The sequence below is a fragment of the Notothenia rossii genome (assembly GCF_949606895.1).
Source record: "Notothenia rossii genome assembly, chromosome: 6".
Taxonomy (NCBI): domain Eukaryota; kingdom Metazoa; phylum Chordata; class Actinopteri; order Perciformes; family Nototheniidae; genus Notothenia; species Notothenia rossii.
The window spans coordinates 36,379,989-36,452,077 of record NC_136909.1 but is presented as its reverse complement, the minus strand read 5'-3'; the positions used below and the strand labels follow the sequence as shown (position 1 = coordinate 36,452,077).

Sequence of the window (72,089 nt, the reverse complement as noted above, 5' to 3'; positions counted from 1 at the left end):
CAATAATTCGACCTGATGTAGTTGAATGGAGTGTCATCTGGGTCATTTGTGCAATTGGCCTCGGAATCTATTGCTCTCACTTCAAGTCGTCTTTCAATCCGTCCGAGCAGGGCCCTCATGTCTCCCAAGCACAGGTGGTCCTGGGCTGTGTATCTCTTCAGATCATTCACCCACTTCTGACCTCCTTTCGTGAGTGGAGGTAGCTTTGACACTAATGCTTCCATGTCCCTGTGATTTGTATTGAAATCCTCCTCTTCCAGCCGCTATCAATGGCATGGAGGTATATGCACCGGTTCTTCGTTCTTCTTGTTCTCTCCGTTGTCTATCTGCCATCATGTCCTGGAATCTTACATCTTCTTGTCGTCTTTCCGCCAGAAGTTGTTGGTTTTTATCTTCCTCCCTTTGTCTTTCTGCAACAATGTCATTATGGGCTTCAACTGACTTTCGTCTCTCTTCAATAATGTCATTATGGGCTTCAACTGCCTTTCGTCTCTCTTCCATTCCTCTGTTGAGTTCCTTTTCCATTATTCTGCCGAGTTCTTCCACATGTAAGCTGTTTGTCAATCCTTGGCTGGCATCTTCCAGATGGAATACCAGACTTGCAACCATAGCTTTTCTTTTTTCAGCTCTGTTCATAGCAATGTTTACAGGTCCATACCAAGAGGGTTGTCCGGCTTTGATCCATGCGTTTTCCTGTTGTAGATATTCAGCATTCTCATGTTCAACTACAGCTTTTCTATGGGCTTCCGTTGGTCCAGGTTGATCATCTGCTGGAATCAATCCTCTCGTTTGCCACTGTTCTAACAGTTTCTCCATTTGGTTCCATGTCCTCTGTCTTTTACTTGAAACTGTTAAAGCATCGGATCTGATTTTTACCCTTTCCTTGATATCTGCAGTTGAGCCTGGCCCTGCGTCTAGTCTCAACTTAGTTTGTTTTGGTGACATGTTCTCTAATTACTTATGAACTTATCAAAGATGAAGCACTAATCTTCTGACTAGCACCTTCGTTGCTGTTCGTCCGAACTTTAACTTTTTTTTTTTTTTTTTCTTTTTTTTTTTTCTTGCTCAAGGTTTTATTATTTTTATAGATTTTTTTTTTTTAAGTTTAAGGTAAAATATTAATAAAGTTAATTAATATATAAAAAATATGCAAAATTAAAATATGAAATGTTAAAATAAAGTTGTACCGTGTATGGTTTTGACTTTGAAATATGAATTTGGTTCAAATTCACAATGTTATGGTGTTTCCGCTATTTGGGTAATAATTCTGTACTACCACCAGAGTGCGCTATTTTAAATTCCAGCTTAATCCACTAGGGAATAGCTGTTTCAAAACTGACTCGTTTTTAACAAGGAGAAACTTAGTTTCCTCAAAAATATCTTTAAAATAGGAAGAACATTACACTATGGTTAACAGTGATGCAAATTAGTCGCTTTTCGGCGCCTCCCGCTTTTTTAACGCTGATTTGGGTGACTTGTGTAATTCGCGGAGAACCGAAGAGTTTTCGTTTTGGGGGTGGGGGGGGGTCCGTCCGTACGTCAGTCCGACTAACGGACAACTTTTCACTTCAAAAAAGAAGAAGAAATCTAGACCGCAAAATAATTAAACAAGCGAGTGCCTGTTTTTCCTGGCCAAGGGCAGGTTCCTTGAACACAACACGAGCGTAACGTGTCTTCACGTGGTATACGTCTCGTCGGAAAGGAGTGTAGACTAGAGTGCTGACGGAGAGCACCGGAACGCCGCTCCAGCTCTTCAAATATTGCAGTACCCATAAGGAGCCGTACACACCGCAGTGTTTGCGTGGCTTTCTTTAGTTGTAAGCACAGTGGCGATCTGTTGTTATTAGCATCTGGTTAGCTAGCTATGCTAACGAATTTAAAGAGCTTTTCTACAACCAGGTGGAAGAGAGCTCTCTCCTGAGAGGCTCAAATAACCTCAGCTCAGTGAGGTTAAGGCACACCTTGATATGATCATTATAATTATTAATGAGACATTAGAGTCTAAATGAAAAACAGGGATAAAATGCAATATGACAGTAACAAAAAAGTTGTTAAAAATAACAAGAATAGAGTTTAAAAGGGGAGTGATTTGTAAAATATCCCCAAAAAAAAATCTGCTTACAGTTCTGTTTCAAATGGGTGTTGAGATGTATCCATAGATCTCTTCATGTTGCTCTCAAAGTGCACCAGATTGATGCTTTTAACTTCAATATTTAAAAAAAAATCTTCCCGAGACCCCACTAGAGGAGGTTAGGTCCCCCCCACTTAAATCATGTTCACATGGATAGGATACTAAATACATTTGCACACATCTTGTGTCCATATCTTTCTGCCACAACCATGCACGTGCGTGCGTGCATGCGCGAGTCATGGCAAGATATCTGGATTAAGAGGTTGCTTTTTCTTTGCACAGCATGAAAGAAAGGCCAAATTAATGGGCTGTGATTTTTGTTTTTTTAAGCAGTTCAATAATTTGTACGGCCCTCGGAGGATGTTGTAAAAATTGAAAGGAAAAAGGTTCCCCACCCCTGCTGTAAATAATAATAAAAACCCTTGATTTATAACTTAACATCTCTGTCTCCTATTGATCAGAGTATATTATAAAGAATAGCCAGTTAATTGAAGCATTATAGCGCAGGCCTTTGTCAGATGGTATATTACGCTGTTTTTTTTCTGCTTCGTATAGTTCTCTCTTTTTTCACCATACGTGTGTTTGCATCCCTGGTTAAACAACACAGCACATAACCGCCAAAACACATTTGCAAAGAAGAATATTCACAAAACCGCCAATACACATTTACCAGCAGAAGTACTTCCAATAGTTCTAACTCTAACAAGAAGTATGATGTTCTTTAGAAGATGGAATGCCTAGCCTCAGTGTGTTAAAGCAAACAGAGTACTTCAATTAGCATTTCATGAAATGGCGACGGCCGTGTGGCTCACCGTGAACATGAGGTCAAGACAAGATGGCAACTGGTTTTCCAACCTTTGACCTGAAGAACAAAGGGATTTGAGAAAACACCTGGAGTTGAAATTGGTGAGGTGATATTTTGTCTAGTAAATTCAACACACAACACTGTAGTTTAAAATAACATTTCTATTTAGTTTACAATGATAAATGGGCCTCATACCCTTACGTCATAGCCCTCTACCCATGTACGTAAATGTTTTGACTTTAAGAGCCAGTATGGTCATCTCTTCTGTTTAAACACGCTATTTATGGGACAAATAGGACGCTATCCAAACACAATCAGAAGAATATCGTCTATCTAACGCACGAATGTCGCACTTCCTGCCGTAATCCACAACGCAATGTCTTGAAAAACAGAAATAAAGTAACCACTGAAAGCTTCAAACTCCTCAGGCCTTTTCCTTGAAAAAGGACTTTTTTAAAACAGCCTCACACTGTTGTTACACAAAACACTCACTCCAATAACCTTAGCTTCAAACTTTGGCTGTGTCTTTGCCTCAAGCAGTCCCGACTGCTTAATGGCCTAAAACCATTCACGTAAAACGTAAAACGCAACAAAAGACACATATAGTGATTGGCCTCTAGCCGACATGTAATAACAGACAAACGAATAGCATGCAGGGTTAAATAGAAAAAAAGAAATTGAACTCACCCTGCCTGTAACAAAGCAACGCCACGTGGTAGGATACCAATGTTTATCAATTTAGGCTTGTTTTAAGTTAAATTGCAGAGCTATTTTCAGGATCCGCTGGCCGCCGTCAAACACACAGAACTAACATTGTCCTACATTAACTATTGAAGAATTCGATATAACAGGTTTCTCCTTACCTAGTTGATTTGAGCTCTCTGTGTGTTGAACGGATGCCAGCGGGTCCAGCAAGCAGCCTGCTGTAGTCTCTCCCGGTTTTGCGAGATCCCGGCTAGCTCGCCAATTGTTAAATATGTTCTTTATTCTCGCGTCCAGGAGAGAAGCTTTAAAATGAGACTAAATGGAGTCTCTGAAAAGATTCAAATGGGATACTTTAATAAAAAAAGGCGCGGTAGTGTTACAGACAGAATATTGTTCCGGCAGAAAACAGCTGTGATCTGGCTCTCCTGAGCAAGAAGAGAAGAGCCTGGATCTCTCCTCCGGCGCTGTTATATATCCTCTGCTGGCTCCTCCCCGCCAGCCGGCTCACCTCGTCTCCAATGTCCGTTATTGCATTTAAACAGAGGATAGGTTCTTTTCACATTCAATATATGCTTAACACGCCGTTTCTCCTCATATTCTCTTTCATCACTTTTCATTTAACACATTCTAAAACGCTGTAATCAATACTCTAAACAATACTTCTCGGCTCGTTTGGTTTCCGGTCATTCCGGATGTTGCCACATGCTACTCTCGCCTGTAAACAATAATGTATTCAAATAAACTGTATTTTCATTTAATATTCAACATGGTAGTATCTCGACATCTATCGTTGTAGTGTTAAATCAGTAGGTTTCGGTTTTCACCACACCACGTCATTTCGCTTCTCAATTCACCTCTTTAGGAATTCGTATATTAGCCACATGCTAAATGCTAACCGTAGATGAAGGATTTTCAGAATGAAAGCTTAACTGCTTGTGCACAAGAATTTCTGGTTTTTCAGTATAAAAGAGCGTTTAAACTGACGGTATGTTTAAGCTACATTATACCATCAAAACATTGATTTTAATTTCTAACACAAGTTTGCATCACTGAACATAGACAGAGCACAACTGAAACATAACATCTGAGATGTAACAACATAATACACTTTTCGGGGATGCTTGGGATTTGAGGAGTGAGGGACACGGCTTAGAACGGGCGTGTCGCCTGGCAGGACAGGAGAGTGTGTGCACCAGTCTGCCTTGATCTATGAATTCATGTCCGTGACACTCACTGCTGCCCACAGCTGTTTTATAGAAGGAAATTCCTTCACTTCATGAAAGTGTTTTAACCACCCACACCTCTACACACACATGATGGGTGTTATTTCCCCCATAAGGAACAAGTCGCTGCAAATTATCCCGCTTATTACACGGCCACATTCTCAACAAAGTAACGACATGACTCCCAATATTAATTGAAATGCTTTTATGGATTTAGAAAATGTTTTTATTGATTAAAAAAAATAGTTGTATGTATTGATTTAAAAAATAGTTATATGTATTGATTTAAATTGACATGCATCCGCTAAGAAAAATAGTCTGTTGTTACAGTTTTTTTAAACAGTCTGAATGAAACGGCAGCTCTCAGCTGTGTATTTACACAACTAATGGCCCATCAACCACAGCTCTCTCCCCCCCTCCCCCCTTGATCTTTCTTCTCCAGCAGCTAAATTAACGGTAGGTTACTCTGAGTGACAAGCTTACAATTAGACACAACACTGTCATTGCAAGTGACCCTCAGTTTGTTGACTTTCATGTTCAACTGCTAAATTTGTTACTGATAAAAAAAGGGCTTCTACTGTACCTAATTACCTTAACACTAGAACCGCCAGAGGTTTTTGTATAGGCCTACCTAAACCCGTCAAATCCCGCTATTAGAATGCAATTTTTAACAACATAGGGTGCTACATAACACACTTTCAGGAAAAATCACGGACTGGGAGACTTTAATATTTTATTGAAAAAAAGTTACATTGCACACACAACACACATCACAGAAATTGACCCGATTGGCGGTTCTAGTGTTAAATAAACTCACTAATTAATGAAACCAGTTCAATACGCATTATTCTTATTCTTATCATTCTTTATGAGCGCAGAAATAGTCTTAAAATCAGATCTGTTTTTTAAATGAAATCTGACGGCAGGCAGTTAGCTCTGATCACCTATGATAAATGTGCCGCACCTAATCGCTGGCCATTCAGCCACAGACACTGTTCGAAATGGGGGGGAGCTAGGGGGAGCTTGGCTCCCTCGAAGAGGGAGGGAGCTCCCCTGAAAGCTGACTTTGAGATAAATAGGGGGAGCCCAAAACAATCGTGCATATTTGTGTCACACAGTTTAGAAATGTTGAGTTTCTGTAAATAACAGTTCTTGAAATAAATAATAGTTATTGTTCATTACAGTTTCTGAATATTTGTTTTATATTTGTGAATATGTCTGGGTGTTGCCATCTGTACGTGGCGGCGCTGCATTCTTACTTACTTTGCTATGGTTGTGGCGGTGATGCCGGCGCGGTATTTGAAATGTTCATGTTGATATTTTTTTAACTCTGGCTGTGTAATAAAAAAATATGGCAAAACGAAAACAGCCAAGCGTCCCAGCTTTTTAGATTCACAAGCAAAGAAGCGAAGGAGTCTAAAAATGACAACGTGAACGGAAAACGACTTTTAGTTGGCCGGCTGTAAGCGGCGTTAGGGTCGAGCTTGACAGCTCCACACCGAGGGAGAGGCCTGCCGATGCGGAGCCTGAAGAGGCTTCAACAACGGCCACATCCGCCGGCATAGTGACACCGTCTGTATTAGTAGAAGAGTGTTTTTATAGCAATTGATCGCATCCGCGCTGCTGCACCAGTCAACAGAGCGTGCGTGTGACATATTTAGCAGCAGGATGTGCTCTGAAAAATAGGGCTCCCCGAAAGCAAATGGGTAATTTGAAAACTGTATACAAATCAAACTGTAGACGGTGTGAAAGCACCTATTGTTTTAAATAATGTTCGGAATGTGACCTGTGAGCCTTTTGAATTACCGTGGAACAGCACATTCTAAACTAAAATTTTCAATCAATAAAGTAACATCTTATCTTATCTTAATAATATCTTCATATTCATAATAATAATAAATCATACAGTATGTGTCCGAAAGGGAGCAGGAGGAAGCAAACACAAAAATATACTGCATATTAAAGCAAACGATTGTAAAGGTTAAAGTATGAGCATAACAAATAAAGAAGTGTAATGTAAACATTTAAATTATGATTATTTAATATATAAAGACTATATATTATTGACTTACAAGATTAGATATACTTTAGTTGATCTAAAATATTGATGTGTTCAAATGCTCTTCAAAACACAACTGAAAGTCCATGAAACTTGTCTTTCTGTATTTGTGAATGAAGCGCCATCTCCTGGTTAAAACCTGAAATTGAAAATCTGGCAACGCCCTCTTGGAAAATAGTGGGAGGGCTTAACATTCCTCTATACTGGTCTTTGGCTGGTCGTAGGCAGGAAGCTGTAAGCTGGAGTCCAAAATTCAGTGCTACATCTGTAGTTCTGAAAACACAGTCCACCACAGTGGCAAAGGGCAGTGTACTGAATTGCTACCTTGACACATTCAGGAGGAGTTCACGACAGGCCTGGGTCGATTGGGCTGCTGTGATTGCCAGTAGGCTACTACCACATCCGTGTCAACTGTGCGTATTGACACCTTGCTATACCCTTCCTTCACAGCATCTCCTAGGTGCAGTAGGATGCGGGTATCAGCCTCCTCATGTGTGCATGTTGCAAGTTCTGATTATTTGTTTGCCAGTGTTGAGGGCTGTCACACTGGTTGACAGGAAGAAGAACAGTTCAGCCTTCTGGTCTTCAATGCGCAGAAACTCTGGCCAGTTTCCAGGAATGACACTGGATGGCTCAACGCGTGTATGAACTCCCTTCCCTCTCTTGCAGCGTGTTTCAGCCTTCAGACTTTCGGGGAGATATTCATCCCACACAACATCAATTCTGCTGACATGCTCCAGCTGAGACAGGATGTATGGTGAGAACGCTTTCTGCGCATAATAAAAAAACGTCTTAGCAGCACCAGGTCGTAGCAGGATGAGGCATTAACTGTGTGGTGGGATGCATTCTCTTGTAAAGAATCAGGTCCTCCAAACAGCCCACCAAGTCTGACTTGGTACCAGTTCTGAGTTTGCCCATTTGTGACAATGATGATGGACATGCCTGGTTTTCAAGTTTATTATATTTCACGTTATTAATCCCAAAAAACTCATCCAGACTTCCATCACGTATCTCAGATACAATGTACAGCCTAGAGAACAGAGAACAGTCATTCTTCAGAGATGAGAGCTGTTGTTGGGACCTGGACTTATCTTGGACTGGAGGCTGGCTGAATAGAGGGAGGTTTTTACTTTTAATGGGATCTTTGATGGGCTTTTTCTGTTCGACCAGGCGCTCACTGACATACAGTGGAGGAAATAAGTATTTGATCCCTTGCAGATGTTGTAAGTTTGCCCATTTACAAATAAATGAACAGTCTATAATTGTAATGGTAGGTTTAATTTATCAGTGAGAGTAAGAATATCAAAAAGAAAATCCAGAAATGTACATTATATAAAAGATACAATTTGATATGCATTAAACTGTAGGAAATAAGTATTTGATCCCTTTGCAAAACATGTGTTAGTACTTGGTGGAGAAACCCTTGTTGGACAGCACAGAGGTCAGACACTTCTTGTAGTTGGTCTCCAGGTTTGTGCACATCTCAGGAAGGATTTTGGTCCACTCCTCTCTGAAGATCCTCTCCAAATCCTTAAGGTGTTGAGGCTGATTCTTGGCATCTCAAAACTTCAGCTCCCTCCACAGATTTTCTATGGGATTAAGGTCTGGAGACTGGCTAGGCCCATCCATCACCTACATGTGCTTCTTCTTTAGCAGCTCCTGTGTTGCCTTGGCCGTATGTTCAGGTGTATTGTCCTGCTGGAAGACCCATCCATGACCCTTTTCAGTGTCCTGGCTGAGGGAAGGAGGCTATTGGCCAAGATATTACAGTACATGGCCCCGTCCATCCTCTCCTCGATGCAGGGAAGTCGTCCTGTCCCCTTAGCAGAGAAACACCCCAAAATTATAAAGTTTCCACCTCCATTTTGGTGTCAGCTGACCACATCACCTTCTACCAAGCCTTCTCTTAATCATTCAGATATTCATTGTCAAATTTCAGAAGGGCCTTTCATGTTCTTCTTGAGCAGGGGACCTTGCGGGCGCTGCAGGGTTTGATCCATTATGGTGCAGTGTGTTACCAATCGTTTTCTTGGGTCTGTGGTCCCAGCTGCCTTGAGATCATTAACAAGTTCCTCCCTTGTAGTTCTTGGCTGATACCTCACCTTTCTCACGATCATCAATACCCCAAGGGGCGAGATCTTGTGTGGATTCCCAGACCGAGGGTGATTGATTGTTGATTGATGTCCATTTTTTTCCCTTCCATTTCCGAATAATCGCACCAACAGTTGTCACCTTCTCCCCAAGCTGCTTGCGGATGGTTTTGTAGCCAACCCCAGCCAAGTGCAGGTCTACAATCTTGTCCCTGAGGTCTTTAGACAGCTCTTTAGTCTTGCCCATGGTGGAGAGGTTGGAATCTGATTGATTGATTCTGTGGACTGGTGTCTTTTATACAGGTAACAAGTTGATATGAGGGGTACTTTCCTAAAGGAAATGGACTTATGTAACCGGTCTGTGGGAGCCAGAATCCTTGTTTTTTGCAAGGGGATCAAATACTTATATCCCACAGTTAAATGCAAATAATTGTTTATTTTTTATATAATTTCATTTTCTGGTTTTTCTTTTTGATATTCTTACTCTCACTGTTAAAATAAACCTACCATTAAAATTATAGACTGTTCATTTCTTCGTAAGTGGGTGAATTTACAAAATCGGCAAGGGATCAAATACTTATTTCCTCCACTGTAGGTGTCATACCCGTCCTATCCGAGTTTCTCAATCTGGTTCAGAGTGTCAATGACTGCTGCATCTGCAAGGTCTCTAGTATCCAGTACAAGAAGATATTCACTGCTTATTTCACAGAACGGATTGCCCATGTCTTATGTAGCACCAATTAGGCTTTAACATCTTGTGCAAATGCCATTTGTTCATGTTTGGTCTGCTCATGGTGCAGGGTGTCAGTCTTCTTTCTCTTCTCAGTGGAGGCCTTAAACTCCCCACCACACATGCCATCTCGGGGCCAGACACCATCCAGCATCGCAGAGCTGCAGGGTTCTCTGTCAGGCCTACAGCACCACCATCACCTTTCACAGAGGCATTGTTCTGCTTGTGGGCCTGGTCAATGACAATAGCAGAGAAGCTGCGTGTCGTCTTCTTCACAGCAAAGTTTCCTTTCAGAAACGGTTGATGGACATCAGGATGGTTATCTGTTAGCACAATCATGTCACGTAAGTGGACTGGTATCCATCCGGCATATTGGGTGTGTCCCAGGAAAAGGACCCTTCAGGTCACCCTGATCTCAATGGGATTCACCTGCATAAATAAAGGTTTGAAATGAAATGAAAATGAACCAAGGCACAATCTTGGTCAAGGCATTTATGTAGAGTAGGAAGTTGGTCTCTCTTATTGATCGCACATAGATCATCAACTCTATTTCCAGCTGCAGGATGATAGACCAGAAGTGGAACTGGGAACATGACACTGCTCTTGTCCACCCGCTACCCCTCCAGGAGGCCGCCAAGTACCTTGAGTGCTGCCATCTCAATGTGAAACCCAACAAACATCACAATAAAATGATCTTCACTGTGAGTTGATGGCCAGCTCCACTGGGTTTGTTTTGCCACAGCGTATAGAGGTTGATCCAGAGTGATCTGACCAGGATTCAGAATCTCTAATGCCTGACTTACCTCATCGATGGAATGACGAATCATGGCCACATATTTGGCCTGGTCGTAGAAGAGGCGAAGTAGAGAAGTGAGCATCGATTCAGCACACAAAGAGCACACTTGTTCTGCAATAATATGTTTTATGTTTCCTGTCATTTTTGTTAGGAAAGGACATGCCTGAAAGACACAACATGTTCTCCTTCTCTGAGGGTCAAGAAGAACATCCAAGAGGAACATTAAAAGCTGATGCTATGAGATTTTAAGACCAGTACACTAATTTAATTGTAAAAACAGTCAGCTGATCAAATGCACCTATTTCTACATCTACACTCCATCAGCTGATTATTTCTATTTGCCTCGCTTTATGAGATTCACATCACTTGTGCCTTGTACCGCAGAGTTTGCAACGTCACAAATAAATAGGGCCAATCTTCAGTCAGATGTGAATGTGTAATCTAACATTTTCAACAAAAAGGACAAAAGGAGTGCAAATACAAATACAATTTATTGAAATGTGAACCAAAAGTTAATCAAATGTTTTAAATTAAACGCACATATGGACAGAAGGTGTAAACCTATTAAATGTATAAGTAAACACATTTAGTCAAATAAAGTGACAGATTAGGCCTGTGCAGTTGGTATCAGCTTTGCCCAGCATGGGCTCCTCCATCAGTCCCTCCCCCCAGTCCCCCCAGTCCCCCTCGCAGAGGAAATACCCTCAGTCCTCTCCAAACCAACAGACAGGACGTCCATTACACAGAGGTTTCTCCCTGAAGTCTCTGCAACTTTCTGGACACCACGCTGTCTCAATCCGTCCACACTGAATATGAGAGGGGGAAAATGAAAATAACAAATGCTTTTAGACAATAAGAAACATAAAGTTGACTGTTGAGTTGCTCAGTTTTTTTAGATTGTCAATACTATTACTGTATAACTAATATATCAGGTTAAGAGGCACATTCAAATAAAGATTGGTCTTTAAATACATGTTGTCTTTTGAATTGTTTGTCCAAAGTCAAGGATCTAGAACTGGTACTTAGTTTTAATGATACAGTCTGGTTATTATGCTGTTTGGAGGAGGCCTCACAGGTAAGAGCACTAACTAGCTACCATCACATGTACCTTAGCTTGACTTAAATGTATTAAACGTATAATTAAGTGATATCAAAATATAAATAACTAATGTCATGCAAACATATTAATATTTGCTTGATTCCAATGATGAATTTAGCACAATTGCATACAAACGTTAAGGGATTTTAAGATTCTGAAGTATTATGCCAAAAACTCAATAACTTAGATTATTATTTATAGTTTTGCTGAATAGTTTCATGTCCGCTTACCTTAGAAACGTAAAATCCCACGGCAATGGGCCGATGGGGAGCATGTTAGCTTAGCTTGGTAGCTTCTTCTTCTTCTTCTTCTTCTCTTTAATGGCGAATCGCTTCCACTTGGAGCATATATCGCCACCTACTGTTTAGTTATTAAATGTTCATACTAAATCCTTGTCCTCAGACTAGTGCTTTTGAGGAATTTGAAGATCAGCTTGTTTGCTTCATTTCTTGATTTACTTTCAAATATTGCCTTGAAATCCATGTGCTTGATGTTGAGTTGTTCCAGTGCAGTTTTCAGAATGAATCTTTGTCTGTTATAGTCCGGGCAGCTAAAAAATACATGATGTATTGTCTCTGGTTGTTGGCAACCATCACAATTGCCATTTGGATGTTTTCCAATCAGATGCAGTGATGAGTTTAGTCCAGAGTGTCCCAATTTTATCCTGCTGTTGATGCTCTGCTCTCTTCTACTACTCCCCCAAGTGCTTCCTGTTCCTACTTCCCTTTGTATCTGATATAAATGTCTTCCTTTGGTGTTACTGTCCCATAGTTTTTGCCATTGTTGCTTGATAACCACTTTAGTAAAAGATTTGACTTCTGCTCTACTGATGGGTACCATAATATCAATCTGGTTTGCTTTCAAACCACATTTTGCCAGTTGATCCACTACTTCATTCCCTCTAATGCCCACATGCGCTGGAACCCACACAAATTGAACAACAATTCCCAGATGAACTAACCTAAACATGCTTTGTAAAATTTCATGTAAAATATCCTGACGACATTCTGAAGAGAAGTTGTTTATACTCTCCAGAGCTGCACTGGAGTCAGAGCAAATGACCACTCGCATTGGCTGTATTTCCTCTACCCACTGAAGTGCTAGAGAGATAGCCATCATCTCTACTGTATATACTGCAATGTGATCACTTGTACGCTTTCCCACTTTGACTTTTAACTCAGGAACATAAAATGCACAACTCGTTAGAAGCTTGGTAGCTTCAGCTAGCTCTGGAACTTTCAGCTCGGTGGCAGCAGGTCCCGCCTAGGCTCCGCCTCTTTGCCCTTATTTGGAGCAGGCGGGAGTTGAACTCTGACGTCACTGTCGAGTAGTTAGTGGCCGACTCCGCCTACTAAGGGCTTCTCGGCAACTCTGCAGAATCCTATGGGTGACGTCATGGACCCTACGTCCATTTATATATACAGTCTATGGTCCCTGGTTATGGCTAGAAAGGATCCGTCTTGTGTAAATATAACGTCACATTCTCGTTGTAACTCTCGTTGGAGCGGCTCGGAAACACACCTACAGCAGTAACATGCAACATACACATTAATGCAGCAGTAATATTAATAGAGAAACATCAAACATAATAGTAAAACACTGAAAGGGAACATTGTATTGCGCCATGAGCCATCTTGGGACTTTTACTGCGACAACGTTGACTTGCCTGTGAATAAAAAATAAACCATAGTGTTGGTGATCTACAGTGTTGTCATTCTTCTTTGAACAGCAAGACTGCTAACACCCTATTTCAACAATCACACTCCCTGTCATTGACATAATTAATAGATGGTTTAGCTTCTCACCATCATTTGCTGTGGCCCACTGATGTTAACGATCGTAACTGAAAGGCTGCCTGCCAAACGTAAACATTCAGCCACCTGACTTGCAAACTATCGCGAGAGTTTTACACTAGACGGATCCTTTCTAGCCATAACCATGGTCCCTTCACACGAGACCGCTCGACCCGCTGGAGACACTGTAGTACATATGCCGGGCCTGTAAGTGGCGCTGTACTTCCGCCACAAAATACACCAAAAGTAGCAAAGAAGACCCCCGAGCATGGTTGCCATGGTTGCCATGGTTGCCCTTCTGTAGTTCATGTAGTTCTCCATGTCCACTTGTTGCTGATGGTTGTGGTAGAGCTGTAGATTTTGCAGTAACATCTGTAGTATGGTCAGTAGCAGTAGCAGTAGCTACTGACCATGCTACAGCAGTGAGCAGCAGAGGTGGGGAGAGGCGGGGCAATGGATTCATCTTTATCAGGAAAATGATCGTATAGGACAGTGCTTCTCAAACTTTTTTCAGTAATGTACCCCCTTTGAAACATTTTCTCAGCCACGTACCCCCTGACCGACCCTGAACATTTTTGATAAAAAAAAGCCTCTATAAATAATTACAATATGGTGATGTTCCATCAGTGTGTGATTTTTTAACTCCTTCATGAATGAATTACAACAACTAAGGATATTTCCATCTTTATGTATGAAAATAAAGAACATAACGATTTAAAAAAAAAACATATGTTTAAAAAACCAATGAACAAAAGGATATATTATGCAAAAACTATAAAATATAACACATAAATATTATAATAAAATCCACTGTGGTGCCTGATGTGCAACTATACCATCCGAAACCCCATGCATATACAAGAAAACAGCATTACATTAGCAGTCTCTAATTTAGTGACCACAATGCATGAAAGGGTTTTTTTTTTTTTAAAGAACGTTGGAACTGAAAAAAATGTGCAATTATAAGCAAACTATGTAATAACACTACAATGACACTATTTAGGAGTTTTAGGACCTCAGCGATCGTGTACTGCTTTTTGGCTTTAGCGATGAGCAGTGACACCGCGATGCCTCCAGTGCTTTGGCCAGGGGCGGAGCTTCAGGGGGGGCTGTAGGGGCAGGGTTCCCCGGGCCCGGGACGGTCGGGACCCAATGGGGGCCCGTCGCCGAGGCAGCAGGCTCCGCCCCCGAGATATTCGCCGGCGGGCCCTGCTGCCTCGCGCCACTGAGTGCACTGACGTTCCTGGTCATATTAGGTATAAAGCATTGTAGCCTATAATATGAGTTGAACTTGTGCTGCTATTTTCACACTCACATTTAACATTAAAACATGAAAAATTGCAAGTGAATCCCTTCTATTGTCTCCAAATGTATTTTGGGTAAAATCGTCATCAACAGCCGTCCATCAACATCATACGTAAATGAACGTCAACGTCATCATCAATCACTTGTCATTCAACAGAGCACTGTCTAAGCATGAGCAGTTATAAACACAAAAGTGGAGCTACAAAACGCAAAGAAAAAGATAAAAAGGACCAAGGAAAAGCCAAATTGTCCAAGCTAGATGGATATTTTGTTCGCCCTACTCCTCCTCCTGCGGTAGATGAACCTGAAGTTGTTGCCACTGCCAGCCGTGTTTCATCCCCGAGCCCCAGCCCGCCAACAACGTTAGTGGGGGTTAGCCAGATTTACAGGTAGGCTACAATCACGGACACACACTGTCAACAAGAAAATGTGAGTTTGTGGTAAATGTTGATATCATGGTTGTTGTTACTTCGTGTAGCTCGGCCGCCTAGCTTATTTCCTTTTCTGTCTCTCGGCTGTAGTGATGATGATAATAATAATAATAATAATAATAATAATAATAGGGACGACTCAGCAGCTGCTAGCTGCTCGTCTAGAGGAGAGCCAGGCCTGACGCTTGACCAGCCGCACACCTCCCCCTCCGGCTCCTTACCTGCTGCGCCGCAAGGTGAAGAAGTACCGGACACTGGGAATGAAAGCAGCAACAGGTCTCCTCCTCACGCTACTCCTACGGGTGAAACTCAGACCACGGATCATGATGTGTCCTGCAATTATCCTCTGGAGCGTTTTCCGACTGATCGGGCAAACTATTTTTGAAAACATTGAGGACGCCAATATCAAAAGATATATCCTTAAAATGGGCCCATGCAAATCCAAAGGTCCATTTCCCAAAGACAAGGATAACCGTTGCTTTTCAGAAAGCTATTACACCTCCACCACTAAAGTTGGGATGAAATGTCCAAGCAGCTGGATGTGCTATTCCCCAAAATTGGACTGCTGCTACTGTGAGCCTTGCTGGCTTTTTGCCAACCAAAAGGCACCGTTCTACAACAATGCATGGGTAAACGGAATAAAAGACTGGAAACATCTTTCTACTAAAATTGAGAGGCATGAATCCACTCAAATACACCTTGGTGCATGCGTAGCATATGAGCAGTGGAAAACGAACGGCACAATAGACGCTGACATGGAGAGGAATGTGCGTAATGCCGCCCAATTTTGGAGATAGGTCGTGGAGCGCATTGTTAATGTAACTCTCACTCTAGCTTCAATTAACTTGGCATTCAGGGGCCATCGAGAGGTTCTAGGTCAGGGAAAAGCTGGCAACTTTTTGTCCTCCCTACGACCCTGTTTTGAAAGAGCTAATCAACCGAACAGAAGGGTCAGTGAAATACCTCAGTCACCAGATTCAAGATGAGATTATTTACATATTATCTCAACGTGTGAAAGCTGACATCATTGATGAAATAAACGAAGCCCCATTTTATTCCGTAATCATGGACACAACGCAAGATGTGTCAAAGATGGACCAGTTGAGTCAGGTTTACCGCCACATAACTGTTGTTAAGAACGACATGGATATTGCAACAGATATACAGATCAATTAAGTCTTTTTGGGTTTTGAAGTGACTAAAGGTTCATCAGCTTCAGAGCTTGAAAACAAAATCCTTGGTTCTATAGAGAAAAACGGATTAGATCTGTCTAAATGTCGCGGACAGGGCTATGAAGGGGCGGCTAATATGAGTGGTGTGTATTCAGGCGTGCAAGCAAGAATAGCCGAGAAGGAGCCCCTTGCCCACTATGTTCATTGCGCTGCTCATAATCTCAACCTAGCACTCAACGACTCTGTTAAAAATGTCCCTGGAGTGAAGCAGTTCTATGACACTGTAGAGACGCTCTACAACTTTTTTGGTCACAGTATCAAACGATGGGCATTGCTCAGTGAGTTAATCACGCCAGAGAGCAGAACTATCACATTAAAACGCTTATGTCCCACTCGCTGGTCATCTCGCCATGATGCGCTTGTTGCGTTAAGGCACAGATATTGTCACGATTCTCATGTTATGTCACGTTTATAGTTTTGTAGGTTTGGGTGTTTTTGCTATTTTCCATGTCATGTTTTCCATTGGGTTATTGTCTGGTCCTTTTCCCTATGTTTTTCCTCTTGTCATTAGTTTCCCTGGTGTGTCTAATTGTCTGATTATGTTCACCTGGGCCCCTGTGTTTTCTCCTCCCTCCTCACCTGTGTCTTGTTGTGTGATTGAGTCTTGTGTGTATTTAAGTTCTGGGTTGTCTGTCTGTCTTGGTCGGTTCGTCTTGTTCCCTGACTAGTTCTGCGGTGAGTGTTCTGTTTGTCATTGTATAGAAATATCATAGCCTTGAAATAAAGGAAGTTTCAGTTTAAATCTGCATTTGGGTCCTGCTTGTTTCACAAACCGTGACAGTACGAACCGACCAAAAAATGGGCCCAGCAGATCCGTTCGAGTCGGAATTATTAAATGTTTCCTTTTTTTTGGCTAACTGCTCGGATAGATGGAAGAGAGCACCCGGAGTTCAGCAGCGCGAGGCTGTATTGTCGGAGGCGCGCCAGATGGCTAGGGAGAAACCAGGTATGGTGAAGTTCTTACCTGGCTGGATTTCAAAGATCCTCCCTGTGTGTGATTCCCGGCCTGCTAGCCCCAGGCATGCTAGCTCCCGGCCTCCCAATTCCCAAACTGGCACCATACGCCTCGTGGGTTCCGTCTGCAGTCAGCCCGTGCTTCTGCCCCAGTTCCTGCTCCTGTCCAGGAGTCATATTCTGGAACTCGTCTGGCTTATGGAGGTCCACGGAGTATTCAGGCGGCTGCTAAGAGGAGGAGTCGCAAGGCCAAGCAGGCAGCTCAAGCCCCAAGAGCCATGGTTCCGGCTCCAGAACCGGACCTTACAGCCATGTTTCCGGCTCCAGAACCGGACCTTACAGCCATGTTTCCGGCTCCAGAACCGGACCTTACAGCCATGTTTCCGGCCCCAGAGCCGGACCTTACAGCCATGTTTCCGGCTCCAGAACCGGACCTTACAGCCATGTTTCTGGCTCCAGTGCCGGCCCACACAGCCATGTTTCCAGCTCCAGAACCGAACCTTACAGCAATGTTTCCGGCTTCAGAACCGGACCTTACAGCCATGGCCCCGGCTTCAGTGCCGGCTCCAGTAACCATGGTCCCGACTCCGGCTCCTCGTCACCTGCTGACTCATCGGCCGACGCCAGCTCCTCGAGTCCTGTCGGCGTACCGGCCGACTCCAGCACCTCGTCTCCTGTTGGCTGTCCGTCCGACGCCAGCTCCCCATGTCCTGTCAGCATACCGGCCGACTCCAGCACCTCGTCTCCGGTTGGCTGTCCGTCCGACGCCAGCTCCCCGTGTCCTGATGGCTGTCCGTCCGACGCCAGCTCTCCGTGTCCTGATGGCTGTCCGTCCAATGCCAGCTCCCCGTGTCTTGTCGGCATACCGGCCGACTCCAGCACCTCGTCTCCTGTTGGCTGTCCGTCCGACGCCAGCTCCCCGGGTTCTGTTGGCGACCCAACCCACTCAAGTGTCGTTGGAGGTCCCGCAGACTGCCCCGCTGCCGAGGGTCCTGCCAACCCCATGTCCTGTGCCGTTGGAGGTCCCGCAGACTACTCTTCTGCCGGGGGTCCTGCCAACTCCATGTCTTGTCAAGTTGGAGGTCCCGCAGACTGCTCTTCTGCCGGGGGTCCTGCCAACCCCATGTCCTGAGCCGTTGGAGGTCCCGCAGACTGCCCCGCTGCCGAGGGTCCTGCCAACCCCATGTCCTGTGCCGTTGGAGGTCCCGCAGACTACTCTTCTGCCGGGGGTCCTGCCAACTCCATGTCTTGTCAAGTTGGAGGTCCCGCAGACTGCTCTTCTGCCGGGGGTCCTGCCAACCCCATGTCCTGAGCCGTTGGAGGTCCCGCAGACTGCTCTTCTGCCGGGGGTCCTGCCAACCCCATGTCCTGTGCCGTTGGAGGTCCCGCAGACTACTCTTCTGCCGGGGGTCCTGCCAACTCCATGTCTGGTCCCGTTGGAGGTCCCGCAGACTACTCTTCTGCCGGGGGTCCTGCCAACCCCATGTCCTGAGCCGTTGGAGGTGCCGCAGATTGCTCTTCTGCCGGGGGTCCTGCCAACCCCATGTCCTGAGCCGTTGGAGGTCCCGCAGACTGCTCTTCTGCCGGGGGTCCTGCCAACTCCATGTCTTGCCACGTTGGAGGTCCCGCCGACTGCTTTTCCGCTGGGGGAACTGCCAACTCCATGTCCTGTCGCGTTGGGGATTCCGCCGACTGCTCTCCTGCCGGGGGTCCTGCCGATCCTGTGTCCTCTTCCATGGGGAGAGGACACAGGCTCCTGACCGGCCTCCGGAGCTGTCGGGTCTTCACCCCTCCTCGGACTCTGCCTTGCCCCCGGGCCGTCCGCCCGAGATTCCCTCCATGGATTCTGCCTTGCCCCCGGGCCGTCCGCCCGAATTCCCCTTTTTGAACTCTGCCTTGCCCCCGGGCCGTCCGCCCGAATTCCCCTTTTTTGAACTCTGCCTTGCCCCCGGGCCGTTCGCCCGAGACCCGTCCTCCAGACCCCCTCCACCCACCCTGCTGGATTTTTGTTTTTTTGGGACGTCTGGAATCCGTCCCTTGAGGGGGGGGTTATGTCACGATTCTCATGTTATGTCACGTTTATAGTTTTGTAGGTTTGGGTGTTTTTGCTATTTTCCATGTCATGTTTTCCATTGGGTTATTGTCTGGTTCTTTTCCCTGTGTTTTTCCTCTTGTCATTAGTTTCCCTGGTGTGTCTAATTGTCTGATTATGTTCACCTGGGCCCCTGTGTTTTCTCCTCCCTCCTCACCTGTATCTTGTTGTGTGATTGAGTCTTGTGTGTATTTAAGTTCTGGGTTGTCTGTCTGTCTTGGTCGGTTCGTCTTGTTCCCTGACTAGTTCTGCGGTGAGTGTTCTGTTTGTCATTGTATAGAAATATCATAGCCTTGAAATAAAGGAAGTTTCAGTTTAAATCTGCATTTGGGTCCTGCTTGTTTCACAAACCGTGACAGATATGGAGACATTATAAAAGCCCTCGTCAAAATATCCCTTACCAGTGACAAAAAGGATGAGCGCAATGAAACAAGTGTACTCAAGAATGCCATAAGCAAATTTAGCTTTCTATTTTTGGTCAACATGCAGACCAAGATTTTGGAAAGCATAAATTGTGCTTCACAGTTAATGCAAGCAAAAGACGCGGATATTCTCAAAGCATCTACTCTACTGCAAAATGCCATCAGTGTTTTGGTGGAGTATAGGGGACAATTTGATGAGACGAAGTCCGCCACTCTTGCCCTGGCTACTAAATGGGGAAGTCAAACACAGTTTGAAACAACCAGGGCCAGGAAAGTTAAGAGACACTTTGATGAACTTTCTGAAGACAGCCGCCTCACTGACGCAGAGAGCAACTTTTTTCAATGCATGTCTCGATATAATCATCCAGCAAGTGCCCAAAGATTCACCATCTTAAATGCAACTGTGAACATGTTTGAGGCAATTCACCCCAACACACTACTACAAGCAAAGGATGAGGATTTACACCAAGCTGCCCAGCGGCTTAGAGAGCACTACAGTCGGGACATCGCCGCCAGCTTCCCTGGCCAGCTGCTTTCTTTCAGAACCTGTTTCAGGGACAAAACACAAACTAAAATCTGTCGCGGATCTGGTAAAAATGCTCATTGTTTACAACCCAGCAGTAACATCTACATTCAGTGAGGTTTGCACAGCCTTCATCTTATTTCTGACTCTTCCTGTCACCGTGGCAACCGCCGAGCGCTCTTTCTCCAAATTAAAACTCATCAAAAACTATTTGAGGAGCACGATGGGACAGGAGAGACTGAGTGGACTGGCCTTGCTGTCCATCGAAAGTGACCGAGCCAAGAAATCGGACATACAGCGGATTGTGGACGAGTTCGCGGAGCGCAAGGCTCGTCGAGTGCCCTTCAAGTAGTGGGGAGTACACTTCAAATTTAATTTGTACAGTAGCCTACTTGTACGTGAATGTATGGGCCGCCGTGCAATTTTACACTGCTGTGCTCTCATGGTGGCGGCTGGCTGTCCATGGTGAATGGTGTGTCAGAAATGTAGTCATTTTATTAGGCTATGTTTTCGTTGTCCTTGTGGTTTGTCGGACTTTATGTCATATTATATCATTATTATCTCTGATATATATTTCGTTTCTATACCCTTTGCAGAAACGAAATCTTAAATATTACACCTTTTCTTTAGTTACTTTTCTTTCAAACATTGTTTTAAATTGTAATCTTACTGACTGAGCGACTTTTTACGCACGAGCATCAGATTACCATACCCCGGACTCTCGATATTTTTGTCAAGCTTTATTGGGTTTAAAGGGCCCGGTCATGTGGCCCCGCCCCCCGGCCCGGGTTTGATATGTGCCGCCAGTGGCTTTGGCTGATGTTGTGGAGGCTTTTCGCATCATCTCTTGCGAGGATCTGTACTCAGCAAGTTTTATCTTGAAAAACTCTGGTGGCTTACCAACATGACACAGGTGTTTGGTGCTGAGATGTCTCTGGAGGTGCGCTGGTTTCATCGAGCTGTTGGCTAGTTTATCCCCACAGAAAAAATACAATGCCTGGGGCGGGTTGCTTTTTGTTGACATAATAATAATAATCCTTATATTTATTATAGCGCTTTATCAATGACTCAAAGCGCTTTACAAATACACATTACATATACAGATCATACATACATGTAATGGTCATCTACTGTGGACAATACCCACAGGAGCAAGTTCAGGTGAAGTGTCTTGCCCAAGGACACAACGGCTTTACAGACGCAGCGGAGGCGGGTTTCACCCCCTTGATCAATGCACTGCGCCACACCGCCCATCTTCACACCTCAAAGTCATCGAGGCGCTTTTACAAGTACACATTGATATTATACATGTACTGTGGACAATACCCACAGGAGCAAATTCGGGTGAAGTGTCTTGCCCAAGGACACAACGGCCTGATGCAGTGGGGCGGGAGCGGGTTTCGAACTGGAGTTCATGAATCCCATCAAAGCATATGCCTCCTGATATTGACGGCATTTTGTTGGCTCAGTTTTTCTTTTTCTTTTTCTCCGTTGTCCACGTTCCCTGCTGTAGTGCTGCTACGTTTTAACCACGATACCATTTAAATATCTATTTATTATAATCTAATATTGCAACTGGCTTCCCGCTCGGTATGGTTCCGGGCTAGAGCCTGATTTAACTCTGGTTCTTCCTGTTTCCACCGCAGCGGAGCCGGCTCTCAGTAACGAAAACCGGTTCTTAGCTGGCCCCACTCGACTGTCCGGCAAGAACCAATACTTCACGCTTACGTTGGAGGGGGGCGAGATTAACCTGAGCAATAACAGTTAATGGCGAGTATGGCAAATACAAGTTGTAACAAGCAGTAGCGCTGAGCAAAGTGACATGACCACACACTTGTAAAAACAGAGAAGAACCAGAGAAGCACAAGAACGGATCTTGAACCCTTGGTGGTTCTAGGAATATTTTTTATAAAACTGTGTTTTCTATTTAACTTATTGTACTATGATTATTTTTGTAATCATGCTTGGTATTTTTTTAATTAACCTTTTTTCTGTTTTATCTCACATACCCCCTGCAGTACCCCAAGGTACCCCCATTTGAGAATCACTGGTATAGGACGTACACAAGGAGCCATTTGGCCCCCCAGAGCGTACCGTCTGCAGATCTATCCACCTTGGGACCCGTTATCGTTTTAGGGGTCTGTTTCCGCGGTTCCGTTACAGCCTCGTGTGAACGAACGGGCTATACGAAAGAGAAAAGTAGCGGATACAACCCGTTTTGTTCCCGTGTAAACAGCACCTAACTCTTTTAACTTATGTAGTTAAGAGGCACTGCTGATTGTAACAACCTTTTTTAAACGGAAACAGCATCATTGGAGCACTGAAAGGTCAGGTCAGAGGGACAATCCTTGACTCACAGCTTTATGTCTCCAGCTTCCATACAACATTTCTGTCTTTTTTGATTATTCAGTGTCCACATATAGACTCTCTTGCACTATTTCTATTCTATTTTATTTGCACATCTCAATTATTGAATTTGTTTATGTCCTATATATATTCATTTTGCATTGTTGGAGGAGCCTGTGACTTAAGTTTGTCATTGCCATATCTACACTGTAGCTACTGTGCACATGACAATAAAGCCTTGAGTCTTGAAATGAATCATAAAGCATTGGTACTATTAATTTGTACAGCCTATTTTTCTTTACCCAGACACACATTTGGTTTTTAATATTCAGCTTAGACAATAAGTACAGTCAAGGGCGGATAAAAAAACAGTGGGCCCCTGTGCACATACTTAGAAAAGGCCCCACCACCTCTCCTACAAAGGAGCAGAACACTTCTTTTGAACCTTTTCTATTCATTTCATGTTTCTTTGTGGACATTTTGAGTGTCTTCTTGGTTGCTACTGTCTCTTTGAGAGACATCCATTCATGACAATACAGTATGACATTTCTATGCACCGCAAATAGAAAAACTTGCATTGTTTAAAATACTATTAGCTCCCATTGTGTGAGAATAAGATGGTCATTACTGGTAAACTTAACAAACGCATTTGAGTAATACAATGAACACAATAAGGGCCCTGACAGTGCAGTTTGTCAATGTAAATGACCTTTAAACAGCTTATTTCACACAAAGACCTCATTCAGAATTAACTAAATACATTGATAATCAGTTTATGTCTCAAGGACGTACACCAATGGGCATGACATCAGCGATTTTCAATGATAGGGCTGTACATGCACAATATCAGGGTTGAGCGGCTCCCCCTCCAGTTTAATCTTGGCTGCAGGCAACATTACGTAATAAGGACCTTCTTAATCAACAACCCACTATTACAGGGGATCTAATCATTTTGTTCCTAGCCTGAGCTTATCTAGACACACAGTATCTCGTCATCAATGGAGAAAGAGCGCCACAGCACTTTGGACCTCATGCAATCGTCTATTGCCTAGTAGATATGGGATGTTAAATCCAGGCAGATTTGAGTGCTGTTTTCCAAACAAGGATCAATAAATCATCCTGTAATCATTATCAGCATGGATGGTCTTTTTACACTCCTTGAGAGCTTGAGCTACATGTTTTGTATTCAAGGACAAAGTAAGACAGAAGAGCATGATGGTCCTTTGTATATCTGTAACTGTTTACTAAGACAACTGGCTAACAAAACAATAAATAAGGCAATGAAGTAAACAAACACACAACAAGTAATGCACTGTAATTTGTATATATCTAATTAAAACAATTTGTATGTAAGTAATGTATAACAGCGCAAATATCTGGATAGGAAGTAATCCAGTGGATGGTTGAGGCCAAAACACCAGACAGAGAACATCGTCTTGGACTTATTTGACAACTTACAAACTTATAACAACACTTGCGTTGTTATCATAACCCAAACCTCAATAATTCCTATTCCTTCCTAACCAAGCAGTTTTGTTGCCTTATCCTAGTCAAGTTATTTACTGTGAAGATTGGAGGTTATTTTAAAAAGAATGGATGTAATAAGTGAAATGTAACATGTTTTGTTGGATAATCTTGAGAAAATGCTTAAAAATGTACTTTTTCGGAAGATATCACTCTCACAATGTATGAGGAGATATGTTGAAATAATGACTTTGTATGTTCAGCCACCTTTTCTATGTACATGACAACTAACATAATGTACCACACCACACACACATACTGTACAGTATTTTCTAACTCCATGATATTCCTTAAAACAATCTGACTGCATGAAAATCAAACACTGTGTACATTTACATTATGACTTGGCAAAAGAAAAAAGATGCAACACAAAGAATAAGCATATACACATTTTAAAATTGCAGAATACCGCAGGTGACTTGTAATGGGTTTTATTTTTAAAATATACCTTAAAGGGGGCCGTATTGTGGTTTTAATGGATCCCTTTTCCTGTAGTGTGTTATTTAGGTTGTTGTGAATGTAAATGGCCCTCAAAGGCTAACATCCCCAAGTCCTTTGTTTACTTCCTTGACAATGTGACATCACTGTGTTACACCCTTGCTTCAATTGGCTTGCTCTCCAACACATTGTGCCTTATAGGCTAAGAGGTGGGATATCTCTAAGAGGTTGACCAATCACAACCGAGCCGGCCAGCTATCCAATTAGAGCAGACTGGGCTCTGGCTTCAGACAGAGGGTGAAAAGAGGTGCTACAGCACAGGCAGTATGAGAAAAATAAAGACTGTTTAACATTAAAACATTAAAACAGGTCACAGTAGAGGCAGAGAATACAAATATGAAACCTGAAAATAAGCTTATCACGCCTTGTTCCTATTAAGCCCTTCAGATGTCTAATGATGTAAACCAGCAAAACATACTCAGTTACACATCGTACTTCCCTTATACGAACTGTAACTAGTTATTTGGGAAAAATACATTGCCAAAGCTTCATGTGAGTATTTTCTAACACTAATACATTAAACTGAGCAGCAGGAGGGAGTAAACTTTGCGTCTGCTGCAGCTCTCTGTCCTGTTTATTGCGGGCAATAAGTCTGCAGAGAGGTTTTAAAACTCAGCACATACTGCAGGCATCGTCACTGCAGGAGGAACCTGTCAAGGTAAAACGGCTTCTCTATACCTGAATGAAGTGCTGACTGAAAACAAAATCCTTAATTTAACTGTCTTATTCTTTTCCTATAATGCATGATATTTGTTGACAATCAGAACATATGAATAGGCAAGGCAAGGCATTTCCCTTATTATCTTGTATTTTGTTAATTTAAATAATCCTAAATTTAACAAATATACTAAATATGACTTGGCAAAATGAATGAGTTTTTCATATGCTGTTAAAAAAAGAAACTCAACATTACAGTCTTAACATCTATGCTTCAACATCATCAATATAATAATATATAGATTTCTGCTTTATGTATATGGCACCACCCTATCTCCTCCGGCGGAGACATAAATGACTAATTATGTTTTAATAAGAGAGGAAGCTTTTTAAATATGCACTATGTTTTTTTATCAGTTGCACTGCCCTTCAACTGAACTTCAACTATTGATCAGGAAGGATTAATGACCATGGCCAACGTTTTTGAGTTGAAAAACATGGTTGTACTGTATATGAAAACTATATTAATTGTTGCATTGTAATAATTGCTGAAACGGACTAATCATCTATTCCGAAAAAAAATCAACATGTGAAGTAAAACATGGACCTATTAGTGTCTGAAACCTCAAGCAGTATGGGTCTATTTTACTCACCCTTTTCCATCCAATTTCAAACGTGAAATGTGTGAAAAGGATCTTGTCATATCAAGTACTTTCTACAAAACTTAACTCGTCTCTTTCATTAAATTCATTATCATTTCAAGTATTATTGGTTGGCACGAAACTAGTCTGTCAAGTACACATACCAAACTGTAACACAGGGTTTATAATTGGTTGGTTTGATCATTTTTCCTTTTTTGCTACATACTTTCAATGCTGACATTTGGGTTTTGTTTTTCTCTGTTGGTCCAGATGAAGTGGTGTGTTGCTGTTGTGTTGGCAGTGTTGCAGCTCTGCAGCCCGGCGCTGCAGACTGACCCGCTGCTTTACATCTCCCAGATGCATGAAGGGAAAGAACAACTCCGCAGTAAGTCTTAACAATACAGAGTTTCCCATTTGCCATTTTTTATTATGTTTACATGTTGCATTACATACAATATAAGATATACTTTATTGATCCCAAATTGGGAAGTGTTTTCATGTTGCATTCATAGAATTTTCTCCCAAAAGACAATAGTTTGCGTCCCAGGTGTAATCAAAAGTCAACACGTTTTTTATTTAAGTTACGGAAGAAATACATTACGACATTAGTATCTAGCAAAGTCAGTGGAACCCCCTTTATCAAATATGTATAACTATATATAACTACTCAATTTGACCTAAACCACAATATTTTCCTAAACCTAACAAAATATTCTATTTGTCTTAACCTATCTCTTTTTACGACGTTTAATAGAAAGGCAATCTTGTCGTTTTGTATGAAGAAATGTTAATCGGTCAGCTGTATGCGTCCTCGAAAATTAACACTACAAGTCTCGCAGAAGCAATTAAGTAAATGTTTTCCATGAAGGAAACACTTTTAACATTCAAACAAAATACGCAGGCAAGGGAGTGAAAAATATTGTTTGCTCATGAGAAATACGCGTTGGTTTACCTTGGATTGAGACTCGATTCAGTCATCTTTTTTGAAATTATGGCAATTGATTTGATTCATCCTGTATTCTCTTTCAGAGGCATGGCTCAACCCCACTCTGGAAGATGTTGTCCCATCCCGGGAAGTGACCCAAGCTGCTGAAATGAGAGAGATTCTAGAAACTGAGACGACCACACACTCCTACCCCATGTTTGCTGAGCACACCAACCTCAAGTGGGTGACATGGAGCGGCTTCCTCCCAAGCGGTGCCGTTGCTATCTTCAACGGCTACACCGAACGCACTGACTACGTGTGCAAAGTCAACTGTGAAGCCGGGTTCTATTCTCCCAGTAAAGGGAACTTTTGCCAGTACCCATACGCCGACAAAGAGTACGCATCCACAAAGTTTGAAATGCTGATTAACGTTGACCACTTTGAGTTCCTGGAGTGGGTTGAAGAATCGTATGGATCAGTCCCAGGTTATGCCATCAGAACCTGCCCTGACTCAGATATCTTTGTGGGCAAAAATAAGTATGGTCTCGGCAAAGTGGTGACCCAACATGAGGCCTTCTTCCTTCCCTGGGAGGGCGATGAGTATTGGTACAAGATTTACCAGGTTCTTGCGATCAACAGAGACAGCTACAGCCAGCACATCTCTCATGTGGAGTATGGCATCGACCAGATGGAGCTCTTCCACTATCCTCCGGAGGCCCTGCAGCTCGCCAAAGTCACCAACCTAGAGTGCAGAAATGTGGAGAAGACAGTGAAACTGGAGAAGACAAGTTCTGTGGAGAAGTCCTGGGACATTGGCAGAGAGACCCGCAATGGATCCATCTCCACCATGAAGGCCAAAGTGCCCATCCTTGGCCCAGGGACTGTGGACCTCAGCAAGGAACATTCGGTCACCTTTTCAGAGGGAACCAAAACGGTGGAGGCCATCAGTCACACCGTCTCTGTCAAGCTTGTGGTCCCACCCAACCACTCCTGCACCGTGAGGATGGACGGCAGAAAGATGACGGCCGACATTCCCTTCACTGGCAGGCTGAGCAGGACCAACCACAACGGGGACACCCACTGGACGTACATCACTGGAATCTACGACGGCGTGACGGTTGGAGAAATCAATGCTGTCGTGGAGAGATGTCAGCCGGTGAATGACGCCGTTCCCTGCTCCCCAACTCAAGACTGATGATCAGTGTGTTGTATTAAAAGGAAAATGTAAAGAAAAATTGTTTCCAAATATATTACAATAAAAAATGTCAAGGACTCAGTTTTTTGTTTTCTTTCAAATGAGATATTAAAGGCCAGCAGTTACTATCACCAACCTGACCCTTGAAGTCATTTTCAGATGAGTTATTTTGTAATACTACTTGTCAAGTTACAAGAATGTAACATGTATTAGATATCTATCTTTAAAGATTATTTTGGAGCCAGTTTAGCCTCTATTAGAAAGGGGATTCCTTAAATTCTTGAAGTACATTTGATAAGTTTAAATATATGGCAAATGTAGTAAATACATTGTATGGTAAATTAAAGTACACTTATAAGAACCTTTCAAAATCAGGGATTAAAAAAATAAATAGCCACAAAATAAAATGATTATACGTTTGGACCATAGGCGGATTTTGCGGGGGGGCAGGGGGGGCATTGCCCCCCCTGGTGGCTGAAATATGTTATAGCATTACTAAGTCTAAAACTGTTCCAATACAAATATTTTGTATATATAAATATTTTAATAGATGTAATAAAATGATTGTTACAATACAAATCTGAATAATATCATGTTTTGTTTGAAATAATTTCATTTTTGAGCAGTCGCATGTTGTGACCATAGACTGTATATATAAAGAGTTGTGACGTGTGTGTGTTTGTGTGTGTGACGTGTGAGGTTAAGGACAAAAGTTCCCTTGCTTTTTTTTGTATCCAAGTGATTCAGCTATTGTATTAGCAGTAATGGATATTCGGCGATTTTTAAAACGTCCAATTTCGTCTTCAGCTTCAACAACAGAAGAGCCACCGACTGAGCCTAACTTTACCAACCAGCAGCCGTAACAATGTCAAGTGGCAGACACGCAAACGAGCAGCTCTGGATTAGCTAACGTTAGCCCCACAGCGGAGAGCTCTGGATTAGCAGGACCAGCTAACATTAACCCCACAGCAGGGAGACCACCGGCACCGGGGCCGTCAGTGGGTCATGATCAGGGGTGAAAGTGGTTTGAATTTCTTGCAGGTACTATAATGTTTCATCTTGTCTGCCACTGCTCGGATGAACTGAGCAGAGTCAATGATGGGAGACCTGCCAACTCTTAAATCCTCTCCCTTGAATTCCATCACTTCCTCTGCCTGACTGGCATCAACTGCATGTTGTCCTGGGTAGCGATTGAAACTTTCTATGTGTTTCACATACGTCGTCATGATGTCATGGGCCTTTGGGAGTGTGGTCTTCCTGTTCTGAAGAATTTCTGACAAGTTCTTAAGTTCAATCAGAATATCTGCCATCAGTGCAAGACTTTTCAGGAAGTTGATGGAGCACAACTTAGAAAGCAGACCTTTGAATTTGGCCCTCTCTCTGCTGTCCCTTGTATCATCCTCTGATGCCTCACGGAAATGTTGTGCCAAGGCTGGATAAGACTGCTAAACTGCAGAGACTGCCCTCCATGAAGAAGCTACCCAGCGAACACTGAACACTTTTCCAATCCTCCTGAGGGCGATGTCCAGGTTGTGAGCAAATTCACTCAGCTGCCGCATCTTTTTTGGTGACTGGCTATATAATGAATATAGGCTGTCCATGAATGCTTGGAAGTCGTTTGTTCCCCCTGTCACATCCAGTGCCTGGTCAACAACAAGCTCCAGTCTGTGATTAAGGCAGTGCCATAGTATGATGCCTGGGAAGTCATCCTGGAGAAACTTCCCAACACCTGACTTCACTCCCAGCATGACACTGGCCCCATCACTGCAAAATCCAATGAGGATTTCTCTCAGCAACTCAACAGTGAAGCCATTTTTAAGCAAGCAACCCATAATCTGTTCCTTGATATGAGCAGCAGACATACTATCCAGCTCAACCAGGTCCAACGGAAAGGCAATGGGCTCCATGTCTCCATCAACACTAGCCTTCAGGAAGACAATTAGTGTTGATTTGTGCCCAACACTGGTTGACTCATCAGCCAATACTGTGATTTTGCTCTTGGTCTCTATTATGTTTTTTAGAAGTTCCTTTTTCATCTGTGATGACACATGCTCAATTATGTCAACACAGACAGTTTTGCTATGCAAAACACGTCCCAAATCAGCAGAATTTGCATGCTGCAGGTCAATCAGAATCTCAAAGTCTGTGAAAGGCTTGTTGTTCTTGGCCACATAATAGGCTGTCATGAATACCTTGGCAGTAGACTCAAACACAGACTCCTGACTACTCGCGTTCATGTTCAGAAGAATATCTTTATTTGCTGTCTGAATAATCTTGACTGCTTCATTATGTGCTGCAGAGTTCTTGTGTTCACAGATTTTTTTGCGCAGTGATGAAAGCTGCACATCCCTTGATTGACCAGCTGGGATTATCTTTCCATCAGCCCACTGAATAGCAATATTAACACCACGGGATGCCATGACACCCAGATCCTTCACATCATGGCATGGGGTACAGCCTAGCCTTCCATTGTGAGCATACATCCATTCATTTTTCTGTTTGAACTGTTCATATTGTTCTTCTTTCCATATAGAAGGGTATGCAGTAGGGCTAGCATCACCTATGGTGGCTTCTGAGGGACCTGCTGCCACTTCTTCTGGCTGAGTCTCCTCTTCCTCCCTCTGGGCCTCAACTGTTATAAATTAGAAAAAAAATGTATAACTAAATTCAGCAGACAGTCAAAAATGTACAAGTCTCTGTCTTTCTTTGAATTTTCAGAATATTGGTTACATAAATTAAAATACTAATAAAATAAAATGTATGCCACAATGTGCAGATTAAAATAGAAGATATCAAAGCAAAATATTTAATGTTAAAATAATATGCTGTGTACATGTTGTGTTCTGAGTAAGATAGCCATTGACTATATAGAGCAAGGGTGCCCAACCTTTTTTGAACCAAGACGGCGGCGATCGTTGACGGGGGGGGGGGGGGGGGTTATTAACTATAGTTATTTGACCACAATATTTGAACACAATTACAGTTTATTTTATTTTCAACTATATTCTTCTTCTTCATATTACTACTACTATTATTATTATTATTATTATTATTATTGTTGTTATTGTATATGTAATATTTTTCACTCCCTTCTCTTTTTCAAGTGAGGGTGCATAACATTCAACTGGGACCCTTATGCACCCCCGTAGAACCGAGCCTGGAGGTGGCCAAACTACGGCCCGCGGGCCACATGCGGCCCGTTGATGTGTTTAATGCGGCCCGTCCAATATTGGTATAAATGAGCCAGGGTTCCCGCGCTGATCTTAAAAAGCCTTAAAAATACAACGATCCAATTTTTATTTATGTTATCCCCCACTGTCCACACGCCGCGCGCGCGCCGTGAAAAGTCCCTTCCTCCCTGGTCGTCGCAGCTGCGCGTGGACGTCGCCCCCCGCGCGCGGGAGAATGAGATTAAAACAACCCTCAGCCCGCCATGAATCAAGACGGAACCAAACAATGCCCCCCGGCCCGGCTGTCACATTGATACATCATTGTGGCCCCTGAGCCAAAAAGTTTGGCCACCCCTGTTGTAGGACATTAACGATAAAACAGAATATTGTTGTTCTACTTTTAGACATCTCGAGATCGACTGGTTGGGCACCCCATATAGAGATATACAGTTTGCTAGTTAGCTAACTTATTATATTCATCACGGCCATGTTCATGTCCATTCTCTGGGCTAAATAAGCATCATCACCTGTGTCATCTGTGGGCGTTGTTTTTCAAATTTTAAGCACATTCTGAGTTTCTTCATCTCTCTCCTTTCTCTTAAACATCTGAAGAATCGTCGTTTGCATTTTTGCTTTAATTACCACGTAGCCTAATTTCCTAGCTGTCATTCAGTCACTCCATTCTTTTCTCCTCCCGCTGTTCTGATCAAGTGGGAAAAAGCTAATATGTGACCCGCTCCATTGAAATCAGTCGGAAGTCGCAACGGCTCATTTCAAAATAAACGTGGATTTGCGTAAAAAAATAGTTTTTCGGGGTTCGGGTGTTTTGTTTGATTTTAAATAAACAAAGTCTTGGCTTTCAGAATATGAAACTTTTTTCGGCAAATTCAGATGATAAATACAATTTAGAAGCTTGTAACGGCATAATTACAAGCGGAGAACGGAGTAACTTGAGGTCACAGCAGGCATAACAGCAGCCGGTGTTTCTCGTTACTGTTTTCCCCGGGAAACAAACACAATACGCACAAACGCAAAAATACACAAACACACACACACACTCGCGAGCTTCCCCCAGACCAGTAATCCAAACCAAAATATCTGCCCTTCGTAGTATAAATTCCACGGGTGGAGCTGTCAATTCTTCCTGGTCCTCCGGACCGCCTGGAAATCTCTTACCGGTACTAAGGACCGGGTAGGACCGGCACACTTTCAACACTGGTCATGATGATCTTGAGGAAAAGCACAGCTGTCCCAAGCAGCCTACTTTATCCGATTTCCCCTCAAAAATGTTTGGGAAAACGAAACGATCATTTTCCACGTACTATTACAAGAACTATCCCTGGCTGGAATATTCAGTACGAATTGATGCCGTCTTCTGTTTTTCATGCCGCCACTTCCAGACTGACAGCGGTGTGGAGGATTCCTTTAGAAAGGGCCTGAGTGACGGGGAAAAACTAAGCAGCAAACTGGAGAAACATGCACAATCCCAGGCCCATCTGAACTGCATGGTTAAATGGGATAACTATAAAGTGACTGCATCTTCTGGATCTATTGCAGCGAAACTTTCCCGAAGCCACAAAGATTCTGTTGAGAAGAACAGATCTTATTTGTGCAAAATTGTTGATATTGTGAGGCTGTTGTCCAAACTCGGATTGCCTTTTCGTGGGCATCGGGAGGGAAGCGAGTCAGAGTCGCGTGGGAATTTTCTTGAGGTTTGTGGATTTTTCTCCAAGTATGATTCTGCTTTTAAAAACATGCAGTCCAACTATTTCAATGCTACTAGCCCGGATTTCCAGAACGAAGTCATTGACATATGCGCTAACTTAGTTCGTGCAGAAATTGAAGAGAAAGTGCAGGATACTGGATTTTTTTCTATAATTGCAGATGAGGCCAGGTCTTGCAAAACGGAACAATTATCAGTATGTATCAGATATGCAGAGCAGCTTGAAATCAAGGAGCGTTTTTTGTGTTTTATTGATTGCTCAGCATCTCGCAACGCGGCTGGGATTGTGGAAGCAATAAACAAAGGACTTGAGATGTGTGGACTGAAACGCAGAAATCACTGAATCTGAAACAAACTGAAATAATACAGCCAAGTGAGACAAGATGGGCGTACAAGTGGCGATCTGTGAATTCCGTTAAAACTCACTACTCTGCAATTATAGGGTGCCTGAGAGAAATGAGTGACGAGGGAGACAAGTGGTCTGTGGAGGCCAGTGGCCTTTATGCCCACATGACCAGAATGTCTTTCATTACATGTGTTATTGTATTGGAAGACATACTGCGTGTGATTCATGTTACGCACAAGGCCCTAAAGTCCTCCAGCTGTGCACTCTCCGAAGCTGCAGCGCTTACCGACAACCTGAAGGCGCACTTCAAATCTCAGAGACAAGCAGATACGTGGAGCAATATGTGGGGATCAGTGAAACAGTTCTGCCGGGACAACAACGTGCCAGTACCTGGGGATGCAGATGTTGAGTGTCAGAGTCCGGGTCCCCTTGCACCCAAAAGAAAACGGGTTACAAAACCCCCGACCTCCCTCGACAGTTTCCTGGTTACAATTACTTTGGGCCAAAGAGAAACTGATGAAAGTGGCGCACAAATGTCACAGAGTGATACAGCTGGATATCAGCAGCACCTCTATCTCCCTGTGCTGGACACCCTCATCAACGAACTAGACAGACGATTCACGGGAGAGTCCATAGAGCTGGCACGAGCATGTGGAGCAGTGTTTAAATGTGAGAAAAAAGGAATTGAACCTCTCGTCCAAAAATACGCACAGCTGCTCAAAATTCACCCTCTCCTTCTTGGAGCAGAGATGGACCTTGTTAAAGCCTCTGCTGTCGCACCTGTTGCACTTGAGCATATCCGAAAGACTGTTAAAAAGGAGAGCTATCCAAATCTATACAAGATGCTCCAGTTGGCACTGACTCTGCCTATCGGATCTGCCACCTCTGAGAGAAGTTTTTCTGCAATGAGGAGAATTCGGAACTGGCTGCGGTCAACGATGGGAGGAACAAGATTTTCCTCACTTGCGGTTCTTCACATTGAGGACGACATAACCGCACAGCTGTCACCTGAGGGGATAGTGGACGTATATGCGGAACGTAAAAAGCGGCGTCTACTACTGAACTTAGGTAGGACACCAAGGGATATAGTAGTTATCAAATAAGTATAAGATATGCACAGTTTTGATACGTTTTTTACAGTTATGTAATGCACTGTTGTTGGGGGGAGAGACCGCCCCTTCCATATGAGTGTGTGTGTACGGCGGGCATGAGGCGTGCATGACGGGACGAGTTGTGTTCGTATGTGGAAAAGTCATACTCAGTGCGGTGAGCACGAAATAGTTGGGACTGTGTACTGAGTGACGTCAGTAAAAAAGGTTTGCCCCCCCAAGCGCAAATGTCAAACTCCGCCTATGGTTTGGACAGGCCACCACCAAGGCCACAGATCTTCAGGCTCCAGGTTCACAAAGTGGCAATACATTTGTGAGATGTAATTAAATGCATTGGTGTTTGTTAATACAGGACTAGAAGTTGATATACACTTAAATATAAAAGCTTTAAGACATCTAAATTACCACCAACTCAAAAGTCCACTGTGCCTGTATTTTACTTCAAAAATACATTTAAATTAAAGAAAAGTAGCAAAGTTTGAACTTTAAAAATATGCTTACCCAATAAGTACTATTTTAAGCAGAATATAAAATGTCTGTGTTACATAATACTGTATGGATATGCTTTAATATGCATTGGGTAAAGGTGGGCTAAATCTAATTTCTCTACAATTTCCCCCCTAAGAAGCAAGTCAAAATGATTTAATAATATCTTATGTAGCCTACATATACATTTGTAGAATTATTTTTGAATCCCTATATAATCCAATAAATAATGGTTGCATAGTTGTTTTATTGTTGTTTTTTCAATAGAGATAATGAGATTATTTTCACATTCTTCCGGCTAATCATTATTAGGTCACGCCCTGATAAATAAAGCAGGTGAATTCACTGATGAACTCCTGATTAGTTGAAGGTGTGCTTTTCAGGTAATGCAGTTGCCCTGGCTGCCACCCACTCAGTTTTGACTTTGCTGGATTACGAGCAGGATTCAAATGTTAGTAAAATAACAAAATGTATAGTGTTTGTTGTAAAAGGATAAGATGTTATCGCTTCTCTGTAAACTGTACTGTTCTGTAGGCTAATACTTTAACTGTGGATCAATACGCATACTGCCTGAATCTGCCGGTTTGATCTCTCATTGGTACATTAATTTAGTAGATGAACCTAAATGTTCATTACAAAGTGTGTGCCCAACTGTGTGTATTAAATTAAAACGGAGCATTTTCTGTCAGCTCAGATTGTATTTCTGCTTTTTGAAACTGTAGTATGCTCATGTGTTTCTTTGTTATTGTCACACAATATTCTTAATGAAATATTCTAAGGTCTCACTGTTATGTGGCCTTACATAATACACTTAAGTAAAAAACATGTTTACATTAAATTGCTTTTGTTGATTGAAATATAGGCCCATTGTAATTCTCAGTCACCATGCTAGATGGTGCTGTAGCCCAACAGAGAATGAACAGCCTGTTCTCTCATGTTGTCTTTGTGGAGCTCGTTGACTTGTTTGGGAGGAGAGGCATGTCGTGCTGTTTTACATGTTGTAACCTCTAATGAGACTAGAGAATATCTTACAATTGAATTAGTTCTCAATGTGTGATTAGCCTAAACCGTGCGTTTGCTTTACTTGTTCAACCGCAGTGTGTGGCTCTTAAGTGTCTGTTGAGGTAAAGCTGTCTCGAGCTAACAATTACTGTAAGCTAGCCTTAGCAAGCTAACGCTAACAATACATGTTAAAAATCACACAGTTGTGAGATAAATACGATGTAATAACTTTTCTCCGAAGGGTTTAATGATTAAGCTTATCTAATACATTAAAGACAAATAAATAAAAAGTAAAAATACATTTCAGATATATTGAATCCCATTGAGAAATACATCTTATTAATCAATAAACATAGCCTACAGGGTATTCTAATGGGAATTTTTGGCTCATTACTTTATAAAAACGAATGCAATTTGACTGACCGTTTTTCTTTATGAGCCGATTGAAAAAAGTCACCGTTTTTGGTACATTGTGTCGGTATTTTTCACTCTTTTGTAAGAAGCTGTTGAACTTTGTCACAATGCGTCGGCTTTTAACAAGAGTCATACATCGAGTTTTGTTGTGTGGGCCGTTGAAACCGGCCATGGGCATTGAAGCAGAAATACACACACAAGGCCAACGGAGGCTGGTAAGTGTTTAACCTCAAATATGTTGCATTCTGTCTACTATAAGAAAAGCAGACTTTGTCTACCATAGATTTTCTAAACCATTCAACCTGTCAAACTGGATTACTGGACTTCATAAATCCCACCAAAAACCAATCAGGGAATTAAGCACTGTTGGGACAGTCCATCCCATATTTCACGTTTAAATACATGTTCTGGATTTCAATATTTTTGCTACTTTATACTTCTACTCTACTGCAATTTAGAGTTAGATCGTGTACTTTTACTCCACTACATTAATTTTGTTCCTTTAGTTGGTTTAATTGGAATAATGATGTGAAATATAATCAACACTTAAACACAACTTTTTTTAAACCTGGAATAAATTCCCAAGCTACCCTGCAGTATACAAAGTCATTAAAACTAGCTGCACCTTTACCAGCTTTGATAACACTTTAATGCATCAATAATAACAATGAAATCATATAATTCATAACAAAGTATTCCTTCTCTCTGCTACATGTACTTCTACTTTTACCCAAGTACAAGATCTGAGTACTTCTTCCAACTGCTTTGTCAGAGACTAGTCATAGTTTGTCCAAGGAACTTAGCCACAAAAATGGGTTTGATGGAGACTGAAAGACACAAAACAGGCATTGTAACTATACTATGATATATAAGTTGAATTCTTATTGTACCATTATAAGGACGATCATGAGTAATTTATGTTTCAATAAAAGAAAACTCTTTATTGTACATTCTCTTTACTGTACTGAGTACTGTTCGGTTAAAAGAAAATAAGAACTTAGTGTGTTGAGACAGAACACAATGTGTGCAGTGTGTCAGCTGCCCATAGAGTCTAATACAATGTAGTCTATATTGTAACTGTTAAAAAAACTGCTGCTGCTGCCAATGGAAGTACCATCAGTACAAGGCAGTGACTGTGTGTGTGTGTCCTGTGTGTTTATGTCAGCCCTCTCAGCTGGCTTTCTCTCAGGAAAACAGTACATTTACCATTCTCCTTTAGGGGGTTCAACCCTTTCATTGGATGTTTCTCAATCATCTGATTCAACGCTGTTAACAAAGGCTTTGTAAACGCACAGTACTTGTTACTAGAAGAAATTCATTGTTAGTTTTCGTCTTTAAATTAAATCTACGCCGGGTACATTTATTTATATAACACCATTCTTATGCACTTTTACTTTAATACACATAAATCATGTGTGAGTTTAAAAAAGACAGTAAAGGAAAATGTAAACCTATTTACAAACTTATGGGACAACCATGAGAAAAAAATAAAAATAAATGAACAAGAAAATTACAATATTGGAATTGTGCTCTTAAATGTTTACAAACATTTAAATTATCCAGTAATTTGTTCCATGTATAAATATATTAAAAAAAATCCCCAGCCATTTTATTTAATATCTATATAGAAGAAGAAAAAAAATCATATTCTAGTAAAAAATAGAAGATAAGGTATGAAATGATGTGTGTGTGTGTGTGTGTGTGTGTGTGTGTGTGTGTGTGTGTGTGTGTGTGTGTGTGTGTGTGTGTGTGTGTGTGTGTGTGTGTGTGTGTGTGTGTGTGTGTGTGTGTGTGTGTGTGTGTGTGTGTGTGTGTGTGTGTGTGTGTGTGTGTGTGTGTGTGTGTGTGTGTGTGTGTGTGTGTGTGTGTGTGTGTGTGTGTGTGACAGGTGGTGGGGCTGGGTAACACAGGGATGGAGGGTACCAGACACAACGTCGGCATGTCGGTGCTCGGCGCGCTCGCCGCCCGGCTCGGTGTGGCTGACCGTTGGCGTGGCGACAAGCAAGTGTCCGGTGAGGTCATCCTGTCAGGGGTCGCACAAACACACGTGGTGCTGCTGCGGCCCCGGCTGCTGATGAACATCAACGGAGTGTCAGTGGCCAAAGCAGGTGAGGTCACCGTGTGTGTGTGTGTGTGTGTGTGTGTGTGTGTGTGTGTGTGTGTGTGTGTGTGTGTGTGTGTGTGTGTGTGTGTGTGTGTGTGTGTGTGTGTGTGTGTGTGTGTGTGTGTGTGTGTGTGTGTGTGTGTGTGTGTGTGTGTGTGTGTGTGTGTGTGTGTATTGCAAAACAGGAGGGTGTTTATGTGAAGGGATGATGAACTAATTGCCGAAGGGCTTATTCTCTGCTACGTTATGTCAGCTTTTTAAAAATATTTCAAAAGTTTCTGATTTAATAAAAGGCACTTTGCCAAAGTCTACTGCTTTCTTTTATTCAACAGTCAGGGTTTTCTTTCTTTCTTTTTTTGTACAAATTTAAGTTCCTGAATTATTCTTATGTAAAGCGATATGGTTGTCATTAAGGGAAAGATTCCTGGTTACATGTTCTTGAATATTCAATATGGATGATATAAAGTGTCTTTTTGTCGTCCTCTGTAGCTGCTAAATATGGCATCAAGCCTGAACACATCCTGCTGGTCCATGATGAACTGGACAAACCTCTGGGGAAAATCGCAATAAAACATGGAGGAAGTGCCAGGTTGGTTTTCATTCGCAACCTTCTCAAGATCTCAGGTTGTCTTTAATAGTTCTACCTTTTGCAGTCTGAAGGTCTGGAAAATGATAACCTTTAATGTGTCATGCTAAAAATACCTGTTTGACCACTCTGCAAGAATCAGACCTCACTGCTGGTGCAAGACATAATTACACAGATCCATTTCTTATAATACTGTGATTGTTGGAGCTATTCATTGATTTTGTATTATTTCATAATCAAACATTTATTTTCTTGCTTTTATTTCAAATGCAGCTTTGGGCACCTAGTGATTTGGGCATAGAGTAATTAGGTGTTTATTGGAGACAGGTGGAGGTGGGATTGGATCACTAGAGAGGGCAAATGGGTTCTTATCTGGAAAAGCCACAGGGCATGAGAATAGGTGAAATGATTGTTCTTTGTACTATGAAATAAACTAAAACTAAAAACAACAGGATTTTTCTGCTACAGTGACATTTTTGCCAGAGATGCACTTGAATCAGTGTTATAGCAAATATTGAGGCTCCCTGTAATGTTTTTGTGGAAATGACAGTTTGATGACCTGTGTTCAAATTACAGTGAAAATTAAAAATTAACTTTGACCCCAAATCTTCTTGTTCACAGAGGTCATAATGGAGTCCGCTCCTGTGTAGATTGCCTTCATACAGATGTAAGTGTCACTGCACAAATGTTCGCACGATTATTTGTATTTATTAGGGACAACCTGCTCCTCTTATTTGGATTTAGTTTTATTCTTAGACATAATAGTATTTCTTTGTATTTCTATGTTTGATTACTTTTATAAATGTAAATCTGCTGGTTAAACTCATGGTAAACAGCTCAGACATATTTCCATAGCAGTCATGCAGATAATCTCATTAAGTCTCATCCTCAATAGGCTTTTCTCTGTTTTTAAAACACAACAGCAATACGACAAAGTTACAGAAAGACAAGACATTAAGGCAAAGGAACAATTACATTAGATATAACTTAGTTTATCTAGAAGGCAATCTTTGCCAATGACGCTCAATAAAGTTACTATAATAATATCCTAATGTATACTGGTTATGCGTACAGTAAAATAAAATATAGAAAAATATATATAAAAGCGAAAAATAAACTCGCTATGGATTACCAATTTAATCTGAAGGAACTTTACCTGTGCTTTTTGCTGAAACTTTTACTGTAAAAAATGTTGAAAAAAAATAGTCAACATTTTAATGTATAAAAAAATATACTGGTCTTTTAAAAATAAATGAAATCAAGCTCAAAACAATAGACCGGAGCTTGATCGTGTGAGTGTGTTAGTGGTCTCATCCTCTTGTCTCTCCCGCAGGTGATGCCTAGACTTCGGGTGGGGATCGGCCGACCGGAGGGGCAAACGGTGGAGCGCCACGTCCTGGGCCGATTCTCAACCGAGGAGAAGAAGGTTCTGAACTCTGTTCTGGTCCAAAGTGTGGACATCCTCCTCTCCCAACTCTCCCTGCAGGACTCCCCGTCCCCCTCCTTCCCAGCAGGGGGCAGACAAGCAGCACAGAAGACTCCCCTGCCGCTCACAGCTGAACCTAACTCAAAAACATGAACCCTGACAGAGAGAGGATCTTTACTGTGAATGTATTTATTCTCTGTCCTGAGATAAATGAGCCAAAGGAGACACATTTCTACCGAGCATGATTACTGCTCAAAACACTACACTTGATCCTTCTTCTTGGTAGCAGGAGTGTTTGGATGGATGCCACAGCCTCCTTAAAGCAGAGCTGCAACTGATTATGTGTGGTTTTATTTAAAGATTATAATTTACTTTATCACATTTTGGAAAATAAGCGAAAAAGAATATCAAAACTATTGGTTACTATGGATAAGGAGGTTGTGTTTTTCCTTATTTTGGCATGATTATTGATTGACATTGATAACTAAAAAAAGCAGAGCTTATGTTTTTGATGTGAAGTCAGGAAAATCTGATCTATATCGTTACATTTTAAAATATTAAACTTGACTGACAGAAAACATGTATCGGGAACATTCATACCATTGTTGCCTGCTCTGTGTCTACTCTAAAGCTAATAAAGATTTTTTAAAAAGTAAGATTTATATACATTTATTGTCCTTAAAGTAATACATTTTAGTTTTGGAGATACATATGACATTTCAAGTGTTTAGGCTACCATTATTTTGGAAATCACTTTCATATTAATAACAAAAAAATAAAAAGTAGTCATAAATGGTTATATGCAAGGTGGATTTAAAGGTATATAAATGCAGAAAATAATGTGGCACTAAAGGAAAATTGATTACTGATGCATTTTTGATAAACTGCTATCAGCTGATGGATCTAGCAGGAAACTAACAGATGTAAAAAACAGATGTATTGATGCGACATGGATCTTTGCAGAGTTAATTCTCTACTTGAGGAATCCTGCTACCGACCGAAGCTGGACTTTTTTTGCTGTTTTCTTTCAGAACCTCATATTTTTGCACATTATATTTCACTTGTCAGGACTCAAGCCATGCCCTAGAAACACAAATGTCTGTACTGAGATGCTCCTCTGTAGTGTGAGCACTGGAAATATCTTATTGTATCTGACGTAAAAGATAAAGAATGTAAGCATACTGTAAGCATGGTCTCATTTGTGTATTTTTCATGTGTGATGGTATTTAAGTTAATAGACTACCAAGTGGTGCGGCTCTTAGAAATCGAAAGTCAAGAATTGCACTGGAAGAAAACAAAAAGCTCTTGTTCTCCTCTTTTGCGTGTGAAAGTGTCAGCGAGCCTCCTCATGCTGTCAGCCGAACATACGCTTCTCCTCTCATGTTGCTCTCTTCCATCTTGTCCTCACTGATGTGGCTCTTTGGGCTAAAACATATTGATTTCCCCTTTGCGATTGTCACACTAATTACACTCTTCATCAACTAGATGCCTTTAATGAGTTGCATCCAGTCAAGAGGTGCACTGCGTTCTCACACTGTAGAGAATGCCGGAGGAGGGAGGCTTTCGGTGTGGGGAGGTGGCGGACAAAAAAGCCAGAAAAGAGCATATAAAACAGCGGAAAGAGTCCGACGAGCTGCTGAATGAGGGAAATCAATACAAATGGGGCCAGTAGATTGCGATGGAGGGCTAAAGAAGAAAGGCAGGCGAGAAACAAAAGGGGCCAAACATTGTTTAGAGCCGGTTTGTTTGAGGCCTTCTGTCCTGCTGTAGCTCAGAGTCACAATAGCTGCAGGGACACACTTGTGGACATGAGGAGAAGGGGGGGGCTCAAAGGAAACTTCTTCCACACACACACTGAACACCCCTCACCCTCCTAAAACCCCCCGTCTTTCTTTGCTGTGACCCTGTTGAGCCACCCTCCGCCTCCATCAGGCCACTTTCCCAGCCCCTCCTCGCTGGTCAGCTTTAGGAGGCTTCAACAGTGCCTTCAATAGCGTTTCTTCTGAAAGGGCCAAAGGTCAGCAGTGGGGCTGGACACCTGGGTCTTTAGAAGAGACCCTAAACGTATTCCGGAATGGGACCCCAAACCTTCCCCCATGCTCTACAGTCAGGCGTAGCAGGCCTAACAGTGGCCCGGTGGGGGGTCTTCCCACAGATGTGCTAACCTTTCAGAAACATACAGGCCAGCTTTAAACTGATGAAGCTAATTAAGTAGAACTACATAGAATAGAACATATTCTCATTTACCATCTTTTAAAGTTGAAATCGTACATTTTAGCCTTGCAGCAAAAAAGGATGGAGATGAAGGTTGGTCAGTCCAACACTTGGGTCCTGACTGAAATACCTCCACAACTATTGGATGGATTGCCATGAATTTAGGTGCAGTCTGATCCTTTGAGGACTCTTACCATTTCACTGTTGACTTTTTAATTTAATTTAAATATCTCAACAACTATTTGTAGGATTGCCATCGATTTGCTTCTGATACTCCAGTTTAAGAACTACAAAGAATAGAAAATGTTGTCCTGACTGAAATACCTTGACAACTATTGAATGAATTGCCATGAATTTTGATGCAGTCTGATGCTTTGAGGACCTTTCCTTTCGTACCAGTGTTGACATTTGTGTTTTTATTTAAATATCTTAACAACTTTTTGAAGGATTGCCATTGAATTTGTCTTTGATGTGTTGACTCGTCTTGGTGTTCCCCAGAAGATATATTATATTGAATTTTCCAAAAAGGTAAAAAGGTGTCACCTATAGAGTGGTGCAGTGAGCCATAAAGTTAGCATCGCAAGGGGTCTTTCGATAAAAAGTAATGGGATGCCCCATTCAATCGCCAGAAATGCAAAAGCGTTTCTGCGGACGTGCATGATTTGGGTAGTTTGTTCCAGAGTGTTGGGGCATAATAGCTAAATGCTGCTTCTCCATGTTTTGTTGTTACTCCCGGAACCGATAGCAGACCCGTCCCAGAAGACCTGAGGCACCTTGATGGCTCGTAATTATGTAGGAGTTCAGCAATATACTTTGGTCCTAAACCATGTAATGATTTAAATACTAGCAATAGTACTTTAAAAGTAGCAAATGTTGCATGGATATCGTTGGGCCACCGCTGCCATCAGATTGACTGATTATTAGTATTTTACTTTCAGATATCTCAACAACTATTATGTATTGGCTTTAAATTTGGCACAAATTGGTAGATCATACAAAGACGAAGAATTTTACACCTAAACTACCAACTAGCGCCACCATCAGGTTCAAATATCTTAGTTGGTTACATCTGTTTATGATCCAAGACCTGCACCAGCCTCAGCTATACTTAATTGTGTTAATGTTAATTACGAATTGTTTGCATGCTAATATCATACACTAGATGGTAAAACTTATTAAACAGATGATAAGATGCAAACATGTTGTCCCTGGTGATGTATCAACAAGAAAACTAATTCTCGATGAATGGCCACTCTAAAAGACACAGTTGTTCTGGTTCCATATGGAAAGTGGCATCCCGACTACATACCGACCCTACTACCTTGGCAACCTGTAGTACCCCCAACCTGCTGCAGAGGCATGTGGCTTCAGAAGTGTCAACATAAAGGACAACAAGAGTGACTCTTATTCTTGGTGTGAGGAGTTTGAAGTGTGGACATCAGCAGTCTCCAGCTGAGTTGCAGGCACCAGTAGGGGCCCCATGGAAGTGGAGCAGAGAGTAATATCCCCAGGACCTCACACTCGTAGTGGTTTTTATAAGTATATTGTGATGTGTATACAATCAGTTTTTTACATTATTATTGGCCTGTTCCTTTGATATACTGTAGAGAATCTATTGTCTTATGACTGTCATCATTTCCAAGTACATACAGTAGAAATAGGGCTGTTTTCTTATTTCCGCAGCATTATAATGCGATACAGATATATAGAATAGAATAGAATCCTTTATTGTCATTATACAGTTATATATATATATTAAGCTATATTCTGCTTACTGTGCTTATTTGATCCCCATCAGTGTAGGTTACCCTCATGATAATAACCTATGCCCTATATATTATCCAATAATATTTCTCCAGGGACTGAATAGCAGTCTTTAGTGACCTTAATGTATTGTATCTCTTGTTGTAGTACTGTAATGTTCCAGTAGGGACCTTTAGTATCTTTCAGCATCAATACCATTTATTTTTACAGTAGCCTACACTCTGAAGCCGTGATGGTTTCCGTGTGTTACAGTGAATCCAGGCCCGTTGGGGATCCTTTTCTCTATCGTCTCCCCTTTCATAGCTGTAATCTCCAGTGATCTCCCGCACTAAATTATTCTTGCAGTGCCATGAAAAGGCAGCAGCGGTGCCCTTTAAGAGGCAAATGAGCATCCAACGTGCAAAGATGTTCCCAGCAACGGAAATGTTAACTCACCGTACACAGCAGAGCAGAGGAATCCACTGACATGTCTGATGAGAGGGAAAGCAAGGGTCCACCATTACAATAAAGGCAAAGCCTGCTGTGTAATTTGTCCTTCAACCCCTTGACTGACTGTTTACATTTGCCTTTACGCTGATGTTTTTGTACAGAGCGGGGTGCAACAATAAAAAAGGATATTCACATGTTGGATTATCACCCTGGGATCCAAGATAGGCTATAGGTTTTCTTTAGAAGCCAATAAAACACAATCATATAGAGTTTTTGTTCCTATTCATTGTTAATTTGAGGGTATAAAGCTTTGAAGTGAAGTGAAACCCAGACCTAAGAATTTATTTCATGGTGAGAAGCTGATCTACAGACCAATATTGACAACAATATTGAGATAATGGAAGATTAATATATTTTGGTTTTAACGTTTCGCTGCATCTTTAAGAATGACTATTGCTCAGCTATTGTTGAAGGAACATTGTTTTGCAGAATTGTTCAATGCCAAATATTTTTGTCCAATGGGTTGCTTGCAGTTCTAGACCCCAAATCACAAGTATTCAGTATCTGTACAAGAATAATTTTCCACGGCAGCACTGGAGGTCAAAGGGACTCTTGTTTTTTTTATCTTGAGACGGCCATGCCTGTGTCATAAGGATTCTGTATGCTGAAAACAAACCACACATAATTATTATTCATGTATATTTATGTATATCATTGAAATATAATTGGAAAAAAAATGTTTGCGGCTCTTAACAGCTGGCTGCTGGCCAAACGTAAGTGCGATTTTGAAAGTTACCAAATCTGAGGCTTATTTTGATTACCTTCAAACAAATCTCTGTATTTGTTCATGAGCAGTGAAATGAAATCATGTGAAGTTTCAATACTGACAAATACCGACAAAATATTACAGATTACATTCTCTTACATTTCGTTTTCATTCATAATTTTATAGACTGTATAGTCACCAGGAGGTCTCCCAAAGGTTTGTGGACTACTTTTTCGTATACGTATACTTTCATAAACTGGCAACACATTGTGAAAGTTAATGAATGGGGCTCCCAAAGCAGTGATACACCATGGTAGGGACACGTCAATCGTAAGGTAATCCCGCCCTAAAGCATACCCCGCTTTACTTTCTATTTCATTCTGAATTGGAACCTACATTACAAACTTAACATCATGCTGTATTAACCTGTTAAGGGGGCGGTGGCTCCCGCAACATCTTGCAAGAAACAGCGTCTGAGGGTTTCTTAACATTTAACAAGCTATGAATGTGTCATACCCACTTAACGGGAAGAAACTCAGCTACCTGACGATATGAATCTTCACCGAAACAAAACACAAGTCTAACGCCGAGCCTCTAAATGAGCACTAAGCGAAATAGTGCTATAGCACTTAACACATACCTCACGGTAGAAATAATAGGCGCTTTCCCGCCGGAGTACTTTTCCCAGTATAGTTCCGATATAGTTCCGAAAATGTGCGTTCACACCAAAAAAATCCAGAACTAGAACTTAGTTCATGAGAACCTTTCCACCCCCCTTTTCAGTCCCTGCTAGAGAGCAGGTATTTTCATGGGAGAAAAAGGTTCCTATGTCTGATTGGCTGGGCGGATTGCAAACCACGCCCCGTAAAACTCCCAAAAAGTTTTGTTAACTCAGCTACCTGACGATATTAATTTTTTTTACCGAAACAAAACACAAGTCTAACGCCGAGCCTCTAAATGAGCACTAAGCTAAATAGTGCTATAGCACTTAACACATACCTCACGGTAGAAATAATAGGCGCTTTCACGCCGGAGTACTTTTCCCAGTATAGTTCCGATATAGTTCAGAAAATGTGCGTTCACACCAAAAGAATCCCGAACTAGAACTTAGTTCATGAGAACCTTTCCATCCCCCTTTTCAGTACCTGCTAGAGAGCAGGTATTTTCATGGGAGAAAAAGGTTCCTATGTCTGATTGGTTGGGCGGATTGCAAACCACGCCCCGTAAAACTCCCAAAAAGTTTTGTTAAGCGGCCATTTTATTATCCTCGCATTAGCATTATTAGCAATAGCATTAGCCCAGCACACCAACGGAGAGAGACTAACTTATGGCAACACAAAATAAAACGTGGGAGCGGTGGAGTGATGAGGAGGTGTCGGGGTTCTGCCGATTTACTCGGAAGGCTTCAGTAGAAGCCACTAGCCAGTCCCCAACTCTTCAGCCCCCAACTCCGGGGACTTCCGGCCGGCGACTTCGGGTGGCAGTATACGACGTGAAGTTGTTTGCTGCCTGCCAGTAAACCCAAAGCAGAAGAAGAAGAAGAAGAAGAAGTGACGTCAGAGGCTTCATTTGCCTAATCCTTCCCCAGGGACTTATTCCGGTGTGGACGCGATCTCTACTTAGTTCATCAGAACTAAAGAGTTCTGATGAACTAAGTTCTGATGAACTAAGTACGGCAAAGTACTTGGTGTGGAAGCGCCTATTGTATACTTCATCGGGTCTGCACAAACAAGATATTATATGAAATCTGAGAGCGGCAGCAAAGGTGAAACCAGACAACACACAACTTATCTTTTCGTAGCCAAAACGGCAAATACGTCTTACCTTTGCTGTTTGCTGATCAAAGTTGTGTTCAATGGCATTAAAACGCATAAAAATGCATACAAATGCTGCTGAAGGTTAATCCAATGTATCTGTGTCACTTTGAAATGATTACTGATAATCCATCTTCATATTTATGGCAATAATCATATTTTTCATATAGAGTGTGATGGAGCTTCAGGTTTTCGGCAAACTGCGTGTGCATCACTCTCAATCCTCAATGGTAATGTTTAGATGGATTTAGGAACTTCCCCTTGATTCTATTGGCTCTAACGGTTAAAAATAGGTGTCAATCACCAAAATCGACCAATGGCGGCAAATACACCCAAATACACACCAAATGACCCCAGAGGTGTTATTTTTTTTTCTAAACCTCTCTCAAAATGTCCAATTTCACTTTTCTTGCATCAATCTTGATACAGGGTACTTATAGTTTGGATTCCTAAAGCCTTTAGTCTACTATCCCATCATTCAAGGGTGGTTTTCACTATAAGTAATGTTTTTCTTTTGGCGGAAACTATAATTTACCTTTTTTTGCTATGTTCAATCTGAATTTGTATTTAAAATAAAAACATCTATATTAATTCTGACTTTTCTACATCCAACTCACAGGTGTATCATTGCTTTGAGAAAAAAGATTATTAATGTACCCCTTTTAGAAGTGAAGATATAGTCATTTGTTCTGGGCATGTCATTTTCGAGCATGAGACCGGAAAACAGGCTCAGGGCTAACAGGTTAAAGCAAATCTGAAACTAGCAATTTAGTACCATAAACGTGTCAGTTAAATCTTTACCGAAGTAATAAATCAAGTGAGGATTTGGTCATTTTCTCATAGACTTCTATACAGCTGGAGTTCTTTTAGGAACCAGTGGAGTCGCCTGTTGCTGGCTTTTAGAAACAATGCAGTTGAGGCCCCCTTGACATTGTTTTTTAAGACCCGGAGGCAATACTTGAATAATTATCATCGATATTGTCAGAACCTGTGCCATTTGTGAATCGGCGGGTTATGATTTCCAAATATTAGCTTCTTATTTGTGAGCAGAATATGAGTAACTCAGGGTCTGGTCATAAAGACACGGAACATACATTCTTAACATAGTGTGGAAGTTTGTAGGACTAAAAGTCAGATCAATTATCAAATATGTGTGCTCTTTCTCCACATTTTCGATGCATGTTACCAAAATAGTAACAGTTTGTTGATACCTTCATCAACACTGCTACATCTGTAATGACCTCTTGTTGATCAGTATTGATTTCAGAAGGGAAATCAATGGAGGATATTGGCTTTGACCCTAGAGTCACCTCATCACACGGCTGATGACTTTTTCGATGTTTGTGATTATCACATTATGCCTATCAAAAAGTTTGTTAAATTTAGTTTTCATTATTATCCATGTTGTTTTCCTTCAAAATGCAGCTTTTTAATTTTTTGCTCCATTGGATTCAATTTCGATTGCTATGGGTCAGTTAACACTCTTTTATTTCAATTAAAAGTTTACCATCTTTAAGATTATGAATAGGTAAGATGTTAATTGTAAGTTTGTGTTTTTTCATACATTTGTTTTAATTATTATTATTAAGCCTGTATATTTACTGTTTATATTCTAGTTGTCATACAAAAACAAGCCTATTATCTTAAAATATTCTCAAGAAAATAAATGATTGACCTCCATTTGGTTGGCAACCTCAATCCCCAGCTTTGCAGGAGCTTTCATGCAATATAGTTTTTTTTCTTCTGAAATGTCAGGTACTATCAAACATTTTAATTCAAACGCTTGAATATAATTTAAAAATGTCTAAAATGTGGATCTAAACTTAAGTAAAATTATGTTAAAACGAAATAATATCCTATAGGAACGAAATGACTTGAAGAAAAATACTGTATTTATCAAATTCATAATTTCATTTTTATTTTCCTCAAAATAAAATATTTGTTTGGCTCTAATGATGCACACATTTCTATGTTTTAAATTAATTTCGTTGAGATGAGTCTAAAAACACCATGTGTAGCTTTTTGTTTACTGTTGTTATTGTTGTTTTCTCCTCCGTCACATCATCAGTGAGGGAAGCCTTTGAGCTCTTACAACAGCAGCAAAAAGGGAAACGTCATCTTGTAATGTGTGTGTGTGTGTGTGTGTGTGTGTGTGTGTGTGTGTGTGTGTGTGTGTGTGTGTGTGTGTGTGTGTGTGTGTGTGTGTGTGTGTGTGTGTGTGTGTGTGTGTGTGTTTGTGTGTGTGTGTGTGTGTGTGTGTGTGTGTGTGTGTGTGTGTGTGTGTGTGTGTGTGTGTGTGTGTGTGTGTGTGTGTGTGTGTGTGTGTGTGTGTGTGAATGTTACAATCCCGGGTTTATGTAGGGTTAACAGCGTTTTGATTGTGATTGGAAATAAAGAAAAAGCGAGAAAAGAAGAAAAGAAGGAAAAATGAGAGCTTTGTCTTTAAGAGGTTTGCTGCCCTATTCGCAGCTGCTCTCTCTCTCTCTCTCCCTCGCTCTCCCTCTCTCTCTCCATCTCTTTCTCTCTCTCTCTCTCTCTCAGATTCATTACTTCTTCTTCTTCTTCTTCTTCTCCTCCTCTGTGCACAATGGGTATTTATCATCACCCCCGCGGTGTGTGTGAATGTGTGTGTTTATTCAAATCTCTGTACCAAGAGCGGACCGGCCCCACTCCCGAGCTCTCTCTCGGTGACACGGACGCACCGGGGCTTATTGTTGGAGGAGCCCCAGAAAAAGCCCTCCAATTCGGTCAGCAAAGGAGGAGGAGAAGGAGGTGGAGGTCAGCAGCGACAGAAGCCGCCGGCGGTGGCGGTAGTGCTGGTGGCTGCGGCGGTGTGTCTTGCGCTCCACCCCGTCCTCCATGCCGACATCCGCGGGGAAGCCTCCAGCCCGTTTCCCTCCCTCCATCACGAGCCTTTTCTTTCCCTGGAGTAGACTAAACTGCCCCCAGTATCTCTCCTGGAACTACACGCGGTGGAGCAGGTGCACCTGCAGCACCGTCTTTTTTATTTCTTTGCAGATTTGTGCAGCTGGTAGATGGTAGTTTTTCGGGAAACCAGGGGATGGAAGAGAGATGCGTGTTAACAGGTGCAGATATGGCGGAGAGGAGTTTGGGGTTTTTTGACTTCCGGGATATTTTTTTCTTAATCCCCTGCATATTATCTCAAAGTTAGTGTCCGTGTGATATTTACAGATGGAAGCTGACATTCTTCTCTCTGCTGTTGCTTTTGGGATTATTTCTGATAAATTGGAGAGTGGCTAATTAGCGGCTGTAATTGGATAGTATGGCTGCTGTGGCCTCTGAAGTGTGGGCACTGTGTGAGTGTGAACACGCTGCTGGGGACTTCAATGTGAATCGTGACCAAGAACATTTACTTGTAGATGGCTCTTTTCAAAATGTTTCTGATTATTTTCTTTTAATGTGCTTTAAAGGTGATTCGTATTTTTGAGCTCTAGCTGCTGATTGTCCAAACGCAATTCTTGTTACATTTTTAATCCAACCCGAGAATTGTGCATGGACATCTGTTGCTTGACGCTCTTGCACTTCTGACCCCTCTTCACCGTCACATACACGTTTTTTCCCCTAACGTTTCTCATTCGATCTATTTTATTTTGTCAAAAAATCATATTTCTCTCTGATGTATCGTGGGGGTTGTCCTGTCTCGGGGCCTTTAGAGGGCCACAGAGTCTTCTCCTGCTACCTTCATTTGGCTCACTTTCTTTTATTTCGGCTCCTTTATCTAATGAACCGAAGTCCGTAATGTCTGCACATTTACTGTCATTACAGGCCTATAAGAGAACAAGGTCAAGCAAAAAACTAAAAGAGCGATGATTAAGTATTTTACAAGATGGGACATTTTTTCTAAGTTGTTGAAGTGATACTAATATTTCCCAGGCAGGCAGCTTCTCTCTTTATTCGCACTTTTTCCTGCTAAACCTCGCAGGGAAGGTTTATTGTCGCTTCACTGGTGATCTTTTGTTCCCGCCTTTTGTTGGCGTTTTGGGGATTATAATTAGCATAATTCTTCAGGAATGTATCATTTTAATTTTGTTTAACAAACCGTGACCTTTTCCAAGCCCTTTATCCTGTTGATAAAGGATGCCATTACAAGCCAATAAAGACGGAATTCGTTTGTACTGTTTCTACTGTTGGTGAATAATAAAGAATGAAGGATCATTGGAAGCATCACATTTTCTTTGTGTTCTTCTTCTGTTCATCCTTCTCACGTGCATGCAGGTTTCTTTACATATTTAATATTTGTATTTAAATCGTATTAATATAGGGACAACTTAAAGTTAATAGGTTTCAAAATAAACACCTTTTCTCTATAATTATAGGTAGAAATGTCGTATTTTATGCTCTAAAAAGATAATTCAATGCTTGATTTGTTTGATGATCTCTAATTTTCTAATTTCAGTAATATAATCCTGACATTATTCTTTAGGAATCAAGTGTATATGAACACATTATCATTTTTTGGTTTATTTTCTGTAATTTATTTCTTTTTCTGTTTTGGGAAAAACCCAGTTTCATTCCAGAAAATTGTCAAACAATGATACATACATTATGATAAATATAAAAAAAACGTATTCAAAAGTAGAACTATTTGAATCTTTTTTCAGAATAAGATTGCATTTCTAAATGTTATCTCAGTTTTTATGGAAGCAATACGCAGAATATATTACGTTACATCTCCTGCCAAAATGGGAAGGGTGTGACATGACAGGCATCATCAACTTCAACCAAACGCTCAGTTTGACTTTGGCCTCCTTGAAATCTTGAGACAGGGGTCTGTTTGATTTTCACACCACAGCATCACCTCGGCTCGGATGCGGCCGCACTCCTCAGACTCATTTGCTGCTGTAATCCGCTCCCAGCGTGTTGCCTTTAGGAGCAGAGCAGCTCTGGAGCTCTTCCTCAGATCAGTGGATTAAAAACCCGAGGAGGTGTGTGTGCGGAGTCCAAATACCACCACCCAAGTTTGGGGGGGGGGGGGGGGGGGGGGGAACACACAGGTTGGCTATTGACTGAGTGCATCTGAACGCCCCATCAGAGAGGAGACCCTCCTCATGTCCCCATCAGATCACTTTGAGTTCATGAGTAAATTGGGGTTTTGACTGAAGTTTGCAACAGGCTGATCATAGCCTTGACAGTTTCGAATTTGGTTCAGTGGCGACTAAAAGGGATAGCATTTTGAGTCTCAGCTTCTATTTTATATTTGAGTCCAAAAAAAAAAAAGTTCAGGTGACTTTGCAATTGTATTTGCTCAAGCTTATTATTACAGTTTGACACCAAAGTTAATTGAAGGAATGAAACCTGTTTGGTTTCGCTTCAGCAAATTCAACCAAATCTGATAATGCTCTTAGTTTTTATTCTCAATTTTATTGACCACTTGTTTGGCTTTAAAACAATATCTGTCTGCTCAGCTGTGACCAAAAGTAGATTTTCTTTTTAGAGGCCCGAAGAATTCAAAGTAATCAGTCACTCACAAAAAAGGGGCAACGATAAGAGGAAAGACTACAAATAAAACAGTTAATTTTATAGTAGAAATATTAGATTTAATTGTATCCTGTGAGTCCATCTGGGTGTCCCGACCCACAAGTTAGCAACCACTGTCATTGCATCTCTTTCATTTAAACAGATCTGAGTGTTCAGACTAATCTCTAAATTGTTTGTAACACGTTTGGTTCAGCTTGGATCAAGATTCAAATATAAAACCAAACCCTCTGTTAATTTCCCACGCAAAACATTCTCATGTTCATGTTCATCTCCAAACACGATCAAACCTGAGCAGCATGGTGCTGATGCCGCATAATCTTTCCTCTGGCAGTCAGGGTTACTTCAGGTTCACTTGAAGCTGAGCGCCTCAACGAGGAATTGATCAGTATCGGCAGCGATATTGATGACAAAGATATCTTGAGGAAACAATTAGGAGAGCAGTGTAATGATTAGAGAGATCATTAGAGCCATTTAACCTCGCTGGCATCTGCTGATGAGGTAGACTGATGGCTGGGCCTCCTGTGTGTTTGTGTACGCTGTATTATGATCTAATCTCTCCGCCCCCTGATTTACTGTCGCCATAAAGTTCATTTCTTTCTGAATCTCTTAAAATCACCTCCTGTGAAGCCACTTTTCTCCCTGTTGAATACTTTTAGAAGCATCTGCAGCATCACAGACGGTGAAACCAACCTTTCTTGATGTATTGGTGTGTTTATGAACATGTTGGCTGCTAACAGTCCTCTCCTTTGCGGCAAAAAAGCAGATTAATCTCTGCCTTCATCTCCATGTTGGCTTTAATTAAATGTATTATGTCAACAATTTTCATATAACTGTATTAGGTTAGTTGCAAGCAATAATATTCAGTTGAACCTCATATTCAACTAACCTAAGACAGTCCGGCCTATGTGAAATCCGTTGACATGAAAGTTTAATTAAAGTCAATGCATCAGTTTGTTCAGTGTGTGTCGGTTGAGTGGGGGGGAACGTTGATGCTGGGTTTTCAAAACTTTTCGGGAAACGGTCCGTCTTCCGGTTTCGGCCTCCATCTCGGAGGGTCTGTGTATTCTGCACTGGGTCGCTCACTTCCGCCTCCATGACCTCCCCATCCCCCCGTCCTCCCCATCCGACGCTTCCACGGTCAGATGACTCGGCCTGTGACATCACTGAGACACACACACACCGCCGCAGAATAAAAAAAAAAAAGGCAGGGAGGATGGAAAAGGACACGAAGGGAGGGGACCGGATGTGGGAGGAGGGGGTGGTGAGGGGTCGGGGGCAGTTAGCATTACAGGGGTGTGACGTCACATCACGACCTCCTTCCCAGCATCCCTCCTTTGCTCTTTCCCATCACACACACACACACACACGCACGCACGCACACACACACACACACACACACACACACACACACACACACACACACACACACACACACACACACACACACACACACACACACACACATAAACACTTGCACCCCCAAATCACAACATCATCATCACCTCCTGTAAAATGTCGCTGTATTCGCTAGCCACTTTGTTCTGCGACAAGAACAGGCGGCCATGTTTGATGTTCAAGATGTTGAATGTATTTTTACGACATTTGAGCTCACACGCAATTACCACACCAGCTGGAGACATCCCTGATCTAGTCGCCATCGACCTTTTAAACTTTTAAAACATCTAAGAAGAAAATGCAGCATGTAGAAGCATGCTGATGGCTCACCAAGCAAAAATAACTGCCTTAAATGATAACCCTTTATTAAGAAGTACACACATTTGGTTGTAATCCTGCTGGTCGGTGCGATTAGAGTCGTGCAGGGCAGCTGCAGAGTCGTGCTCCTCGCCTCTTTCAGGAATATTACCATAATTTGTGGTGGGAAAGGAATTGCTCATCAATCAGAAGTGTTGGGAAAGTGACCACGCCAAAGAACCCCGGGCCACTGTTTGAGCAGCGGGCTCAGAGAGGTCAGCCGGGGTGCTCTGTGTCTGCGTATGTGTGTGTGTGTGTGTGTGTGTGTGTGTGTGTGTGTGTGTGTGTCTGTGTGTGTGTGTGTGTGTGTGTGTGTGTGTGTGTGTGTGCGTGTGTGTGTGTGTTTTGTCATTAATCACCTTCAGAGAGTGAGAGGCGTCACAGGTTTGATCCTCCTCCGCTCTTCATCTTCCTCCTTCACGGCTGGTGGCCTTCGCACCCCATCTGACCACCGCTCAGAGGCCAAGGTCAGCCTGACCCCCTCCGCCACCTTCTCCCACATCAGCCCCTCTCCAGGAGCCAACCCATCACCCCCCCAACCCGAAACCAACCTCGTTCCTCGCCTCACATTCCCCCCGCCGCGTCCCCTTTGTTCACCTGTTGTCCTGGAGACTTGATTGCCACCGAGACCACCCTCTCTACTCTGTGTGTGTGTGTGTGTGTGTGTGTGTGTGTGTGTGTGTGTGTGTGTGTGTGTGTGTGTGTGTGTGTGTGTGTGTGTGTGTGTGTGTGTGTGGCAGAGGTCAGAACAGAAGCTAGAATAACATATAATCCCACAGAACACTGGTCAGGCCATGACATGGAGGCCATGACATGGAGGCCACTCAGCGACAGCAAACGTAACATCACAGAAATGAGCATTTAACCTCACAACACAACACACTGTCAGATCGCATCACACACGTCATTTCAAATAACTTCATATGACCTGACAGAGCTGTCAAAATAAAAGGAGGTATAAATATTATAAACACCTTTATTGAAGTGGCAAAATCGCTATGAAGTCAATATGTGTCAACCACTGCAGGTCTTTGTCAGGGTTGTGGCCTCACCTTTATAGTACCACCTTTACATGTCCAGTCCGTATTGACTGGACATGTAATATATTGAAGCAAAAAAAACCCTCAGTGCCTCCTTTTTACAGAAAAGTTTACTTCTCCTGCTCTTGGAGCTGCGCCGACAGGGAGTAACTACGCACAATTTACTCAAGAACTGTACTTAAGAACCATTTTGTGGTACTTGTACTTTACTTGAGCGTTATATTAAAATGTTATGCTACTTTGTAGCCTACTTCTACTTTACTACGATTCAGTCACGTCACTATGAGTGAAGATTAAGAAATTGGATTGCTACCGAAGTAAAAAGCGTTCTTGCATATTTGCGTATGCGAGATTTTTGTGCGTATATTATGGGTGTTTTAGGATGCTAAGGTGGGGCAGAGGCACTCATTCATTAAACACAATGTTTAAATATATGCCTGCAGCCTGTGTTAATGTTAATTTCCTGCATGTGGATGTCTTTTTCTGCAGCAACTATTTTAGAAATGTTTTTAATAATGCAAATCAAAATCAAAAGAAGCACCCATTTCCCAACACAAGATTTAGATTTTGTCAGTAGATCTGTTAGTCAGGGCAGGCTGTGCTTAGACAGTAACTTATCTATTTATTAAAACAACAGCAAATACCAGTAAATGGGCTCCGAAGGAAGGACTAGAATTTGAATCACTGAAAATGAGAAACACCTGGCGTTCCCTCTGCAATTAGCTGCTCTCCACACGCCTGATCCTCATCTGAATCCTAACCAGCTTCCCCACTATACTGTATATCCAGCCCCCCCTCAGATCCATGTAAGATCCTCCGTCCTGTTTGGACATGGCTTCCCCAATTACTTAGCCAGTTGCCAACACACTAACATTATTTTAGTTCAGCCGATCTTTCGCTGAGTCGTGTGTTTGAGTTAATACCAAGCCTTTGCAAAAAACATTTATTCATGGGAACTAAAGCCGGACTAACGTCCACACACAGGCATGAAAAAAATCTTGAAAAATCTTGATGCTGGGCGTGTCTGAAGCTTGGCGATTTTTTGCGAGCAACGCAAAATGCTTTAGGATTCTGCCAAAAAAACAATAAGCAAACAAACAAAAAATGTAATTGTGAAACACATGATGAAGATCTGGTATGATGTGAAAAGAGATTTAAAAGAATCACACTCATTATCACCACAGAGTCCAGTAGGTTCAAGGTTCTTTATTTTTGTTATACAAACATAGCTACAGAGTAGTTATGCCGATGAAAATGTTAGGTGACAGGCTTCTCCAACAGTGCAACACAATAACACAGATAAACAGAAAAATATAGTGCAAGTAAATAGTAAATACAAAAAGAAAAATTGTTTAAAAAAGTGAAATAGTGAAATAGTGCAATAAGAGTCAATCTATAATATGCAAGTATGGGGTAATACCAGGGGCGGACTAGGGAGAAAAAGTGGCCAGGGGATTAATTGACAGACAGGCCCACTTAATGCGCGGCATGTATCGGCCGGCCGGCGACGAAAGTATGTAACTCAACAAAAAACCCTATGCATTTAATGTTGTTTTGGACCATTATTCATATAGTAATCACATTACCTGAGCCCTTGAGTTGCCTAGAGCAAAATAGTTACAGCATATATTTATTAATTTGAATGTTAACAGATCATTGATGCAATAACATTTGGACCCAATTTGCCTGACTTGACGCATCGAATAAAACATGGGCGTAGGAAGCATCCTCAATGTGGGTGAGACAATTTAACAGGGGGTGTGGGCAGGTGGTGGACCTCACCTCCTCTAGGGGGGTCCGGGGGCATGCTCCCCCGTGAAGATTTATTTTTAAATGTTGAAGTTAAATGCATCAATCTGGTGCACTTTGAGAGCAAAACTAGGGACTAAATCTACATACATCTCTCAACACCCATATGAACAGATTTACATTTTCTTTCAAAATGTATTTGAACAGCAAGTGGAGGCAAAAGTGACTGCACCCAAAACAATAAACCTGCTAGCTAACTAGCCTAAACTCAGTTATAGAATGTGGGCAACACGTTCTTCTCCACAGCCGCGCGACCTCTGAGTCAGACGTCACTTCCCCCTTTTCTGGTACAGCCACTCCCCCTGAACCCCGTTTCCCTGCCAACCCCCTGTTGTAAAACAGAATAAATAGTTGATGTGAATATACACTGCCCGTCCAAAATTGGATTGGATTTTACAAAGCCAATCTGAGTCTTCCATTGGATAATTAGTGCAGTTATAATGTATTTCAGCTGGCAACACGTTATTTAACCCTAGCTGATGCGTTGAGTACATTCTGTTTTTGAGGACTCATTCCCGCACTTCTCTATGCTACATGTGATGACAGTTATGCTCAGTAATTCTAGTCTGAGGGCCTCTGCACACGTCCTCCTACACAACTTTGAGTTGAGCATTCGTTCTGGACTTTCATCCACCTCCGTCCCGTCCCGCTCTCTCCGTCCTGCCGGGGGCCAGCCGGCTGCAGGAATGCGAGTCTGGGTCCCAACCGTCCCAAATGACTGCACACAACAAAAAGGATTTACCTCTTTGTCATGATTGTCCCCTCACTCTGGCCGGCAAGAAAAAAACAGCACAAGACTCCCTAAACCAAAGCCCCCTCCCTCCCTGTGCCACCCTCAACCCTGACCCACCCCCTCATTGTATCCTACCCCCCTCCTCTACTGCCCCTACCTTTCTCCTGACCCCGGCCGTGTGCATAAAAGACCCATCAGAAGTATCGCTGGCCACATTTACAAGTGAAAGAGGCCCAATAATGGAGCGGTTAGGGAGAAGAATGAGGAGATAGAGGGGCACTCACAGATGTGGAGGTGGGTGGGGAAGGGGGGAGGAAGGAGCAGTGTCCCATTGTTCCACCCCCCCCCCCCCCGCCAACGCTGATGGAGGGGAGGGAGAGGGGGAGGGTTGGGAAGGGGTGAGGAGGTAAAGTGGGAGGTGAGAGGGGCCTTTTACACCCGATTTGTCATGACGTAGCAGCATAGAGGGCAAAAGGAGAGAAAAGGGGAGATTAAGGAAGGGGAAAGTGGAAGTAGAAGAAGAAGAAAAAGTAAAAGGATAGAAGAAAGTGGAGAGAGCTGACAGCTGACCAGCTTCTCTTTCTGATATCCTCCCTCGACTGTCCCCCTTTCTGCAACTACCGCTGGAGAGGCTGGTCCGGCTGTTCTGCAGGGAGCGTGTGAAAATAGGCTCAGAGGTCAGAGAGGTGTGTATATATACAGTGGGGCAAAAAAGTATTTAGTCAGCCACCAATTGTGCAAGTTCTCCCACTTAAAAAGATGAGAGAGGCCTGTCATTTTCATCCTAGGTATACCTCAACTATGAGAGACAAAAGGAGAAAAAAAAAATCCAGAAAATCACATTGTCACCTATAAACAAACAAGATCTCTGGCTCTCACAGACCTTTAACTTCTTCTTTAAGAGCCTCCTCTGTCCTCCACTTGTTAACTGTATTAATGGCACCTGTTTGAACTCGTTATCAGTATAAAAGACACCTGTCCACAACCTCAAACAGTCACACTCCAAACTCCACAATGGCCAAGACCAAAGAGCTGTCAAAGGACACCAGAAACTAAATTGTAGACCTGCACCAGGCTGGGAAGACTGAATCTGCAATAGGTAAGCAGCTTGGTGTGAAGAAATCAACTGTGGGAGCAATTATTAGAAAATGGAAGACATACAAGACCACTGATAATCTCCCTCGATCTGGGGCTCCACGCAAGATCTCACCCCGTGGGGTCAAAATGATCACAAGAACGGTGAGCAAAAATCCCAGAACCACACGGGGGGACCTAGTCAATGACCTGCAGAGAGCTGGGACCAAAGTAACAAAGGCTACCATCAGTAACACACTACGCCGCCAGGGACTCAAATCCTGCAGTGCCAGACGTGTCCCCCTGCTTAAGCCAGTACATGTCCAGGCCCGTCTGAAGTTTGCTAGAGAGCATTTAGATGATCCAGAAGAGGATTGGGAGAATGTCATATGGTCAGATGAAACCAAAATAGAACTTTTTGGTAAAAACTCAACTAGACGTGTTTGGAGGAGAAAGAATGCTGAGTTGCATCCAAAGAACACCATACCTACTGTGAAACATGGGGGTGGAAACGTCATGCTTTGGGGCTGTTTATCTGCAAAGGGACCAGGACGACTGATCCGTGTAAAGGAAAGCACGAATGGGGCCATGTATCGTGAGATTTTGAGTGACAACCTCCTTCCATCAGCAAGGGCATTGAAGATGAAACGTGGCTGGGTCTTTCAGCGTGACAATGATCCCAAACACACCGCCCGGGCAACGAAGGAGTGGCTTCGTAAGAAGCATTTCAAGGTCCTGGAGTGGCCTAGCCAGTCTCCAGATCTCAACCCCATAGAAAATCTTTGGAGGGAGTTGAAAGTCTGTGTTGCCCAGCGACAGCCCCAAAACATCACTTCTCTAGAGGAGATCTGCATGGAGGAATGGGCCAAAATACCAGCAACAGTGTGAAAACCTTGTGAAGACTTAAAGAAAACGTTTGACCTCTGTCATTGCCAACAAAGGGTATATAACAAAGTATTGAGATGAACTTTTGTTATTGACCAAATACTTATTTTCCACCATAATTTGCAAATAAATTCTTTAAAAATCAGACAATGTGATTTTCTGGATTTTTTTTTCTAATCTTCTCTCATAGTTGAGGTATGCCTAGGATGAAAATTACAGGCCTCTCATCTTTTGAAGTGGGAGAACTTGCACAATTGGTGGCTGACTAAATACTTTTTGGCCCGACTGTATGTGTGGTGGTCATTTCCACATTATTATGTATGTGTGTGTGTCTCATTGTCCAGAAGGATGGAGATGGCGATACAGCAGCTGGGGTGAAGAGGCCTCTGAGCTGACCTTCGAACCCCTCCGTATTCCTCACACAGCCTGCGTGGTGGTTGGTGGGGGTTAATGAAGTCATCACTGCAGGATCAAGGAGAGATGTGGCATATACTGTATATGAGGCCACGTTTGCTGTCGCAGGACGAGGAGATGCTTCCGAAATGTTGGCGGGATGGTCACCTCCAGCAGGTGACCAGATAAAATTCAGACGTCGGAAGAGTTTCCGTAGAAACAAAGTCAAGGCTGTTGTGAGGTAGTAATCTAAAGAGGTGTTCAAAGTGAGAAACATCTTCTTTTTCTTTTAATCATCCAATATTTTCACACAGAAAGCGAATAGGCATCACGACTGAAAACAAGTTTTGTGTTTTAGAGGGGAACATAAAGGTGGCAGAAAGTTTGATGACACCAATTGAGGAGGAGTAATGGGCAAAGCAGATATTACCATGATATGTTCACCAGGTTACCTGCATACAAGGCATCATACGATTTCTGTAGATTATGCAGTCTTCTGGCAGTGCATCATAAAACGTGAACAACGCGCCAAGTGTCCTTAAGTTTAAGGGGAATGCAAAAAGTATTGGGAGGAAACCCAAAAGTAAAAACAAAAAAACATTCTGTAGTTATATGAAGAATTGTTCTAAACACTTATAAATGGTGTCCAATAGGTGCAACACATTACAACGGCTCAAAACAATTCTATAAAAAAAAAATTTAATCACGTCCTCACGACAGACATCTTACTTCCTGTGTTCCTTTTCCTGCAGGATTCGACCTTAAGGATGCATTTTTAATCTTAAAAACATTTGAGTGATCATCATTTGAAGTAAATAGGAAAAGATACATTCAAACTCTCACACACACACACACACACACACACACACACACACACACACACACACACACACACACACACACACACACACACACACACACACACACACACACACACACACACACACACACACACACACACACACACACACACACACACACACACACACACACACACACACACACCTGAAAGACCTCTGACACCTGTTCATTTCCGATGGAGAAACTATTAATTTCCTGCTGAAGGAGATAGAGATCACATTTCCTCTGCTTCCTGTTCAGCTGTGACAAACAGCAGCTCCACTCCTCCATCAGAGACAGGTGGCGAAGAGCAACATGCATCAACATACACACATACACTAATGTCCCTTTTCAATTCAATATTTGATTCCTTACACACTTCATTTATATATAATATCCTGCTTTGTATTTTGTACTGTATATTTGTATTTCAACATGTATATTTCCTACTTATTTAATGCAATTGTATTTCTATTTGAGATGTTTACATTTTGGATTGTTTATTTCTAGTCTTTTAATTTCTCTAATGTACAATGCCTTGTCTTTTTATGCTGCTGCAAACGCAAACATTTCCCAAATTGGGACCAATTAAGTACTTCTTATCTCTCTCTTATATTCTCTTTAAGTTGTAACCAAATGCAAAAAGTCATGCAGAAGCTTCTGTTTTGATCAGCATGAGGTTTTTATAAAAGATGATTTGTGTATATAACCAACTTGTTGTTAAATGAAAGGCACTCTGGTACTGTAGTACGGTGGCCGACAGGTGAAAACGGCAGTTAGTCTGTTTCATAATTTCAAGTGTTTTGTCAGTTTATTAGAAATGACTCGGCAAACTACTTTAGATAGCTAGCTTACAGCAGATCTGCAATGATATTGTCTCTATCGTGTTTTGAGCTTCTTGCAGAATTTGTATTAGCTCTTTTTTATTTGCGGCGTTTCCTTTATGCAGTGCTTTCATTAAACGCTGCGCATGTTTTGTCAAGTTGGTGAAGATGTTTTTTCGTTTGCATGTGTTTTGGCACATTCGTGTTTTTATATTTGCATCATTTTTGAAACTGCAGCACGTTTCTCCTGATGGAGTTGCTTTGGGCCTGTCAGCAGCCGTACTGTAGGACTACCTAAAAATGATATTAAGACAAACATGCAGTGTATTAAATGTTTTTTGAATGTCAGAAAGAAAACAGAAAATTTTTTGTTGTGCGTTTGGAGATTTTATTTTTTCATTACACTATAGTACCAGAAATGCGCATTTGGCTTTAGTTGCCAGCATCCAGGCACTTCAGCGGCTGAAACTGGTTACTGTGTTCATCTAACATTGTAACAACCCTGTAAACAATGTCTGCTCCTCATTGTGAGACTTAAAACGAGAGAATGTCATTTATTGTCAGGGTTACAAAAAATAAAAGAAACTACATTCCACTAATAGTGTACTCTTACCGTCTGGGCTTCAGAGGCAGAGTAAAATAGAAAAACGACAGATTTTTGCATGGAGTCTGGTTAGAGTTTCCAGGCTCCATGTCGGATCCATTGTATCCTTCATAGAAGTAAAGTGCATTTTGAGTGTGATTAAACACACAGGCAACATCCTTAAAATACATTTTACATTAATTAAACTACCAATCATTTTTGTGTGAACTCTGCTTCACACTCTTGGCAAAAGCAAGTCGTTACTGCTCTCTGGTGGCAGAAATGATGATCTCTAAAAACTACAACATCCACAACAACACTATATCAAGTAAAACCCTTCTTAGGTCTTTAGATGTCTTCCTCCTTGTTGATGTCTTTAAAAATAGACATGACACTCCAAAGGAAAGGAGGAAATCCGATCTAAATGACATTTATTAAAAAGAAGCTGCTATTTCAATGATAATGGGTTCTTAATTAAGGTCATATATTGGTGGATAACCTTATAATTATTGTATATTTCTAATAACATTTATTACATTTGGTTCAGCACCAATGATAGCTAAAACATTTTCTGCCTAAAACTCTGGTTTTGAATTTGTCTCATGGAATTGCATCCCACTACTCACATGTGTTGCAAAGTGAGTTGTAGTAATCAAAGTAGTAGAGTAGTAAATTGTCTCAGCTCATGAAAATATATTTTCCATAAACACATTAAAACATTCAGAAGTTTTAAATTTAACAACCCTTTTCTGAGCCTTTTGATCAATTTTAGTAAAACTCCCAGAAGGCACTTAGCCTCCAGCTGCTGCGGGGGGGATCCTACAGGGGAAGTGGGAGTGAAATGTGTGCGTCTGTATAAAAGTGAAAGGAGGACATTGGTCAAAGTTAAATAAATACTAGATAAATAGTCTTTAAGACATAACTGATGTTAACCCAACTGCAGCTGAAGCCTGGACCACCTTTAGAGTTCATCAATTAAAGGAATTGTTTGAGGTAGAGCGTGGCAGAAATCCTGGTTTTGTAAGGTTCAGAGTTTGACGTGTACCAACGACGCTTTCTAGGAACCTTAGCATGCTTTGAATACAGGAAGCTGTGATTTAAATCCCCCTGAGCGACTCCTCGACGCTGCTCCGGAGACGCTGCTCTGACCGCCATGTGAGGGACAGACTCTATTCCTCTTCACTGACTCCCCTCAAAGCCTTTCACTCCTTAGAACAACAATCAGATTGCACCTTGGCTCACAGAAAGAGGTTGATTTTGGCGGGGACTGCCTTACAGCCGGTGGTGGAGAAGTACTGTCCCTGGGCGGGGGTGTAGAGCATGTCGCCCCCTACTGCCTCTACCACGTCCGTGCGGCCGCAGCTGCCCCGCTGGCAGAGCTGTGAGCGGACACAGCGTTCCACGTGGCGTCGGCTCAGCGGCAGGAAGGGGACGAAGCGGGTGATGAGCTTCTGCTGGATCACCCTGGACTGGAAGAAGCCGCCTGGAGAGAGAAGCTCACTTTAGTTTGCTTCAACTGACAGTGGTTCAGGAGAGCCCTTTTCCAATGGAATTAATTCTGTTCTAGTTCTGTGCTGGGGCTAGTTTGGTCAGCAGTCTTTTCAACTTGTGATACACTTAAAGAGGCCACCTTCCTATGCTGTAATTTGTATGTATTGTGTGCATGTAAATGGTCTGCAAAGGCTAAATCCCAAACTTTCCTCCAGAGGGAATTCTCTCTCCTCCACACTGAATATCTCTCACAATAGCAAAAGTGGCAGACTACTTAGACTAAAACTTAAGGTACTATTAAACTTAAGAAGGTAGATTGAATAGCAAGAAATCATTTAGACTGATTTCAGAGAGACGTGGCTACAACCTCAACCCACATATAGCTTAGCGTGTCCTCGTGCCAGCTGCCGCATGAAACTAGTCACTCACTCTGGTCCACCAGTGCCTTTGTCGCTTTAAATGAACATTTTTACAGTTCGGTAAAAGAGAATGAACGGGATATTTAGCGAGAAAAGCTCAAATAAAGGATAGTGTCATGTGAAGTTTCGCTCTTCCTCCATGGATGATGTTAGCATAGCTAACCCAAGCCAGTCTGACTAATCGATAGCAAGATTTAGAGGATACAAACAAAATGATTCTTGTATTATTTTTGGCGTGACGTGACAGGACATTAACCGAGAAACCTATGGAATATTAATTATTCACCATAAATTGTTTTTGTATAAGTAGGTAGTAAGGACTTGTTGCCATTACAATGCTAACAAAGGGGTTGTGACTCAAAGTATGTTAAGAACTGCCTCTTGGAAAAAGGGTATCAGTGGTTCCAACATTGAGCATTCCACTGAGAAGGCTTCTTATTAGGATACACATTTACATATAACAACTCTTCAGTCCGTATACCTCTCTGAATATTTGAAAGTTAAATATCAAAGGACACTCACTTGTTGTGCTGTTGTAGACCGCCTGTGCGATGGCTTCCTGCAGGTGTTCCAGCTGGATGTCCTCCCTCTCCTGCCCCGCCTGCCGGTTCTCTAAAGCCACTCTGTTAATCACCTCCTCTCCGGTGGTCCTGCGGGGAATACACACACAACACACTGAGTCAAACATTTTTCACATCTTATAATTAGGGAACTATTTTCTGTTGGAAGTCATAGGACACTTTAACAGCTCGTCTCTCTCATGGAGGTGACAGTTCAGTCACTGTGAACTCTTATTTCTGTCGTCCATCATTATCAGATTTGAGCAAAATAGTATTTTTTCATTTGCATGTGTTTTGGCACGTTTTTATATTTTTGGCTGTAGTAACACATGCACCTGTCGGCCGCCATACATTTAACCTTGAACAGCTGTCTGTTTAAAATAAATGTATCCTCATGCATTCATTTTTCCTTCTGTAACAAACTTGAACAGTGACTTCTGTGTACTGTTACACCACTAGTGTGTGTGTGTGTGTGTGTGTGTGTGTGTGTGTGTGTGTGTGTGTGTGTGTGTGTGTGTGTGTGTGTGTGTGTGTGTACCCGATGAAGACGTAGATGGCCTTCCGGTAGTTTGTGCGAAACACAACGTGGGAGGGACCAAGGAAAGGCTCCAAAACATCGATGAGACCTGGAGGCATCTTCTCCATCTCGTCAAAAAAGAAGACGGAGCGAGCGCACTCCGTCAGGTTCCCCTGCACCCAACTCTTCAACTCCTCCTGCAAACAATTCATCATGATTAATCACTATTGTGATTAACGCCATTACATTCTTTAATCAATTCCCACCACTAATAAAGACACACCTAATTGTTTCTTATCTTTGATTATACTCATGATGATTGGTGATGATGATGAGATAAAGATGAACACTGCCTAATGACCTCTAACCTACCCTGTATTCCTTGACTCGGTCAGGTAAGGGGAAGTGCAGCGCGGGAACAAACTGATGGACGTACGGGCTGCTCATCGCAGAGCTGTACAGATGATTTCCCAGCATGGAGCTGACCATGGTCTTCCCCGTCCCAGAGGAGCCATGGAAAGACAGCACCAGGGGCCGCTCGGGGCTTTTATTCTGAAGAAACTTCGCCACCTCCTCTGACACTATGTCCTGAGCCAGATGTTGTCCATAAATATTCTTATAAAGGTCCCACTCCAGATCTGAAATTAAGGGAATAAAGATTTGTTTGATGTTATTGTTAAATTATTGGTTAAGTTATTCTCAACACTTATTTGTCTTTACCCGGAGCTAAAATACCTTTAAAGACAGGAACACACTACTACATTGCCTTTTTGGGGGAATTCCTTATGGCTGATGATGTTAAATAAAATGACGATCCTTACGGCTCCTATCCCATGACTTTGGTCACTTATAACCCTCTAAACAAAATCCAAAAAGATCATTTTCAATCTCAGGATATCTGTTGCTTTGAATTGGACTTCGTAGTGGAGAAGGGGGTAAGTTGAGCCAGTGGGTAAGTTGAACCACCACCTGTTACCAGGCAACGCCTTATAGTTGTAATCATGTGACCAGAAATTATGCAATTTCCACCCATTTCTCATTGCCTGTGAAAGAGATATACTCATTGTGGTCTGGTAAGTAAACATTTTTGTTTTGTCAAAGTACATTTTCTAGATGTGAGCTGTCATGTCAAAAAAAAAGTATCCAGGTTTAAACACATATATTATGTTGATGTGTTGGCAGCGTATTAAACCATCTGAGTCATTAAGCTAAAGATGACTAGAGGTTTTTCAATACTCAAATTTCCCCTCCTCGGTCCTCCGGTAGTGACCCGGAAATGAATTTCAGCGCGCTATTTTTAAGGACATCTAATTTCTCTAAATGCACTTCAAGGACCGAGCATCGAGCATCGAGCATCGAGCATCGAGGAGGCTCTCTGGAGGAGCTCTAACCGAGGAGACACTGATGGGTCCTCCACGGCTCCTCCACGGATGCATTTCCGGGAACGGTGGAGGCGTGACGCACGGCCGTACTTATCTCAGCCAATGACGGCTCTGCATGCATCCCTTGGATATTATTTTAGTAACTGCTTTCATCGCAACGCGATTTTTACAGTGAGAACAGCTGTGAGGTTCGTGCAAAAAGCAGAGCAGTGTACAATATATATAAATCAGTATAACAGGCCTACATTACTTTCTGTATTTGTATGCTGTAGTTTAGTAGATATCTACAAACAAAGAGTCGACATTCTTCTAAGACCATTTAGTGCTTCACATAAGAAAATACACAACGGCTGTAGCCTGATTATGCTTTAGGAGCAGTAGGTGTGTGTGGTACAGTGTGTAGGTGTGTGTGTGGTACAGTGTGTAGGTGTGTGTGTGGTACAGTGTGTAGGTGTGCGTGGTACAGTGTGTAGGTGTGTGTGTGGTACAGTGTGTAGGTGTGTGTGTGGTACAGTGTGTAGGTGTGCGTGGTACAGTGTGTAGGTGTGTGTGTGGTACAGTGTGTAGGTGTGTGTGGTACAGTGTGTAGGTGTGTGTGTGGTACAGTGTGTAGGTGTGTGTGGTACAGTGTGTAGGTGTGTGTTTTACAGTGCGTAGATACGGCGGACAGACGGGTCTCAGTTGGTTTGGTGTCCTATGCTTACTTTTAATACTTGTACAACTTTTGGCCCGTAATTTCAATTCCCCATTTCAGCGACCAGAGAGAGGGGTTGGGGGGATATATACGTATCCAGTCTCTGATTGTGTTACGTTATGAGAGTGCTCTCATACTTGTTTGATTCTGAAATTGTATATATTTATATAAATATGTGTGTGTGTAATATGTCCGCATCTGTAGCCTGTTATTGTCCGCACTGTCAATGAATTAAAAGTAAATATATAAGTCGTCATGAACACATCAGGGGCCGTATTCACAAAGGATCTTAGGGCTAAAAGTAGCTCCTAACTGGCGAATTTAGGAGAAACTCCTAAACATAATGGGCGTGTCAGTCTTAAATTTAGGACTCCTAATTTTATTCACTAAGAGCAATTCACAAAGTATTTTAGGCCTAAAAGTAGCACCTAAGTTTAGGAGAGCTTAAAAGTCCTCAAGAGGACTCCTAACTCAGTAAGACCTATTCACAAAGAATCTGAAAATGGCTGCGAGACGAAATGTTTTGGAGAAAATGGAAGACTGTGAATTGATCAAGAGATATAGGCTCAATCGTGAGGGTATCAAACTTGTTGTGGAATTAGTGCGGGATGCAATAACATCCCAGACTAACAGGAATAACCCGATTAGTCCGGAAATAAAATGTTTGGCAACACTACGATATTTCGCAACAGTGAAAATGCAACTTTGCAATGCCGACGATTTAGGAATATCGCAACCATCAGTCAGGCGTGCCATAAACCAAACCATCAAGGCGCTCTCTAGACCACATATCATCAAACAGTTTATCCGGTTTCCTTTGGACAATCAACAACTACACAGGACCAAAGCCAACTTCATGGCAATTGCAGGTATGCCCGGTGCTATTGACGGGACGCACATAAAAATAATTGCGCCATCAAAAGATGAGGACGTGTTCGTCAATAGAAAGAAAGTACATTCCATCAACACGCAGATTGTTTTCATTCATCATGATAGGGGGACTTGAACGGCGGTATGGGCTGTTATTGAAAGTGTTTAAGTGCTGGAAATATGCTCATTGGATAATAGTTTGCAGGGTGCTTTTAATTGCCTCCTTGATTTAATGCAATTTACGTATTTTTATTGTTTGCTCTCTCTCTTTAACGTGCATATACAACCTCATTATCGTGGTCTGCACAAACTTGTCATCATGCGTGTATTCTGCTAACTGCACTGTCCATAACTATTTGATAGGAATACATTTCTAGCCTAGGCTATTTCCTTGTTTTTCGGTGATTTAGTGGGCTCGTTTGTGGGATGTTGCGGATGAGTTTCACCGAGACCGCCTGCTCTGAACAACCAATCACCTTACTGACCGCTTCTAAACTCATGCACGAGAATCGACGTAATCCATAGCAACGGCACGTCACTCTTAGTGATTTATTCTTAGTATGAGTAGGTCTCAGCGGCTTTGTGAATAACTTTTAAGAAAAAACTCCTACGTAATTTTTTTTAGCGCGAGTTAGGAGCACTCCTAGCGGTAAGATAAAATGCTTCGTAAATACGGCCCCTGTCCATCAGAGTGCTGCTGTGCCTCCTGTCATCATTAATGGACGTCTCTTTAAAGTGACCGCTCAGAGAGGAGTTCTCATTTCTCTAACCGCCTGCTGCTTCCACTCCTCTCTCCTCGGTTCCTCCGCTCGCATCTCCTGTGGGCGGCACCAAGTCTCGAGGAGAGGAGTCGAGGATAGGAGTCGAGGAGGGGAAATTTGAGTATTGAGAAACTTCTATAGAATTTTAATGCTAGGCTATTTTTTCGAAAATGGTGGCTATGGGGTCAAATGAACCATGGGCCTTGGGGTAAGTTGAGCCACTTTTTCAATGGAGAAATTAATGAAATTAGGCCAGGTTGATAATAAGAGCTCATTGTAGGCTACATTTAAAGTTCAAACATTTTTTTACCCTGTTTTTGATTGGTAAGATATATGAAATTGTATCACCATTTGTATGATTACTTTTCCTTTTAACATGTTAAAAGTAAATCAATCAATTCAATCGAAATTTATATTTAAAATATTTGAAAAACTAAACTTGTATTTGGTTTGAAATGTATTGTTTATAGTTAAATAGTTTATAGTTATAGTTTATAGTTTATCAACTTACCTGGGGGGCAAGTTGAGCCACAAGACCACTTTCTTTTTTAGAAGTAATCTTTTCACTGCCCTTGATCAAATATTAATTCTTATCATTGCCATTGATAGGAAACATCCTGAATTATAGGTGTGTGTTTTCATTTGTACTATGTGTCATTTCTCATTGCTTAGACGACAGCATAACAAAAAAATGGCTCAACTTACCCCACTCTCCCCTATGTCTAGAATGCCCAATTGAATTAGATTTTCTCAACAAATACTGTTTAAGTGTCACATTTTCAACAGTATAATAACACAATTCAGCTACAGATAAGACTTAGCTACTTGCAAAACAATGATTTGTTCCAATCAATTTCAACAGTAACTGCAATGTTAAATATGAGAGAACACATCCTGTGTTATGCTAGCTAGCATAACAGCTAACGTGACTACAGTATAAGGTAGCTCTTCGTGACAACCTCAGTTATTTTACAGTTTCAGTACACGAACAAAACATATAATGTATGACAAAAATGGGTGAAACAACCTCCCTATAGATACTTTACATGTTAAACTAAGCTAGCTGACAGACAGAAAGCAGCAGACATACATATCTGGTCTTACCTCTGATATGTGGCTTAAAGTCGCACTCGCAGCTTTCTGATATGCTGCAGTAGACTTGCTGATACCAAACACCCAAAACGGGGTTAAAAAGGTATAAAAGCAGCACAGACAGAATGGCCAACATTTTGGCTGCCTGCTGGCAGACAGGAAACCGGAATAGACCTTCTGCTAACGACAACCGGTTAGTTTGGTAGTTTCTTCATTTCGAGGAAGACGTCCAGAAACACGTACCAGAAATGACAGTAACGACTTCATTTCCCAGAAAGCATCTGGAACCGGTCGTATCGTGTGTAGGCCACGTTGGAGGATCACAGTCACAGTCCAGAAAGCACAGCGGATAAACACAACATCTGGAAAAATAATCACTATACTTATCACTTTATGTGCAGTCTTTTATTACACAAGTGAAATAACAAATATTATGTAGGCTATGAGAAGATGTTGGACATTATGGTAAAAAGGTTGAAGCGTTGTTGTAATATCAGATAAGCAATACATGATTAAACCAGAAAATTAGACAGTTATTTTTATAATAAAACTGTAATTTTTTATAGAAATAATTCACCCTAAAAATAAAACCTTATCGAAAAAGGTGATTTATACAGTAGGGTGCTATTAATGTAAAAATGATCTTTTATGGAGCCATAGTGGTGTTTAGGTCCCATGACATGCTTTTCTGGTTATTACCCGTCCCCCCTGTGTTACCTTGTTATGCATGTAAAGTTATGCGGCAAAGTCACAAACCCTCAAAGTACACCCTGTAGCGAGTACAACTCTAACACAGAAAATACCTGTCTATGCTGCCCCAGAACGCCTCGTTGGAGATTTTTCTTTTTCCATTGTTTTCTTCCTGGGTACAGTGACGTAACGCAGACCAAATGGACCAATCTGCGGAGCTCTGCGCGCGCGCACACACACACGCCTTTTCTCAGCCGCGCTCCGCAGATCTCCGCACGTGCTCAGGCTGCGTTCCGCGGTGTCTCGCAGACCCTACGCAGCAACCAGGAAACAACACCAATAATCCAGCTCACACTGTCCGCTCCTCGAGCCCCACAGGGCGGAGCAGCGAGCCCCGCAACGTCCCGCCAAAACGGCACCAAGACCCCACGCAGCATTCTCATCTGTTTGTCCTTACTGGTGTCATTTTCTGGTTGCTAACAAACGCCATTGTAACCAGTGCTTGAATTGGGCCGGTACTCACCGGTACGCAGTACCGGCACTTCTGATTTTTACCCATGTGGTACCGGCACTTCTTACTGAGTACCGGCAAGGTGCCGGTACTCAGTAAAATGCCGGTACTCAGCCGCCGGCAATATACGTATATATTGTA

At 42.0% G+C, this 72,089-nt stretch overlaps 3 protein-coding genes across 3 annotated transcripts; 2 read left to right on the top strand and 1 right to left on the bottom strand.

Annotated features, from left to right (window-relative positions):
* The first annotated feature begins 25,293 nt into the window (after positions 1-25,293).
* On the top strand, positions 25,294-28,257 carry LOC307043410 (natterin-3-like). Its single transcript, XM_079687841.1, has 3 exons — positions 25,294-25,416; positions 26,327-26,441; positions 27,086-28,257. Exons 2-3 carry the CDS (start codon positions 26,327-26,329, stop codon positions 28,174-28,176), a joined length of 1,206 nt encoding a protein of 401 aa, XP_079543967.1. The 5' UTR covers positions 25,294-25,416; the 3' UTR covers positions 28,177-28,257.
* A 7,698-nt stretch (positions 28,258-35,955) lies between these two features.
* On the top strand, positions 35,956-41,198 carry ptrh1 (peptidyl-tRNA hydrolase 1 homolog). Its single transcript, XM_079688138.1, has 5 exons — positions 35,956-36,641; positions 38,315-38,534; positions 39,020-39,119; positions 39,738-39,783; positions 40,450-41,198. The coding sequence occupies exons 1-5, from the start codon at positions 36,447-36,449 to the stop codon at positions 40,693-40,695; spliced, it is 807 nt and encodes a 268-aa protein (XP_079544264.1). The 5' UTR covers positions 35,956-36,446; the 3' UTR covers positions 40,696-41,198.
* Positions 41,199-61,672: 20,474 nt separating this feature from the next.
* tor2a (torsin family 2, member A) lies at positions 61,673-71,887 on the bottom strand. Its single transcript, XM_079688143.1, has 6 exons — positions 71,551-71,887; positions 70,760-71,109; positions 66,321-66,586; positions 65,970-66,145; positions 65,394-65,521; positions 61,673-64,444 (listed from the first exon to the last, which is right to left on the bottom strand). Exons 2-6 carry the CDS (start codon positions 70,881-70,883, stop codon positions 64,200-64,202), a joined length of 939 nt encoding a protein of 312 aa, XP_079544269.1. The 5' UTR covers positions 70,884-71,109; positions 71,551-71,887; the 3' UTR covers positions 61,673-64,199.
* Positions 71,888-72,089: the final 202 nt, after the last annotated feature.

What these genes read in the sequence shown, in the direction of transcription:
- LOC307043410 (XM_079687841.1), top strand. Translation starts at nt 26,327, where the DNA reads ATGAAGTGGTGTGTTGCTGTTGTGTTGGCAGTGTTGCAGCTCTGCAGC. An exon ending in AGGGAAAGAACAACTCCGCA is followed by an intron (nt 26,442 to 27,085) that starts GTAAGTCTTAAC and finishes ATTCTCTTTCAG; the next exon opens with AGGCATGGCTCAACCCCACT.
- ptrh1 (XM_079688138.1), top strand. Translation starts at nt 36,447, where the DNA reads ATGAGCCGATTGAAAAAAGTCACCGTTTTTGGTACATTGTGTCGGTAT. An exon ending in AAACATGGAGGAAGTGCCAG is followed by an intron (nt 39,120 to 39,737) that starts GTTGGTTTTCAT and finishes TCTTGTTCACAG; the next exon opens with AGGTCATAATGGAGTCCGCT. An exon ending in TAGATTGCCTTCATACAGAT is followed by an intron (nt 39,784 to 40,449) that starts GTAAGTGTCACT and finishes TCTCTCCCGCAG; the next exon opens with GTGATGCCTAGACTTCGGGT.
- tor2a (XM_079688143.1), bottom strand. Translation starts at nt 70,883, where the DNA reads ATGTTGGCCATTCTGTCTGTGCTGCTTTTATACCTTTTTAACCCCGTT. An exon ending in CTTTAAGCCACATATCAGAG is followed by an intron (nt 66,587 to 70,759) that starts GTAAGACCAGAT and finishes CCTTAATTTCAG; the next exon opens with ATCTGGAGTGGGACCTTTAT. An exon ending in GCCATCTACGTCTTCATCGG is followed by an intron (nt 65,522 to 65,969) that starts GTACACACACAC and finishes TATTCCCCGCAG; the next exon opens with GACCACCGGAGAGGAGGTGA.